Source organism: Quercus robur, chromosome 3, assembly GCF_932294415.1.
Source record: "Quercus robur chromosome 3, dhQueRobu3.1, whole genome shotgun sequence".
NCBI classification, from domain to species: Eukaryota; Viridiplantae; Streptophyta; class Magnoliopsida; order Fagales; family Fagaceae; genus Quercus; species Quercus robur.
Window position 1 is genome coordinate 31325559 of NC_065536.1, and position 72089 is coordinate 31397647.

Here is a 72089-nt window from a genome sequence, read left to right on the forward strand (position 1 = left end):
CTCATTTCGAAAATGTTTGAAATTTAGTTTAGACATTGTTGTTTGCAATTTATATTTGTCACTCAATATTTGATACTTCTAGCAAGTAAATTCAAAATTGGAGGCCTAATTTTGTGCCACGTGTCTTACTAAATTTCTTAATTTTGTTACAAACATTTAACAACATTGTGAAGACCGAAGAGTCCGATGAAGAAATCATGTTCAAAACACCATTTCACTATTTAATAATTAAGAAATCATGGAATTCAAGGAGTTGCTTCAAAATTATTTTCACTATTTAATAGTTTAGAAATCATGGAATTTAAGGGAATACTTCAAATTTGATATTGTGATTAATTTAATCACAGCTTATAATTTTTATTTTCTGGGTTTGTAGGTAGAAAGACAAATCCTTTTGAGCAATCCAAGTCTAAGAAGAGGGACTAAAACAAGGTATAGTTTTCGCTTTATTGAAATCTCTTGGAATTCATATTTAAATGAGTGGATTGATCCTATATTTGCAGGTATCCCAATTTTGTAAGAAGAATTATTATTTTTGTATCATTGCGCTCTGTTATTTTTTGTATCATTGCACTCTGTTATTTGGTGTTAGCTGTGTTGAATTGGGACATTCAAGTATAAGCAACAAGGTAAAGAGGCCATATTGGAAAATAATGTATTCTTTTATGTCACCTATGAAGATGATAAGATGTTGAACCCAGTAAATTTTATTTTGCTATGCCATAATGACTCTTCAATTTTTCTGTTTCTTACTCATATTCTTTTTGTTTTCCTCTTTTGGACCAACAAAAGGTACAACAGCGCACTGCACAAGACCATCAAGTTGTGTTTCTATCAGTCTGTTGTACAATTTTATTTTATTTTCTCCTTGGCATCTAGATTTGTTGTCATCTCTAGCTATTTTTGTAGTTTGAATGGTAGCTTAATTTGATGAGAAGCATCCCTTTTAAATATCCAACAAAATAAGAAGAAAAAAAAAAAAAAAAAAAAAACCTAAGATTTCTTTAAGTCTCATTTTCAATAGTTTTCAGTGTGTTCAATTTAGCATTTTGTTATTTTGTTAAAAGTGAATAAAAATATAATCATATATGTATGTATGTATGTATGTATGTATGTATAAGTACAATTAGAATTCAAATCAAACACAAATTAGTTTGTAATCGTAGTCCTATAAAATAAATTGTAGTCTAAAACAATATCATGAAAATTTTTTAATAACCTAAGCTTAAGATCAATAGCATCATTACAGTTGACCATGTTACATACTATTATATATTAATAGTCAAAGCTCAGAAAAAATCCAATTAGATTTTAATTGGATTTTTAGTTTTGTGTCACGTGTCCCATATAATTTTTAATTTTGTGCCAAGTGAATTATTGAATATAGAAATTAAAGAGTACAAATCTAATTAGATTCTAAATTAGATTTCAACTAGAGTCCAATTTTTCGCCATGTGTCCATCTAAGTTTTTAATTTTTATGCCATGTGTCCATCTAATTTTGCGCCGCATGTCCTATCTATATATTTTTTTTAATTTCTAGTCGAGTTAATGTTGTGCAAAAGACAAAGAGTCTAATATAAATAAACCATAAAAAAAAAAACCAATAAAAAAGAATTAACTCATGTGTATATCCAAAAAATAAAATAAAATAAAATAAAATAAAGAAGAAAGAAAGAGTAAAACTCATGTATTATCTATGACTTAAACAATGTATAATTTGAATCTATATATGTGTAATGAGTTTAACTTCTGTCCAGAGCTAGCGAAAAAGAAGTGTTTTATGCCACCCAATGAATGAAAGCCACATCGTCATTTTACAGAAAAATCAATACACCTCAGCACACACACAATCATAACTCATTAAATCTACAATCCTCCTCACACACGATAGTTTCAAATCTGGAGAGCTAAACCCCAAATCTTCTCTCCTCCTCTCTTCTTAGCATTGGAGCTCTACGCCACCGCACGCGTCATTTTCGGCGTCTGAAAATTATGTCGGAGCCTTCGCAAGTGTGGTGTCACTACCTAAAGGTGTGTTCTTTGGATTTCGAAATATTGGTGGGTTTGTGATATTTTTTGGATGTCAATCACTTGATTTGGTATGGGTTCTCTTGGTTTTTGGTATTTTCATGGGTTTTGATCGGATTATTAAGTTGTAGGTTCAAACCCTTAAAAAAATTTGATGGTGGTTCTTCATTTTTTTTTCCCAGCTAGTTTGGGTTCTTACTTATTATGTTTCAGCTCCAAATCATGATTCTTGTGTGCTTCCTTTTTAATTTATGAAAATTTTTTGAGGTTTTCTAATCACATTTTTAAAACATATAAGAATATAAAAAAAATCTCATTTCCCGCAGTATATATTATAGGAACATGAATGGTATGTATGTAAGTATTAACTATTAACATAAAGAGCGATTCAACTAACTAAATGAATCCTTTCAAAGGAACAATGGCAGAGCAATACAGGGGATCCAAACACATAGAAAGCCTCAAAAAAAAATTCATAAATTAAAAAGGAAACACACAAGAATCATGATTTGGAGTTGAAACACAATAAGTAAGAACCCAAACTAGTTGGGGAAAAAAATGAAGAACCACAATCGGATTTTTTTAGGGTTTGAACCTACAACTTAATAATCCGATCAAAACCCATGAAAATACCAAAACCAGGAGAACCCATACCAAATCAAGTGATTGATATCCAAAAAATACCCCAAACCCATTAATATTTCGAAATCCAAAATTTGGGGAAATAACAAATCTTCAAAGAACACACCTTGAGGTAGTGACACCACACTTGCAAAGGATCCAACATAATTTTCAAACGCCGGAAACGATGCGTGCAGCGGTGTAGAGCGCCGGTGCTAAAAAGAGAGGAGGAGAGGAGATTTGGGGTTTAGCTCTCCAAATCTGAAACTATCGTGTATGAGGAGGATTGTAGATTTAATGAGTTATGATTGTGTGTGCTGAGGTGTATTCATTTTTCTGTAAAATGATGATGAGGCTTTCATTCATTGAGTGGCGTAAAACACTTCTTTTTTGCCAGCTCCGGACAGAAGTTAAACACGTGTAATTGTGTTGTTTTTAATTGTACCGTACATATGCATTCTAATCATTGTGTACATGAGTATACAAAGGAAAATCCCACTATTAAATAATAGTATTATAGAAGTAGTATAATGACTTTCTAAGATTAAGCTTTTTTGTTGTTGTTGAGAATCTCAAATTAAGCAGTTAACTAGTTAAGTACGTACATTTTTTTTTTTTGGGAGAAAAAAGTATGTACATTAATTGATTCAAATAATTTCCTACATAAAATATTTGACCATTGGAAACACACACACACCCACAAAAAAAAAAAAAAAAAAAAAAAAAAAAAAATTAATTAAAAAAGAAAAGAGGGGGAAAGGGTCCCGGAGGGAAATTAATCGTGGGCTTGTGTAGAAGATTAATATTTTCCTCAAGTTGGTGATGACTGATGATAATCAGTAGTTATTTAATTTCTTTTTCTTTTCTTTTTTAATCAGAAACAAACACGCATACACAAGAGAGAGAAAAATAAGTTATAACACAATTAAAGCAAACCACAGAATCTAATAACAGACATAGAATCTCACCATATTCCTATACCTACCAAATCCAACCCCATACATTTATGAGATTAATTAATACATGTAAGAAATTAATAACCCAATGGATCTTTCCTACTTTCACACCACTCCACGCCCCACGGTGCAAATTAATTAGCGAACCTTCCTCATATATATACACCTACCTTATCCTAAAATCTCTATGGTATTCGAATCGAGTATTAGTAATTCAACACGTGTTGAAATGAAAGTATATATATATATATATACACGAGAAACACAAATAAAATTATATTATTGTGAAGGATTCGGATTTTGGAATGAATAGAGTTAGGTTCATGAAAAATATTCATAACAATTTCACAATCATTTTTAATTTACGTACCTACTATCTCATATATGAGTAATTAATCATTATTGTAAACTTGTAAAATTTTAGTCATGGTATTTTTTTTATATGAGGATAAAACAAGTTAACTAATGGCTCAACTTGTTCAACAATAAAATTAACGAGGACTAGATATATAATTTAACTTGGCTATAAGTTTATTTTCAGTTCATACTCGTGCTTAAAATATAATTAAATGAATCAATCCTAATTTTCAGTTCTCCCCTTAGTTCAACTCAACTCAATTATTTTAACAAGTAAACTAACCCTTCCTACACTAAAAACTATGGGTTTCAGTTAATTCAACTGGTAAAATCTCTGATGGTTAAATAAGAGATCTAGAGTTTAATCCCCGCCTACACCAAAAACTGATTGGTGTCTTGGTCTAATGATAAAAAAGTTATCATTAGGAGCAGAAGCCATAAATTGAAACTCTCTCCAAAAAAAGAAAAAAAAAATTAAACTAACCTAGAAGTCATATTTTTATTCACTTTCACTTGTTTTACAACAATAATTGTTTACCCAAAAAAAAAAATCTACCAAAAAGTATATATATATATATATATATATATATGTAAGATAAATAATAAAAAGAAGAGTCTCCACTTCAAACGAAAATCACATAAATATTATAATCTCCATGACCAATATTTTTGTTCTCTTGGCTTTTTGTTCCATTGAGGATCCAAAGTCCAACCTACGTACAAGAATGGCTTTTTTTTCTCCATGACCAATAGGTTATTGTTCGTGTTGTTGTTATTATTATGATTGGTTTTTTTTTTTTTTTAATTTTATTTTATGAGTATTATTATGATGAGTCATATTAACGAGTATTTTTAGGACCAAATTTTTTTTTTTTAAGGGAAAAAACTGATAGCAATAGCAATAGCAATAGTGCTAATAATGTATTTTTTTAGGACAATTGTTAATAAACTAAATTAGGAATGTTTTAACACTACTTTCATTATAAATATAAAAATTTGTCAGAAAAATTAATTGTTTTATCATTTCCCAATAACAACTAACCACTTGTGATTTGTTGTAAAAATGTTGTAGAAATGTTGTAAACGTAGCATCTCTCTTCTAAAAATGGTTCATAAACCAATGCCTTTAGGATTGTTGTTGATGATTGTTACTTTTTCCCAAAAAAAAAAACGAAAAGAAAAAAAGATGATTGTTAGTATAACTTACAATTATACGTTTCGACTTTCCTTTCATTGTATTAAGCAAAGAAAGCTCTAGCTTAATATATTATGAGAATCTTGTGAGTTATGACAAAAGGGTACGTTGGAGCTTCTCAAAAAAAAGAAAAAAAAGAAAAAAAAAAAAGAAAAAGGGTACGTTGGAGTTGTAAAGTTGTTGGCTTTCTCTGGATTCGGAAGGAAATGACTTTGAAACTGTCACCCTTTGGGTTAAAATATTTGTGTACTAAAATTCCCTAACTCAAAATCACACTCAAATTTCATAAAAAATAAAATCACACTCCAATTGCTTTCCTCCTTACAAACATCCTTTGTTCAAGTCAAACTTATACAGTCAATTCTCAAATACATCATCAAACGATTCTAAAATATAAAATATAAAATATTTTGGAAAAAAACACTTTATTTTTTATTTTTTATATTTGGAGTAATTCACAATTTTTCCTACTATTTTTGAAACAAATAAATTTTCGTTCTATATTTGGGAAATGAGCAAATACTCTGAATTTGTTACTTTTTTAATTAAATTCAACAGAATCTTTTGAAGAAATTATTAGTCATAGATCACAAGAAAGAGAAAAAGTTGAGAATTACATTGTTATTTTCTTGGATTGTATTTGTAATTATTGTAATTCCATTTGATTTAATTGAAAAAGTAACGGATTTAAAGTATTTGACATTTTCCCAAACATAGAAGGGAAAATTGGTTAATTTCAAAAACAAGATGAGAAAATTGTAAACTACCCCAAACATAGAAAGAGAGAAAGTACTTTTTACCGTTTTTAATAATTATTTTCATTTTAGCACAATAATATGTAAAATTTTCATTAACATTGCCATGCTTAGTTAATTCAAGAAAAAAAAAAAATCTATCATTGCTTAATTAATATATTAATCCAGCGCTTTATAGTTCACACGGTTATATGCTAGGTAGAATCTAGCATGTAGTTGGATGATTGTTAAATAATTAGAGGATGAACATTAGCCACCTGATTGTTTCAAACGATATTCGTGAAAGAGGTAACGCAATGTCATTTTTTTTTTTTTTTTACTAATCTATCTAGTGCTTGGTATTAGCTAAAACCTTATAAATGTTTTTAACATTTTAGCCATTTTTCTTATATAAAAGACGTCTTTTTTTTTTTAGAAGCATATAAAAGACGTCTTATTTGTAATATTATCATTAGTTTATGGGCGATCTCTAAGTAGACCTAACTGCATTACATCCCATACTAGATTTAGTAGTACAAAATGTGGATGCTAGGTGTATTCTTGCACCATGATGCTCTATTCTTTACCCATCCTCATCAAAATATTTGTACACTCGTTGGCTTCACGAAAAAAGTGATGTGAATGTAGTGTTTAGTCCAATTTTAATTATTGGTTTTTGGTATCGCATCATCGCATGATGATTAATGCCACCAGCTCTAGAAATAATATCGAATCACAAGGCTTGAACTTTACATTACCTAATAATTTTATGTTCGTTTAATATTTTGGAAATCTCATCGTAGAATTAGATTTTCTTTTTATTATTAACATGCATATTAAATTTTTTGAAAATCGAATGTTGTATGTCATCTATCAAATGTTTAAGTATTAAGTTTTTGTACTTTTAAACTATGCATAAAATATGAGTTTATGGATCAAGTATTAACAACATCTGATTGACATGAAATTTGACATATATTTTAAAAATATAGAGATTATATAAAAATCATGGAATTTTCAAAATATTAATCCAATTAAAAATTACTCCATTAAGTGATGTAAGATTGCTTAAAATTATAAATGATGCAACTTAAACCTAGCTCATATGGTAGACTTAAACTCAACTCATGAGAAAAATTTTATGTGAAACTATAATATTGGTCCCTCAAGTTTACATTGTGTGCACAATTGGTCCATCAAGTTTCAAGTGTGCACAATTGGTCCCTTGAGTTTTAAAACTGAGTTGTATTAGTCATTTTATTAACTGTCGTTATTGGTGTTACTTACGTGACTAATGAAACAATGACATGGCATTTTTTTTAATGACATGGCATGTTTTTTAATTAAAAATTACAAAATAAATTTACACATAAGAAATTCACAAACCGGTAACAAATTAAAACCAATATTTGCAATTAATTCACAAACCCATGCTTCTAAAAAAAAAATTCACAAACCCACCCATGAGAGAGAGAGAAGGGGAGATAGTGAAGAAACCCAAGCACTGACCCGTCGTCAATTCTAATTGCAAATTGGTTTGGAACTCTGTGTTTCACTTGAAATCATTCACCAGCAAAACCAATTTAGAAAGATTTTCAATTTTTTTCCCAAACTGGTTTTTTAATAAATCAATTTTCAGTTACACCATTAAAAAATTCAGTTGCAATAAATTTTCCAAAAATGAAAACACTAACCGATTTTCTTGGCATTGGAATTGGTGAAATGATGCATAAGAAGATGAATGGACCTCAAGCTGAAGCTCTAATCGTATAAAGACAACACGCATTGCAACTCCTTGTCTTTGATCAAGCCATTCCCATCCTAATTGGTGATCTTGAAGAAAGCGACGGCGTTTGGATCGGTTCCCGGTGGAAACACCGACGGTACTAAAGAAGCAAACGGGCTGGTGTAACTCGGAGTAGAGGGAGGGTAGCTAGAGCAAGAGGAGTGGTCTTTAGGTGGCTTGTTTTCCTTTGGTGGTTTGTGAGGGTCGTCGGGAGGAGCGGACGGTGGAGCTGAGCCGTAGGGGGTGGCGACGAAAGCATAAAGGGAGTGGGAGTGGGGTTGTTGGGGTGGGGCGCCGTAGGGAGCGGCATAGCCTTGGGGTTTTTGGGATGGCGGTGCACCGTATGGAGTGGAGGAGCCGTAGGGGTTTGGTGGCAATGGCTGGCTGCAGCCGTAGCCAGAGGGCTAGTATGGATAGCTTGACATGGATTTTTGGTTTCTTTGTTTTTGGATTGAAACTTTTGTGAGTGTGGAGTAGAAAATACTTTAAAAAAAAAAAATTTGGTATTGGGTTGTAAATATTGTTGATTAGGGTAAATTTATTTTGTAATTTTTTAATTAAAAACATGCCACATCATTAAAAAAATGTCAAGTCATTGTTCTGTTAGCCACATAAGTAACACTATTAACGACAGTTAGTAGAAGGACTAATACAACTCACTTTTAAAACTTAAGGGACCAATTGTACTCTCTTGAAACTTAAGGGACCAATTACGTACACAGGGTAAACTTGAGGGACCAATATTGTAGTTTCACCAAAATTTTAGGTTGAACTTGGCTCTTTGCTTCACTATTAGTATATACTCTATTTTTTGTCTAATTATTGGAAATAAAATTTTTTTTTTTTTGAGAAAATATTGGAAAGAAAGTAGGTTATTTTTTTATAATTAGTGTTTTTACACATTGATTGATTACGATATGAAATTTTATTTAATAATAAGATTTGATGGCACATTATGGGTAATTATTGTTGTAAATTCTTGTTATCGTGGTTATTGTGCAGTAATGGCGGTAACTATACATGAGATTCCAAGTCCAACTACACCCATCTTTAGGATGATTGGTCTTGAGGGCAAACTGAGGTTACTCAATTATTTCAAAATTTTCAACTATGCCTGAGTTGGGCATGTCCTAGTGTGACTTGATTGAATTGAGTAGATGACGGTAAATTTTGTGTTAATAATATCTATATCACACATATTTTAGATTATGTTGTGAGATGTGATTCTACAATCAAATTATGGGTTGTATTCAAGTTATATTTAGTATAACTCTAAGAATATTGTCATAAATTATGGGTAATTATTGCCGTAAATTCTTGCTATCGTGGCTATTGTGTAGTAATGGCTATAACTGCATGTGAGATTCCAAGTCCAACTGCACCTACACCCATCTTTAGGATGATTGGTCTTGAGGGCAAACTAAGGTCCTACTCAATTATTTCAAAATTTTCAACTATGCCTGAGTTGGGCATGTCCTAGTGTGACTTGATTGGATTGAGTAGATGACGGTAAACTTTGTGTTAATAATATCTATATCACACATATTTTAGATTATGTTGTGAGATGTGATTTTACAATCAAATTATGGATTGTATTCAAGTTATAATTAGTGTAATTCTAAAAATATTGTCGTAAATTATAGGTAATTATTGTTGTAAATTCTTGCTATTGTGGTTATTGTGCATTAATGGCTGTAACTGTACGTGAGATTCCAAGTCCAACTACACCCATCTTTAGGATGATTGGTCTTGAGGTCAAACTGAGGTCCTACTCAATTATTTCAAAATTTTCAACCATGCCTGAGTTGGGCATATCCTAGTGTTACTTTATTGAATTGAGTAGATGACGGTAAACATTGTGTTAATAATATCTATATCACAAATATTTTAGATTATGTTGTGAGATGTGACTACAATCAAAGGGTTGTATTCAAGTTATATTTAGTATAACTCTAAGAAATATTACATTACGTAATAGCTTTTTATAGGATTAATATTTCAAAATTTTCATTATTGGACTACAAATTCTCTATATTTTTAACAAAAATATCAAATTTTATGTCAATCAGATGTTATTTGCTATTAGATCTAGAAACTCATATTTTATGCATAATTTTAAATGCAAAAAATTTAAATTTAAATATTTGATTGACAACATAATTATTTACTTATTTATCTCAAATCATCTAAAAATTTTATAGACATGTAAAATATAAAAATAAGATCTAACCAAATAGTAAATTTGTTAAAATTCATATTTAATAAAAAAAAATTATTGAGCAATATAATATGATATAGGTTGGGGTTACCCACTACCCAGACATAACTTCAACCAAAACCCTTATAATTTTTTTTCCCCACGAGGTCTTGATCTCAATTTACTTTTTTGTTCCTTAAATTTCATAAACACCAAGAAAGAAAGCACCCAAAAAGTTAATTTTTTTAGTTTTTGAAAAAAAGAAACAAAAAAACAAAATTCAACTACCCCGTCCTCGTTGTCGACTTGGCTGCTGCTGTCGCTTTTAATTGGATAAATCTGGCAAGGACAGGTTGTTTAATTTTTATCGATCCCCGAAGCCACAAGTCAATGAACGTGAACAAATTGTCACAAGCCTGTCTTTATAATCAAGACATACATGCTTTGTTTTGAATGGTCACTTTAAAATGTTCATCAAAAAAAGAATGGTCACCTTAAAAATCACGTTAAACATTATTCTGACCAAGTCAACATTTTACACGGCATGTAAAATGGCCTCGTTTTACAAACACGCTTTCATTTTTATTGTTTAAACTTTAAAAACGACATCTAACAAAATTGTCGCCATTTTTGATCTCTTAGATTTTAAATATTTTTACCATCATTTTCAACTCCCAATGTTTCAACCCCTCTTGGCCTTAATGTTGACTATGATTACGAAGCAAAAAAATCCAATGAACTTGGCAGCTTATAATTGTCTTCACATCCATATCAATTAGTGCAAAATTCTTTGTCCAATACTCCATCTAAATTCATTATCACAACAGATAGTATTGAAATAGGATTTTACTAATTCCATTTTTGAAAAAAAATTTCTCGAGAATTGAAAAATTAATGACAGCTTTTTCAATTCCCAAGAAAATATTTCCAAAAAAAGAAAACTTAATATATGCCCTAAGGGCACACATTAACCGGACCTATATAATATTTACTTGGATTAATTGTACAATCAACCCTAAATTATGGGGTGCTTGCAGCTTGCATTCCAAACTATAATAAAACTTGCAATTGCACCCCAGTTTAAATAAATTTAACAATTTACACCCCATTGTTCAATTGGCTGTGAACTTTAACTAGCCATGTGCAATGCATGTGATATTTAGAAACTTTTTGGTTTTGTTTTTTTATTGAGAAACCGGTCGAAGATGTCTTTATTAAACAACTAGGAAATATCTTGAAGTACAAAGAATACAAATCATATGTCTTACTTTTTATATTTTAAATTATACTCTATCAATCATGGTATGCTATATAATATATATATATATATTTCCATTTTAAACTTTGGTTATTTTATAAGGAATGTCAAATGAATATATGACAAATTATAATAGGTAGAACATAAAGTGGAATATAAAAAATAGGATATGAGCTCTATTGTATGATATTTTTTTTAATCAAAGGCGGCGTTAATAATGCTTCTAGGGGTTCAAATAAACCCCCTAACTTGATAAAAAATATATATTATATGTACACAATATTGTTTTATTATTTTAATTTATCTTTTTTTTTTTTGGCACGCCTTAACTTAAATCTTGCATACTCCAACATAGACCAATTCAACCCAAAATTAAACAACACAAATTAGTCCATCTCAAAACCAACCAATAACATAAATCACAGACCTCTCACTCATGAATCTCTTTTCTCTATCTGACTATTGGTATCTCCGACTTTAAGAGTAAATATTGAGTGTTTGTGAATTGTAGTGTATCTCATTTTATTATAAATTTATATATATTATTTGTGTGAGTGTGTGTCTGATATTGATAGTATGCGTTATTTATTTATTTTTGTTATAATATTATTTGTGTGAATGTATAGTATAGATATAATATAACTTTATATAATTTAATAATTAGAAAATATAAAGGGTTTGTTACATGTGTGTGTATTATTATCATTGTAAGGACTTGATTTGTAACAACCCAAAATGATATTGGGTTCGCACGTAAATAGGCCCAAACAATATAATTTGTAAAGCATGGGTGTTAAGAACTAGATTAACTTTTGTGGAATGAAAAGATTCACCCTCACGTATATTGAAGGCTCAGAGCTAGCACAACAATCGGTTTTTTTTCTGGTAATCAATACAGTTCTTTTTCTTTTCACGTTCTTCTTTCTCAGTCTATGCTTTTTTCTTTCTCTTATGTTCTGATCCCCTCTTCTGCATGTCTTCTTTCAATTTATATACCACCCTCTGTGTTCCATCCTCACCACATACGTGTAGGTTGGGGTCGGAGGATTTCTTTCTGTCCCATCTAGCGCCTCCTGGAACTTCCTATGGGCAGCTGTAAGGCTGCCTCCTTACTGTTCAGGTATCACCTCCACATTAATGCGGCCAGAGAGTTGGTTGAGAGACAATTAATGCGGAGGCAGTTGTAGTTATAGATATTTGTTTGCCTTTTCTCTCTTACCCTTGGTCTGTGATCCCATCTTTAATGGTGACATAATTCCGAGGTCCAGTTGTAACAAGACCGCGTCCTGATCGTCTTCGGACGCATACTGCCGAGGAGTATGGCGTCCTCGGACGAATACAGAACTCTACCCTCGTGGTATTGACTACCACCCCCCCTCGGTAGTTACCCTTACGACCTGACATATGTCTCGGACGGATATGTATCCTCAGATGGGCCACAGGCCCAACGATCCTGACCTTAATGGGCCTGTCGATTGACTGGCCCCCACAATCATGTTATAATAACATTTTATTATAAAGTTAGCGATTAAACAAAAATAGTAAAGTTAGTAATTCTTTGAAAATTAGATTGGTTTTTTTTTTTTTTTTAAGCAAACATTTGATTGGTTTAGACACATAATGTATCATTTATATATGTATGGATGGGTGTAGCTCTTTGGGTCAATAATTAATACAATGCACATGGGTTGAGTTTTTTCATTTAGTTTAAAATATTTTTTATAAAAACAATGACAAATAGATAATGACAATTACAAAAAATACAAAATGTTATACAAACTTTACAAAATAAAATGTTTATACCTACCCATATTGGCAATAGATAATGAAAACACATAATGATGTCATTTGAAAATTTGTAAAAGGAAATAGTAAAATATCATGTATTTGTGTGATTTATTTTTATCAATAACTCGATATATTTAAGTTTTTATTTTCATTAAATTTTGTTTAATATAAATTTCTTAATTACCCCATGAAAAGAAATTTTGGAGCCACCACAGCCTCTAATCACACCTGAACTGAACATCATCTAGAATTTTTGCTTCTCTCCGGCGCATATGCAATGGCATTACCTTTACGTTTGACATGCTCAAAACTGGTCCATCTTAACCTAGTATCCTAGTAACAAGCATTGTAATATCATCTATTACAAGGCCATAGTGAGCAACTGAATTTCTCTTCGGCAAGCTGAAGCTTCAAGCCTTCAACCTCCTCTATTGTCTGCGGCAAGGGGATTCTTTGGGAAAGAGCGCTAGTGATGAAACCTGCGGAGTCCCTTATCATCATTCAATGCTTGCAGCTTTGACATCTTGGAAAAGCGCTCCATCAAAGTTGGCCTTGTACATTCTAAATGTGTGTAACATTTTTTCTAGATTCACTAGGTGTGAAACATTAAGCGAGAGTTATATCACTTGATATAACACATATATAGAGTTGGATTCAAATTACACATGATTTAACCTTGAGTAATATTATACTACTAGATAATGAACATTGTTTTAGGCTTTACTTATCATATATAGTGTTTTAACTCTGCGGAATTTTCCCACATCAAAAAGTAAGGAAATATTCTTGCCCATGTATTAGCTCAATATGCAAAACACGTTGAGGATTTTGAGTAGGCTTGGCTGGAGGAAACTCCTAGCTCTATTGAGCACGTGTGTGCTCAGGATTTAGCTCATTTATCTTTGGTTTGAATAAAAATATTTTAAGTTTTCCATAAAAAAAAAAGAAAAAGAAAAAGAAAAATACAAAAGTAATGTTGTACTATTTAATATTTTTTTATTGGATACAAATTTTGAGAAATTTATCGTTGGATTACATTTTCTTCTTATACTCTTCATACTTGCAAAATTTTAAAACTATCTAAGATTAATAAATTTCTCATCTATAAAATTGTTTAAATTTTAAGTTTTTATATTTTAAAATTATTCATTGAAGATGAGTTTGTGAATCAAATAGTAAACAATATGCAATTGACTTAAAATTTGGCATGTGTTTTAAGAAAATAGAAAGCATATAAATTATATAACCAAATATTAGGATTTCAAAATATCATTTTATAAAAAGATATTATCCTCCTTTCACTAGAAAGATTCTGAAATTTATATATATATATATATATAGGAGAATAATTATTTTTATATTAGTATAATAGCATTGTACTGATGAAGGGTTTTCAATTGAAATTAAAATTTAAAAGCTGTAAAATACTATTTGGTTGACTGCACACCACCTTCTTAATTATATCTTTTCTAAACACCAATCTTCATTGCTTTCCTGCAAGAATATGAAAATGTTAGTATTAAAGTTTCTCAATCAAAAAGTCAAATTTAATACTAAAGTGTAAAATATGATTTGGTTGACTCTACACTACCTTCTTATTAGGTCTTTTTTAAACACTAATATTATTTCTTTCCAACAAGATTATGGAATATGTTATTAAAATTAGAAAATAAAATACAAAAATCTCTCAAGAAAAAAGTCAACTTCCTTTTTTTCTTTTTCTTTTTTTAAAAAAATCAATAATTAGGGGTAGGATGATTGATTCCTTGGCATCTCTATTGGAAATACCAAAAGGTGCTAATTGAAATACAAGATTCTTGTAAAAAAGTTGACTACTTTCAAACTTGAAATCCAAAACGACACAAGACAACAAAACTATAATCTTTGACTCATTGGCATTTTTATTTTGAATATTATTATTATTATTTGATAAATACAATAGATGAGAGGAGATCTGAACCCCAAACATCTTCGTTAGAAACACTAGGAAGTGCCAATTGATATTTTAAAAATATATAGGAGGTGCCAACAATCTTGTAACTCAAGTGGCGTGAATATTAAACTTAGTTAAGTTCTCTCGTGTCCTCATATGACCATTGAAAACCACTTATTTTATGAGAATCAAGTGGTTAATAATGTGTTTGATGAGTTTAATTCTTCAATTTATTTTGTTTATTGTATAAAATTATGACTCCACCTCATAAAAAGTATTATACTCAAAAAATATAAATTCTATTTTAAGATGTAATATTTAGTCAACCAATTAAACAATTCAATAAAAATTGCTATATGAATATCAAAAGTTAAAAATAAAAATTGCTATATACGTATGATGTGCTAGTTATTATTTTGAATAATATAGTTAGACTATGGAAAAAACAATATAAAAGTTAAGGGTAAACTACATATTTAGTCCATAATCTTTAAGTCATATGTCAATTTAGTCTTTGACCTTTCAAATGTGTCAATTTGGTACCTAACCTTTTAGTATTGTGTTAAAATAGTTCTCGCCGTTAAATGATGGATGAAATATGTTGATGTGGCTAATGGCCCAAATAAAAAATCATTTTTATGCCACATCAAATGACATGCATAATGCCACATGAAATAAAATAAAATAAAAAAATTTAAGAATTTGTTGAAATATCAATTATATTAAATTACAATGTGCTTTAAAAATATAAAATATAAAATAAAGTAAAATCATTCTAGAATATTCTCATCACTTTCTCAGCATCCAAACAGAAAATCATTTGAACCACAAACACTCTTCAAATCAAGACCCACGACAACCCATCTCCTGCACCACTTTTCAAAACCAAGAAAACATTCTTACTTGTTGATCTACTAGGAAAATGACTAAAATTTAAAATATGCAATTTCATGACCAATTTCATCCTTTGTTCTGTGCAACAAAGCAAGGGAACTACTAGCTAGCGTTGATGCTCAATCCAATTAGCATCCCAATAGATTAAACATATTAAGCCCAATGACGATGCAAGCTGTAAAGACAACGACAACGTGGTGTACACAACTGAAATATGGGAGTTAAAGTAAGGCGACGGTGTAAGTGGGTTTGGCAACAGAGGCATGGGTACCTTCAGCCTTCATCCTCATCTCCTCAAACAATTTTTTACTTTCTTGCACCATCGCCCATGCTATTTGTACAGCTTTATTTGATGCCAAAGTCTCAACTGCATGGTGATGGTTTTCTTGGGGTTTGAAAAGCGGCGGAGGAGAAGGGTTGTCATGGGTTTTGGTTTAAGGATAGGGTGTTTGGGATTCAAATGATTTATTATTATTATTTTTTAAAATTTTAACTTTTAAAGCAGATTCTTAAAACTAAATTTTTTTAGTTTTATTTTTTATTCCACGTGGCATTATTCATGTCATGATGTGGCATAAAAATGGTTTTTTATTTGATTGTTAGCCATATTAGTATTTTTCATCCATCATTTAACGATAGAGACTATTTCAACATAATACTAAAAGGTTAGGAACCAAATTGACACATTTAAAAGATCAAGAATCAAATTGACATATAACGTAAAGGTTAGAGACCAAATGCGTAATTCACCCAAAAGTTAAATGAAAATAAAGAAAAGGAAAAGCCTCTCTTATTTTGAACACGCGCAAGATAACAAAACATTTTGACTTGGTACAACAAGAAGACATGGGGAATACGGTCTAATAAATGAGCAAATTGCTGTCCAAAAACAAAAGGTGAGAAGATAGACTTGGTCTTACTTGAATATCTTTGGTTTGTCTTTTTTTCATTTTTTTTAATTATTATTATTATTATTTATTTTTTTTATTTATAAATTTGGAACTCTGTATCTAAAATTTTCGTGCTTATATTTTGGTCAACACTTAATAATTGGTTGGAGTAGTAATTAGAAAGCGAAAACAATTATCAATTTAATGTCATATAATAAATAAATTATAAAATATTTTTTAATTGAAATTTGATACAGAATATTTATATTAATTAAATTTATAATATCCCTAAATTACTCCACAAATAATAATTCCAAAGGAAACTTTTCTATTACACAATGACTTTTCCAGCGAGGCATATTAGCTTGGACATTTGACTTGAAAATTGAAATTCAAAGATAGAAAGTACCTTTTAATTTGGGTAGAGTGAAACTGTCAATCAATTAGGCCTTGAGAAATAAAAGTTGGTTTTTAGTTACTCCTCTTCGAAACTTAGATCCCAATCACCGAGAAATTATACAGTGCTCATGATGGGTCGCGTTATTTATCCATCATTCCACTAAAAGACTTCTACCTGTTTAAAATTGTTGAGTCAATAGTTAGTTTCTATTTTAAATATTTTTTGACTCAGCAATTTTAAACAGGTGAGAGTCTTTTAGTGGAATGATGAACAAATAATATGGTCCACCATGAGGATATTATAATTTCTCTTAGTCACCAGTGATCAAGACTTTTACTAGTCCTGTGAATACGTATATTTTGTTCTATTTTTAGTGTTTTACGAATATCACAACTTAACATGTATATGTTTGACTTTTCTTATAAAATAATCTAAGTTTAAAATGGAAAAGAAATCAAATAAAAGATATACCATAATTTGTGGAACATAAAGTGGAACACATAAAACAAATTGCCTCTCATATATTTCTTAGACAAGAATACTTTTCATGAGAAATTACATTTTTTTATCATAAATTATACACAATTTTACACTTTGCCCTTGTGAACTATCGAAAGGTATAATTAACCTTCCAAAGTTATAACTTTTTTATAATGGGCCTTGTTGTCTTGTTGTCTGTTTTGGTATTAAAGTATGACAAAATTAAATATTAAAAAATCAAAAATTTCATCTACAAAATAGATGAGAGATGGGTAAATTAGTATTTTAATGCTAAATTCGGGTAGATTTAATAGTAAAACAGATGATAAAGAGTTAAGTGTTACATAATTTTCTATTCAAAGAGTCGATCGTGTTTTTTTAATACTCCATAGGACAAAGTGTAAATTGAGGAACAATTTAAGGTAAAAAAGTGTGAAAAGAAACAAAGTATTAATTAAGGTATAATTTAGGATAAAAAGAGTGTGAACGAGTCAATCGTGATTTATGTTATCATAATTGAGTTCACACATTTTTATTTTGATTTACTACCACCAACACTTTTTTATTATTAATACTATTACTAGAGTTCACACAAAAGGCGTGTCTTCAACAAGAGGAAGGGTCGAGGAAGAAACAGAGGAAAATTGCAGTAAAACTTATAAATAAGTCAGTACAGTGAAATGGACCAGAGGTCTGTAATTCTCCAATATTCGAAGGGTCAGAGTAGTAATTTGGGAGAGACAAAAAAGCAATCGCCGTTATAGTTATTCGTGTAAACACTCAGAAAATCCAGCCGTTGCAGAGAGAGGAAAACAAAACAAAACAGAGCAAAGCAATGGTCCTAGCCTCTTAGGTGAAGAATCAAAGCCAATGAACTGAAAAGAAGAACCCTCAGGATTCTCCCTTATTTCCCAAACTGCCCCTCCCTGCTTTCTTTGACCATCATTTGCTTTTCTCTCTCTGGTACATATCTCTTTCTTTCTCTCTGTGTCTCTCTGTCTTTTTTTTTTTCTTCTTTCTTTGTTTGTCTGCTGTGAGTCTTTAATATGGTCATGTTGAGAGATAAAGATCTCTCTAATGGTCGGTTAGGTTGTGAGGGTGACAATTGCTCACAGACTAAGCTCTCTCAGCAGAAGAAGGAGAACCCAGATGAGAAAATGAGTTTTGCTGAAAAGGGTATGGATTTTCAGAGAGATTCAGGGATGGGTTCTGATGGGAATGGTTTCAGATCAAAGTTGCCAACAAAAACAGGGACTTCAGGGGCACAAGAGCTCACACTCAGCTACCTCTGTGACAATTCCAAACTGGGTCTTCCTGAGAAAGAGAAAAACTTGCTGTATTCCCGAGAAAGAGAAACGAACGCTTCTGTTGCTGAGAATTCAATTTCAAACCAAGGTGAGAAATGGGTGGAGAGGGATTTCCTCAATCTGAACGAAACAAGGGGGAATTCCTCGAAACGAGAGGTGGAGGAAGAGCTTGATAGAGAGAATATAGTACCAGAGAAAAAGCCAAAGCTTGAGACTTTGAACTTGTCTCTAGCTTTGCCTGATGTTTCTCTCTCTCTCACTGCTGCTCCAATTCCCAACCAGATTGCTGCTAAGAGTATGCAATCTTTAGCACCTTCTAACAATTGTTCCAATGATTTTACTGCCACTGCTACTTCCATGTCTTACTCTTATTCCCTTCCCTTTTCCCACAACCCCAGTTGCTCTTTGACTCGTAATTCCACTGAAAATTACGATGACCAGATTTGGAACTGTGGGGAAGGGACTAATGGTTCGGTTCATAGTCGATTTAAGCCGATCGGTGATGGGGCTGTGGGGCTTTCCAATCATGGTGCAGGAAGCCTTTTTTCAATGATGCAGGCAAATCAGGCTAGTACTCGTAAAAAGGACTTTTGTAGTAATGTTAATAACAATAATAGTAGTCATTATAGGACTACAACTGGCTCTGAGAACCATTCCTTTTTCCCGTCTGAGCTCCCTGCAAGGCCGCGGATTGATACGCTGTCTGGTGATTCCAGAGGGCGGGGTTCAGAGGGTTTGAGGAATTTGGAGGGTGTGGATGGTGGTGGTGGTGGTGGTGGTAGTGGTAGTGGGAGGGTTAGGAAGTTGTCCAGACAGGAGAGACTTGTTATAGAGATTGTATCTGAGTCTGTTCCTGATATGGCTCAGATATGTCAGGAACTTCCGGAGGAGACAGTTGCTATGGTTAAGGATTACTTGAATGGTATAATTATAATGCCTGAGAAGAAAGAGGAATTAGTGGGATTACAGTATTTGCTTGAACGCAGATCTGATCTTACTAGGGAGACTCTGTCTAAGTGCCACAAAAGGCAGTTGGAAGTTTTGGTTGCTGTGAAGATGGGGCTTGGAAGCTACTTATCTAGTGAAATTCGCCTCTCAACAAATGATCTGGTGGACATTTTCTTGTATGTGAAATGTAGAAATGTAAATTGCCGGAGCGTACTGCCGGTTGATGATTGTGACTGCAAGATTTGCTCAGGAAATAAGGGGTTTTGCAGCCAGTGTATGTGTCCCATCTGTTTGAAATTTGATTATGCCAACAATACCTGCAGTTGGGTTGGTTGTGATGTGTGCTCCCATTGGTGCCATGCTGCTTGTGGCATTCAGAAGAATCTGATTAAGCCAGGTCCTAGCTTGAAGGGACCTTCAGGGAGTACTGAGATGCAGTTACACTGCATTGGGTGTAGTCATGCTTCGGAAATGTTTGGTTTCGTTAAGGATGTGTTTATGCTTTGCGCAAAGAATTGGGCTTTGGAAACTCTTAAAAAGGAGCTTGATTGTGTCAGGAAAATTTTCAGGGGAAGTGAAGATTACAAAGGCAAAGAATTGCATCTTAAGGCTGATGATATGCTATCCAAGCTTGAGACCAAAATGGTCTCTCCTTCAGATGCGTGCAACAGCATGATTCAGTTTTTCAACTGTGAGTTTTTTGACTTTGTCTTATTGTTTCTTAAGACGATTTTGTTTTTTATCTGCTAGCCTCAATATGCACCGTGCTGTTAATAAGCTTTTAGGTTTGGTTGCAAAGTATGAGCTCTATTCTTCTATACATGTCAACTTCATGTTGGCTTCTCTAGAAAGAAGATATATTTAACAAGGATAAAAGGCTGATATGAGGCCCTTTTGAAGGATTTTAGCTTCATTCAATGATGCTTCAATATTTGACAATCTTTAGCATCATGGAAACAGTTAATTATGTAACTAGTAATCTTAACAATTAGGTGATTAGACTTGGTGGTTTATTTGTGACCTGAATATTGATTGGAGTTGGGATTTGCATTTGAGAAGATAATTTAGTTTAGAATATGCTAGGACCTGGAATGATAATCTTACTTTTATAGGAAAATTTTCTACAACCAGTGGTGCTTGTATTTGTCTGTATGGTCTATTGGTACTTGCAATACCATGAATTGTGTGGATTAGGATTGTGAGGTGTTATGTGGGCATGTGCTAAGTCTCACATTGGGCGAGTATTAAGTCGATATTGGGTATATGCTATTACAGGAAACTTTAATTGTGATTTGTCCTTTTGAGGTATAGTGAATGTGTGGCTAACATTATTTTTTGGATTGTGACCAACCATGTCAAAGCCAACTTGGTAATGGTTTATAGTTTAGGGGCATTCTAGTGTTATACGAGTCTTGTTAAGGAAGTCAGGGATTAAAAGAACCGCCCGCCCGGGGGGGGGGGGGGGGGGGCAACTTGGTAACGCCATATGGTTTTGGGCCATTGCATTTTAACACAAATCCAGAAGAGGATGACAAGGATTTAAGTGGGGAAGATTGTTGTGATCACAGTTAATACTTTTGGGGTATTAGTGCAAGTGGCTAGTGCTTCTTTGGATTGTGATAGTACCTACCCTCATATTTAATTGTAAGAACATAGAAAAGTAAACTTGTATAAGTAATATTTAATTAGAAATTTCAAAAAATTGTGGAATTTTTATAAGAGGTATGAGTTCTTGTTTTATATATGATGAATTTGTGGTAAATTTTCTTCATGGATGTTAGAGAAATACTTCTTGATGTTTTTACAATGAAAGCACTATTGCCATGGCTATCTGAATGCTTGGACAGCTTTCCTTGTAAAGTTTCAACTTTGTTCTAGATTTTCATGGAAGCATTTAAAATAGCTATATTATAACTATTAGTCATTCCCTCACTCAAAGATTGGAGGAATTTTCTGTATGTGTGAACCTGAGTTTTGTAATGGGTTAATTGGAAGGAACTGCAACATGGATAGATATTGCATTTGTTAGAAAGCACACAATTCACAACTGATTTATAATTCCTGAACAACTGAATCATGTTTCATAGCATTGTAATTCACATTGATGTTTTCATGGTAATTTCTAGTGTGTATCTGGAAAGTTCCTTTTAAAAAATATTTTGAGAGAAGTATAAAAGTTATATTTAGCTGAGCCAGAGTGCTAACTTGACCTCACAGAAAGCTTTGCCACATCACACATTTTAACTTTAAATTTGATAAGAAACTGACTGGGAAACTGCCATTTTGTTCCAGATGCTTCTTACTCATTAGAATGTTGATGGAACCTTCTGAGAGCTAGAAGTTTTCCCATTATAATATTTTACAGGAATGCCACATGCGAATTGAAGAAGTAAATTGTGTTTTACTCGGTAGTTGAGGGTTTAAAATCCTAAATTTTATACAGGACCACCATAGAAAATGGAAGCCATTACCATGAATGGTGTTTGAATTTTATGAAATGCCACCAATTCATATTTTCAATCTTTCACTATCATCTATGATGATACTTTTCCATCTGAGACAGCCATGTACATAATGTATATTAGTTGAATATTTTTTTTAATATGCATAACATAAAGTCACATTTTTTATGTGCATGCCTAACTCTGAAGGTTTTGTTTTTTGGACAAATGGACACAGATGGCATGTCTGCTCCTGTTGTGGCTTCAAATGAGTTGGTGGCAACTCAATCTATCCTTAAAAAAGAAGCAACCCCTCTTTCACAATCCATTTCTCTACCCCCAAAATATACAGCGTTCAACATGAGCTCTTCTAGCATACGCAACGATTTACTGTCAAATGATCTTCGTCAGAGTGACCTCAAACCTTCCATAATGAGTGAGTTGACAACAGATGATGATTTCCGGTTTGGGTCATTGTCAAAGAAAGATAGCTTTGACAGCTTGGAAAGCTTAGTGCGGATCAAGGAAGCAGAAGCGAGGATGTTCCAGAACAAGGCTGATGATGCGCGGAGAGAGGCTGAAGGTTTCCGGCGGATGATTAGGACTAAGAATGACAAGGTGGAAGAAGAGTATGCTGGAAAGCTTGCCAAACTATGTTTGCAAGAGACTGAGGAAAGGCGCAGGAAGAAACTGGAGGAACTAAAGGTTTTGGAAAATTCACATGGTGATTATTTCAACATGAAACGCAGAATGGAAGCTGAGATTACTGGCTTGTTAGAGAGAATGGAGGCAACAAAGCAGCAGTGGGCTTGTTAGAGAGAATGGAGGCAACAAAGCAGCAGTGGGTTTGATATCTTTTTTCTTTTTAACATTGATGCTAATAGTGTGTAGTTTGTTGGTGTTATTATTTTGGATTATGCTTGTTAATTTAAATGCAAAATGAACAATCATTTTCAGTTGTGAAATTTCAGAACTAGCTTTTCTCCTCTTCATCCATTTTTCTAAGAAGCTTGACAGAGCATGAATGCCAACCAAAATTTATTCATTACCAGGACCATATAACAATTCTATCTGCAACTCTAGTTGTATTTAAGTTAGTCTTGTCTTGTTGAATTTGGTCTACATTTTATAAAAAATGATACGATTCTACTATAACTAGCATATACTCTTAGGTTCATTCTATAGCCTCAAGAAATTAATACTAATAGGCAATTCAGTTTGTTATTGAAAGCGAATCAAAATACACCCATTAATGTTTATTTGATGCCAATCATGCCACTGAATCTCCCCCTCATGTTAAAGTCAACCAGGCATCATTTTATTAGTCAAATTTAATTGGGATAGTGATGTGTGTGGTAGGTAGCCAGTGGCCAGTGCAGAGCAATGTTGGACCACAACTGTTTCTCAAGTTTGCTAGGATTATCAATTATCATCATGAGACAATATTTTCTCTTTTTTCGGCTAGATTATACACTACATAAACCAAAACAAATATAATACCATTTTGCGCCAAAACAAATATAAAAAAGGGAAGGGATTAACACCATTAGAAATTGTACCAAGAAATGCTGGTGGATGGAGAATAAACTATAAAGGAATAAGGTAATGCGCCACTAGTGATCTTACAAAGATAGTCCTTATCTTTGGAGCATTCAAGGGCCACTGACTTCGGGCTCTTATGCAATTGGTGCTTAGGTATCGAATTTTTCTGACATTTATTCTCAGGTTGCCTACTCCACTATCACAAGATTCACAATAGAACATCAATAAAGTATGGAGCTTTTAACCCGACACAAGTTAAGAAATAATAAATATCCAGTACGTGACAATTAAGTCAACTAGTTCTTATTAAGTTGACTTTGCAGAATGCCCACTTTAGTTATGGTTATGAGTTTTTTTATTTTTTGATAATTCAATAATTACAATATTGCTGCTATTGCATTTGAACCATAAATATTTTCATTAAAATACTGTTTTAACTACTCTGGCATTATGCTCTTTGTTTTTATGTTTGAACAATGATGTTCTTACTTATTATGCGTGCCAAAGGGTGATCATTATGTTTGTGATTGCAATAAAGTACACTATCTCTATTTGTCTATGTAGGACAGAGAGAGAATCATGATAATAATGATTATTGTAAAGCTTTTTTATATTTGACTTGAAAATAATAAGAATGGACACGGCATCAAGATAAATTTTGAAAATAAATCCCACCAAGCAAAGTGCGAAGCGAAAGGTAGGAAAGATAGGGTAAATTTTATTTTTATTTTTTTCGTGCATGCTTGCAAATGATTGGTGACCAATTGACAAATAATTATTAATGACAAATAAAATAAGCTTTTAAGATTTAAAAGGAAAAAATTAAGAATGTGAGGAGTCCGCATCTTCTTCTTTTTTTTAAAATATATTTAAGAAGAAAGACCTTGAATTTGATTAATGGAGGCTAATAAAAGGAACAAATTAAGAATGTGAGGAGTCCGCATCTTGAAGGGCCATATAACATGAAATCCGGTTCATCAAAATCTAGATTCCAATTTTTTTTCCTCTCTCAAAGTGAATTTGTATGTTGAACATTTGGATTCCAAATTTCTTTTCCTCCAAAATAAATTGGGATGTTAAATATTGAATTCTCTCTCTCTCTCTCTCTCTCTCTCTCTCTCTCTCTCTAAAAACTAAAACATTAAAACAATAGTTATGTTAGTTAATGATTTCTTAATTATGAAAACACAGAAAATTTAAGTGAAGATTGCATATCCTTTCATTTTCTTCACTTCAAAAAAAATTCTGGATATTTTTTATTTAAAAAAAAGAGTAAACTACTTATTTCGTTCCTAACTTTTCAATTATGTCAATTTGGTCCCTAACCTTTTAGTGTCATGTTAATTTAGTCTATGTCGTTATCTCTTGGATAAAAATTACTGACATGGCTAACCGCTAAAATAAAAAATTAATTTCAGTTAATGTGGCAATAAACTTTTTTTTTTTTTTGTCTATTTGCTACGTCAACAATTTATATCCAAAAGATAATGATAATGACTAAATTGACATGACACTAAAAGTTTAGAGACCAAATGGACAAGGTTGAAAGGTTAGGGTCTAAATTGAAATTTGGTAAAAAATAAAAATCAAATATGTAGTTTATCCTAAAAAAAAAATGGAATCTAGATGCTCAACATCTGGATTTGCTTTGGGAGAAGAAAAAAAAGAAAAGAAAAAGAAATATAGATGATAATCATTTGGAATCTGGATTTGCCTTGGGTGATTTTTTTTTTTTTTTAAATAATTTGAATTCGGTTCTTCAAGACGTGGATTCCTCACGTTCCTAATTTGTTTGCTTCAAACCCCAAAATTTTATTCATATATTTTGTCATAAACAATTATTTTCCAATTACCTCTTTGTAGGGGGTTTCATTCAAGTCCAAGTTTTCCTATTTTTCTCTTTGAAAAATTAGATAATACAGTATTATTGAGTCACATCAGTTTTGGATGGACAATTGGCAAATTAATGCTAATAACCAAATAATCTAAACTTTTGGGGTTGCAATGGATCAAACTATACAAGAAGATCTGAATTCAAATTTTATTATCTTATCTTTTGTCCAAAAAGTGAACATCCAAAGTCCACTTTTTCTCTCCAAAAAAAGTGGAAAAAGATGTTGATCATTTGGATTCCATTTTTTTTTTTATATATAATTTTTGTTCTCTCTCCTCCAATTTCTTTCTCTCATGAAAAGAGATAGCAGGAATGAGAGGGAGATCAAATGAAATAGAAAGATTTTGGATTCCCTTCAGGAGGATAAAAAAATGTTATAAAATTTGAATATGTATGTTGATTCCACTTTTGTGGAGTGAAAAAAAAAAAAAAAAAAAAAAGTGGAATACAGATGTCGAGGGGTGTTTGGTTTGTGTTTTTAAACAATAATTTTCAATTTTTAAACAACATTACATGTATTTTCACAAACTTTTTCACCAACACGTATTTCCACAAATGGGACTTATATTATAATTTGTTTCATGCAACCCCCAAAGCTTAATTTATTAGGCAATTGACAAATTATTGTTAAGGGAAAATAAATTCAGGTTTTGGGTTTTGATAGAAGTTGAATAATATACGCTAGAATTTGAACTTGTGGCATTTGCTTCAAGAAAATTATTGCTCTTTACTCTTTACTATTGGACTGAGATACTACTTTGATTTTTGTGTAAGCGAGATTTGAATTTAAATTCTTGGCGAAATTACACTATTGGTCTTGAAAATTTGCCCATTAAGTGCTAATGGTCCTTCAAGTTTAAAATGAGCACAATTAATCCTTCTATTAATAGTGGTTAGTTTTAATGCTTACATGTCTAACAGAATTATGATATGACAAATTTTAGGTGACATGACATTAAATTTTATATTAAAAAATAAAAACACAAAATTTGACTCACTAAAAAATCAATCTAACCATTAGAATCTAACCCATTTCAGGTGGATCCATTTCAAATCGGGTATTCCCAATTTGAAATCACATTGTACTAATCTAGAGAGGGAGAGATACAGAGAGATAAATAACGGCGCTATTGTTCACCTCTGGCATCACCATTCTTCTCCCTCGTGATCCATTCCTCTCATTACTAGAATATTGGAACTTGATGACATTACAAGTTAATTTTCAATTAAAAAATTCAAGAGTTTTAAGTGGATCTTTTACACTTTTTTATTTCGTTGGGTAATTGTTTATTGCGGGGGATAGAACCCTTGCGCTAAGGGTTACAAGGAGAACCGGGTAACACTAGGCTACAAGGCCCGATGATAAGAGATCTTTTACACTTGATGCCAATTATGGAATGAGACCTAGTTAGCCATACAAACTTAACTTTACTATACTCTCCCTAACCAATGTAGTTCATTTTCCATCGTCTCTTCTCAGAAACCCCACAACATCGTCAAAACCAAAGCAAAAGTTATGGCTCAGTCAACCTTGATTTGGGTTGCTTTGACTCTATTGCTGGTGTCTTCGACTCTGGGCAACTCAAACGTGCCATTCATCATGGCCCACAAAAATTTAAAAGGCACAAATCACAACACCACAATTTGGCGGTGCTGCTAGGGTGGATGGGTTTTCGGGTCACCTAAAATGGGTTAGGCTCACCGTTAATGATTGGATAGGTTTTTTAATGAGTTAGATTTGCTAATTTCTTTTAATATTAAATTTAATGTCATGTCACTAAAAATTTGCCCCATCATAATTATGTTAGACACATAAGCATTAAAATTAAGTTATTAATAGAATGACTAATTGCACTCATTTTTTTAAACTTGAGGGACCAATAACACTTAGTGGGCAAATTTGAGGAGTCAATAGTGTAGTTTCGTCTAAATTCTTTATTCAACAACAAAAAATTTACCAAATTTACCAAATAAATTAACTAAAACCCACCCATCTCACAAGGGATTAAACTAATTTTATACTTTTATTTTGTCTACAAAAATAAAAAAAGAAATCCAATTGACTGTAACTGCTACCTTTACAAATCAATTAATAATGGGTGGTAACATATATCTGACAATATTTTATATATGTATGGGATATATAGTCCTGCATGAATGTCATCAAGATCTCAATGTTCTTCATTAATAACGTCCAGGAAGGATGACTACGAAGGTAACACTGATTGCATAGAGAAGAATCAACAGCCCAGTGAAGTTCACTATGTATCTTTCAGAAAAGGAACTGACTGTCTGAGAAAACCCAGACAACCCTATTTCAGCATTTACCATTGCAAAGAAGAAGATCACCATTCCAACAAATATATGCCATGGAAGAAGTGTTGCTCTTGCTGTCCATTCTGCACCCGGGAAGAAATAGGCAAGGAAACCTAACACAAACTGAAGAACAAGAGTAGCAGCTAGTAGGTTATTTGGTTAAATCCCGAACATAAATAATTCCAATATATGTAGAAATGAAATGACCAATAAGTTTCTTTTTTTTTTACTAATTGTGTAACTTATTTTGTTGCCAAGTATTGAAATGTATGACCAAAAAAATAAAAGAATAAAAAGTTTTTTCCCCCCCAGATTACTGACATTAATTTGTACAAATTTGATTGATTTTCTATTATTCACAAGTCACAATTTTAAAGATAGAAAGGTGTCTATAGCCGTCAACGTGGGAGGGAGATCACTCCAACACATTCCAGTGTTAGTTAACGGCCCATCATTGGCAGTACTTACTTCTAGTTCTAGCGATAGTTTGGTTTCACTCTCTAAAGCTCAAAATACAATTTTGTAAATGTATTCGTTTCACGTTTGGTAGGTCTTACGAAATCGCATTTCTTGGCCATTATTGTATTTTGTACAATAACGCGTTGCACCCTTTTGTAAAATGCAACTATAAAAGCAAGTTTTCATAACACACAAAAACATAAAGCTGAACCAAACTTAACTCTTAATCCAATCGAAAACATCACACCCGCATAAAATGTCTAGAAATCTATTGGATGAAACTAGGGGTTTTTATATGTGTTGTGTTATAGGATTGTTTTTCAACCCGTACCGACTCTGCCGGGCTAAGATATTCTCAATCTAAAACTAATCCAACCTCACATAGTCGGTGGATTGTGCATGCATGTTTTATGCCTTGACAAAAATTGGGCTTTCATAAATTATGTAAACACGTTTTTCAATAAATTATTATGAAGTGTTACGTTCACAATATTTTCATAATAAATCATAAGTGGTAAGTTTTATTGGTTATAAATTTCAACTCAACCTCACATGGTCAGTGGGTTGTGCACGTATGTTTTATGCTTTGAAAAAATTTGGGCTTTCATAAATTATGTAAACACTTTATTCAATAAAGTATTGAGAAGTGTTACGTTCATAACATTTTTACAACAAATCATAGGTGATAAATTATCATTAGTTCTAAATTTCAACCCAACCCGCATGGTTGGTGGGTTGTTTTTGCATGTTTTATGCCTTTAAAAAAAAAAAATAGACTTTCATAAATTATGTAAACACTTTTTTCAATAAATTATTGAAAAATGTTACGTCCACAATAATTTCACAACAATCATAAGCGGTAAGTTATAATTATTTATAAATTTCAACCCAACCCATCAATCCATGAAAATGAACCCGAAGCGTCAGGTTGGGTTGATTTCGTTAGGTTTGATGCTCACCCTGAGATGAAACAAAATATTGACAGCTCTTGAAACCTCCACTAAAAACATAATAGGGAATGTTCCTCACTAGAACAGTGTGGAATGTGGACCAACCGCTAATCATGGTACACATATTTTAAGTAGAAGTGTTACCTGCAAGCCATACAAAGATACGGTGGTAATGCCCAGCCAGGAATGCAAGGTTAGAAAATTCTGGGCTCCTTCCTCTTTTTTATATTTGAAAATCACATAAATTCCCAAAATTCCAGAGAGAAAAGCCGTCAGGTGTAAAACCAAATGAACCCCTTTACGCGTCTTTCTTTTCGCAGGGATTGACTTGTATGCCATGATAGCTGTTTAATCAATCAATATATTTGATTAGTGAAAATATACATAGTGATTTCTTAAATAAAAATAAATAAATAAATAAAACAAAACAAACACTTTTTTTCTTTTTTTTAATGTTGAAGTGACATGTCTAAAAGGGCTGCTTTTTTCTTCCTCATTATCTTGCAAAAGTCTGCATTTGGGGTTTCTTTTAAGATACAACTATACAATTTTCTACTTTCAACAAAAAAGCAGATCAAAAAATAGGTCAATCCAAATACATGTACTTACTTGGAGAGGAAGCTCTATTATCACTCAATAAAAGAGAATGGAGATGTGGGTGATAGTTTATTTAATTGGTAAAGTATTTTAATATCATTATACCAAAAATTTAGAATTGAATTCCACTCACTCTATACATTGAGGAATTTAAGAATTAAGCTATACTCATTTTGTAGTCTACCAATTGGATAATAAAAAAAATAAAAAATAAAAAATAAAAAACCAAGAGGCTTATAGTTCAATGGCAATGCCTAGCATTCTTATGAGGAACTAGAATTTAAATTCCATTTTCCAATTGTTGTAACAATTTTCCAGTAAAAAAAATTCCAAAAAAAAAAAAAGGTATCACTTCTCTTTCCATCTATTTCTCTTGAGAAAAGCTCTATAATCATATTCGTACCTCAATGATCAAGTAAAGCTCACAAACCACTTTACGGAAAGTAGCTTTATACAAACTTCCATGGTACATTTCATTCAAAAAAAAAAAAAAAAAACTTCCACAGTACATCATACTGATTGAGAAGATTGGCTCATTAATATTTAGATTGGAGTACAAATTTCTACAATAATTGATATACTTCAACAAAAGGAAAAGGGGTTTGAGAAAATATCACACAAGAATAAGCTTTTGAATTCACGGGCTTCCTTAATAGATGTCAAAATAACTTTTCCCTACTTTTTCTAGATAAAAAAAATAAAATAAAAATTACTTTTCTTACCTTGTCCTCCAATTACAATAAGCCCTATCACCATTAGGAAAGGATGTAGCTGTATATAAGGAGAGGAAAACAAAACCTTTAGATCAAATATTGAGAACACATCCTAAAGGGTATGTAACATAATTCATTAAATGCCATGTCTCATGAAAAAGAGATCATATATAAGTCCTCAATCCTAGTATCTCTCTCCTCTTTCTTTTGGATTGCTCATTCACTTATTTTAAAAAGAAAAATCAAATCAAATATAAGAGAGAGACGAGAATCAAGATATATATGTGGTGCATTTTAAGAACTTACGTTGAAAAGCTTTGATCTCTCATCGGATTTGAAAGAAAATCCTTTCTGAAAATGAAGGAGCCAAACAAGCACTAGAGTTATCACTGCTATGGTTATCAATTGTGCAAATATCACAAACGGGGTTGCCGAGACTCTGTAGCTACGAGGTGCCATTGCTAATTGCACCAATCTCTTGTGTATGAGTGTCTAATTGTAGTAATAGACAGAAAGGGAGAGAGAGGGAGGAGGAGAGATCTATCTCAGTTCCATTTTTTTTATAATATAGGTAGCTAAGTCTTAGGATTCATAAGTAGACCCAATTGTTTACATTAAAAGGATGTAATTATATTCTATGATCCATGCCTCGAAATATTTTATCAAGCACAAAGAAAGCATTTTGTTGGGTTGAGAGAGATACCAAGAAGTATGAAATTTGAAGAACCGTCTAGCCGGCAATTCCAAGGGAGGAAATTCCTATGACATAGAAGAACTTTGGGATTTTTTAATTTTTATTATTATTAGAAGGTTCGCAAGTTTGTTGAGGAGTCGCTTTCTCTTCACAGCCAAAACCAAGTAATTTGTCACAAGAAATTCCTAATAGGTTAGATTTTGGTTAAACGTGTACGTTAATTACTAGCGAAATTTGAGGGTGGGCAAAATTCCTAATATCTTAGTTTTTTGAAATGTAAAATATCTTAGTTAAGTATGTATAAATAGCAATAAAATAAACTTAAGTATTTGTGCTTATACATATAAAAGGGTAAAGTAGCTAATTAAGTTTTGACACCCTAAATCTTAATAAAAATTTATTTATCTATAAATAAAATTATTTTTATAGTATATAATTTTTACATGAAAACAAGATTATTTATATATTTTTTAAATTATATATCTAAAAACAAAATTACTTTTACAATACATGAATTTTACATTTTTTTTTAAGAGAAAGAGTTTCAACTTATGATGTCCGCTCTTGATGGTAGCTCTTTATTATCAAATCAAGATACCAATTGATTTTTGGTATAAACGGGGATTGAATTTCAGATCTTTTATTCAACCATCAAAGATTTTAGCAGTTGAACTAACTGAAACCCACACATGAAAGTATAACATTATTTATATTCATTTTAATAGAGTTATAATCCCATTAGTGATAAATTGTATGTAAAAACTACTTATATTAATTTTATATTTATAAAATTATAATGAACATGTGGTTTTCTCTCAAATAATAATGGGAAAAAAGTGTTTTCGTTCTTACCCTTTATAATTTGTATTTTAAATAAAAATGCTTAAATTTTTTCTTATAATTTATTTTTGTACTTGTTTTGTACCTAAATACCTAGATAATTGTTGATTAAAAATAGTTTAAAAATGTAAAATGTTTTTATGAATATTGGAACAATATGTCAAATTTAATAAATATGTTTTTACAGTACAATATGTCAAACTTAATAAATATATTTTTATATTATACAAATTGAGTTATAAAGTATTTTGATTCAAATTTTAAATTATTTTATATAGTACTCTTTAGACTTTAATTCTATTATACTTACAAGGAATATAAGATATAGTAATGTTACTAGAAAAAAAAATATATACTTTAAGATTGTCCAAGCCACCCACCCACCCACCCACTTGCCTAGACATGTTTTCCCCACCCCCCCGATTTGATGACTTTAGTGATCAATGGCGGATCTTTGCCTTCAAAGATCGCCTCTAGCAAGTCTCTTCCTCTAAGACTCATCTTGACCTAATTAGAATGTGAAAACTCTTAAATCTGATGAGTTCTACTAAGTCTAGTGACGTTTCCAATGAAATCCGACAAAGATCTACCAATTGCAGCAACAAACCCAATCAACTTTGGTAGAAATTCCACCATATCTAACAAGATCTCCGCTCCATCACTAGATTTGGTGAGATCTCACCAGATCTGGTGAGATTTCTGTTGTTGCTCTGCTTCTCTCTGCCATTACCGGTTTCACACAAATCCGATTGCAACCAACGAGAATTCAATCCGACCTCCCTTACTAGTCAATGGTGGGTCTAGTTCTCTGCTGGCTAAATGGGATCATATTGGGTGTGGGTTGAGCATAAACCTAATTCGAACCAATCCATGGAAACCCATACTTTGAACTAATGGAATTGATTTTAAGAAAATCTATAGACACAAATAATTTCACACTCGACTAATGTAGTAGATTGTTAGTGATAGATAAAAATATGATGTTAGTTGTGGGTCTAAAAATAAGAAATAATAAAATTTTGTTAACACAACTATTGCGGAAAATAATGAAATATAGTAATTTTTTTTCTCTTTTCTCTGTGTAACATTACTCATTGATTTTTCCTAGGACTTGTGTCTCTAAAACCAAAATTCTCTTAGGACTTTGGTAATTCTTTTAAAACTTCCTAAATATTATTTAGAAATTGATATTTACAGTTGCTTATTAATGTTAATTACTTGGGTTCTCAGTTTTCTTGCCTACTTTCAAGCTTGCCTCTTCGGTTTTTCACCTGCTAAGGATCGAAGGTTTTGGCGTGGAGAGTTAAGAGAGTTACGAGGGAAAGTTGGTTCTTGATACTATGAAATATTATATTCATTAAATAAGAATATAAACTTCCATTCAATTACCAACTAATCAGAGTGGCGCAGCGGAAGCGTGGTGGGCCCATAACCCACAGGTCCCAGGATCGAAACCTGGCTCTGATATTTCCAGAGAAAAAAGCTTCCCCACACCCCTCTTTTTTTCCATTTCCAAACTCCAAAAGACCAAATCCAAATCCGAAATTGATTCAAAATTAAAGCCAGCCATCAAACGGTGGATTAAAGCTATCTAACCCCTCTTTGGTTTTTTGAGGGGTTAGTTTGCTGGATTTTACTATTTTTACATCCTATTTTTCAGCTTTAGGAAGTCTTATAAGAAAAATAAAAATGTCATGTTTAAGGAAGGCTAGCTAGCACCATTGACATATATTCAACCAATATGTTGGATCAATATTGACATATAACATATTCTTCTTCTGTTCAACAGACCAGAGTATCAATGTTTTTGAATGTTGCATCAAACCTCAAACATAATTTATTTCCTAATGGGAGGATGTGTTCAACAAGACAAAAGTTTTTCATGGAATTAAAGCACTAAACCAACAATAGATGGTAACATATTCACCGTAATTATTCAATATAATTAATCAGATCGTGGAAGGATCACACTGAGGGTAACGCTGACTGCAAATAGGAAGATTAGAGGCCCGGTAAAGTTCCGAACAAGTGCTTCTTGGTTGCGCTCTAGAGCTAAGGAAATGAATATTTCAACAAATACTGTTTCAGCAGGGCATATTGCCAAGAGGAAGATGACCATGCTGACAAATCCGTGCCATGGAAGGAGCATTGCTCTTGCAAAATTTTCTGCTTTTGGGAAGCGATACTTCAAGAAAGCAAACACCCACTATCAATGAAAGAAAGAAAGAACAAGGATCAGAAAAAGAAACCTAATGAACAATATGTTTGGTTAATCTGGAACAAATATTATTTCGGTAGGAAAAGGTAGTTCAAAATTTTGAAATGTGCACAACTTTTATCATATCAAATGAAGTTGGTAAAATCATAAAATTCTAAACAATGCCTAAAACCAAACACATTAATAGGTTTGTCAAGGAAGCTTTGGTGTACAAGTAAATGAAAAGGGATATACCTGCTGTTAATGGTCATTTTCGCGACAAATTTTATAGTTCGACGGAATTACTAAGCTCAATTGCTTAGCGGGTCCGACTAATGTATTTTATCAGTGTATTCTGCTCTGTTGCGTGGCCCAAGCCCATGCGAATAGTTGGAGAATTGAATAGGAATGGTTTTGGTGGGTGTGGGTTAGTTCCCATTGGATATTTTACATAGGCCCAGCCTGTGTGTGCCACGAAATGGGCTAGGGACACTGGGGGCATCTAGGGCCCATCAAGGAGGTCCAATGTCAGAAATTTCCACCCCAAATTTGACTCCATGCTCTGTGTGACTGTGCCCCTGATTTTCAGCCCAGCTCCATTTTCCCACACCAAGGCAGCTGACTCTAAGAAAAAGACTGAGCAGCCTAGCCCACTCAGCCACCTAAATGTAGTCTCCCAAGGCCTACAAAGACCAGAGGCAGCAGCTATAAAGATGAAACAACTTTGTTTTCCAAAATCATGCAAAAAGCAACCAAACCTTTCCCTAAGCATAAAACATAACACACCAAGTCATAAAGATAGCATCTGAAAGGTCCAAGGCCTTCCTCCCACCTAAGAACTGGTCACAAGCATCCCCTAAAGCTTGGTATAAATATCCATCACCAGCCCACAAGAAAGGGGGAGGTTTTTCACACAAAAAACCCAAAAACTTTGACACAAAAAGCCCAGTCAGCTACCTAGTGTAGGGACGATTTTGAAGGGTTGGGGGTGAAAATATTGAGATAGAGGAACTCTCCTTCTCTTGCTCGGGACCTCCTTCAATTTCTTCCTCTGTGTGACTGCGGGCTGAAATTTCTGACTCATGAATATACAGTTTCTGCGTTTTCTTATGTTTTCATTTTTGTGTTGGTTTCTTTTTCCATAAAGCACCATTAGCCTTTGTATACCCCACATTGTGAATTTTGGGCTTGGCTCTCCAAATAACTAACGAATTTGACGAACCCAAGGGGAGTTTTGGGCTCATCTCTGCAATCTTGGCCCTTGTTGCACACAAAAAAAAACGTCCCCGACACCTGCAAACCAAATGAGCAGATGGTAATGATGCCCAGCCAGGAATGTAAGGTGAGCATTTCCTCAACATTAAAGGCATGGTTAAACATGAAAGCCGCATAAACTCCCAAAATTTCAAGCAGAAGAGCTATTAGATGTAGTGTGAGGTGTACAAGTTCCCGTGACGTTCTTCCTGCCTGGACAGTCTTGTTTGCCATAACAGCTGCTTCATATGATTTTAGATTAGTGTGTATTTACTGTTTACATTTTTTCAAAATATAGATTTCCCATGGAAATGAACAGTAGCGGCTTAACATGCAAGTCAGACCACCTGACTTGCAAAGAAATGTACATATACATTTGCCAAAAAAATATTATATGCTAAATTAACCTATTATAACTACCCTAATAAAAATTTTGAACACTCTGACTTGAGAATTACAAAAATTTAGGTTCAACAAAAATAAGAGTAGTGCTATTACATTCACAACATTTTCATAATAATTTCACCACAAATTTAATATGGTAAGCTATTATTGATTCTAATTTGGGCCAAATACTAATATTATTTTCTTACACACTAATAACAGTTTTTTGCATAAGATTTATTATAAAAATGTTGTGGATGTAGTATTACTCCAAAATTAATTATGCCCCCAAACATAATTCTTAATCCTTTTTTTTTAAACTTAAATAACAACAATAAATATTAGCCCAAATAACAACAAACACAAACCAAACAAAAACAATACAAGACCAAACAACATCAAGTGAAAAAATTATTCAACAAAAAACATATTATAAAACAAAAAGATAAAATTTGTAACTTGTTCAACTTATTCAATAAAAAAAATTTCTAATTTCATTTTTCCTTAAAAAATGGTATCAAGAAAAACATTGTGGTAATTTAAATTTCTTAGTGACCACCCTAAATAAAATTCCTACAGCTGCCACTGGAAATGAACCATTTTTTATTAGAGTAAAATTGCATTTGGAGCCATAAAGCTATTCTCAAGATTAAGGGTGTGTTTGGTAAAGTGGATTTTAGGGAGAATGAAAAAATAAAATAAAATAAAATAAAATAAAATAAAATAAAAAATGAGGAAGGAAAACTTTTTGGAGGATGTTTGGTTGGGAGGGGGAGAGGGGAAAAAGATGGTGGAGCTCGGGTGTTTTTTTCTCGGACCCACTAAAAAGTTTTCTCCCCAAAATGGGGAGAAAACTGGGTAGGGGGAAATTTGAGGGATAAATGACAAAATTGCCTATGTGCATCGCACATGGGTTTTATCCAATTGCCCCCACCCCTCCCCTCTTCACCTTTTATTTTAAGCTTTTGCTCTACTAAGCGTTTGCCTCTTCTTTTCTATTATTATTATTTTTATTATTATTATTATTACTTTCTTGGGATGTTGCCTCTTTTCTTTCCCCCTTTTTTCTTTTGATTTTTTGGGGCCTTGGTGTGGTGCTTTTTTTTTTTTTTTCTTTTTTGTTTAACTAGACATGATTTTTTTAATAATAAATTTGGGTGTTTGCTTTTTTCTTTTTTTTTTTCTTGTCACTTTTTTATTTTAATTGAGCATCATTTTTTGACAAGGGTATATGAGTAAATTCATATAAACTAACTTTTTCCAACCCTCCACTTTTTCATTCCCAACCAAACAAAAAAATAGAAAATTAAATCTTTTTTATCCTTTCACTTTTTTATCCCGACCTACTTTCCCAATGAACTAGATAGAAATAGACATGATGCAATCTTACAAATAATAGTAGGAAAACACACTTCATGTGAGGATTTAGGTCCTTGTTGGCAAATTCCCACATTAAAATTTGCTTTAGCAAGGGTTATATTTGTTAATGTATATATTAGTATTATTCCTATGCAATGCACGGCTTGATGAAGATTCATATATAAGCTCAAAATTTTTTAAATAATTAAAACTAAATTATTAAATAAATAGTAATAATAAATTATAAAATAAGTAAATAATTTTAATAAAATAATTACTTTAAGCTTTGATTGTTTAGAATTTAGACTTTGTCATTGTTTGTCTATTTTTATATGTTAAAATTCTCTTTATACTTTGTGTTAATTTCTTAATATGAGATATGGAATAGGTAAAATCATTCCTATTTGGGTTATGTTTAATCTATGCCCTAGCTAGCACAAATAATAATAAACAAAATAGTTCCTCGATACCCATTTTTCCTAGTGATAGTCTGATTGAAAAAATCAACACAATCACAAATTAAATACAATAACCAAAAACTGAAAATCAAAACGTACACAAAAGATTCAAAAATTGAGAATATAAATTAAAAATTAAAAAAAAAAAAAAAAAAAACCTTACATAAAAGAACCAAGAATTAAAATGGGTGTCCATTGTTTTGCTTTTTTAATTATAGAGATGGTTCTTGGTTAAGAGGGCTTGTATAAAAAAAGTCATAACTATATATATATATATATATATAAATATAAAAGTTCTGAAATTTTTTATAATAGATTTTTAGTTAGAGTAGAACTTAAATTTCTAAAACTTAGATGACAAAGCTTTATATAAATTAAATTAATGTTAAATCTTATCCCTTAATCAAGAGCTTTGTAACTTAGTATCCTAATAAAATATTAATTTAATAAGATGCAACTTAAGGGAAAAAATAAAAACAAAAACTTGGGTTGTGTGAGATTTAAGTTTAGAAATTTTTCATAATAGACTTTTAGTTTGAATAGAATTTAAATATGTTTTAAATTATTGTAAAATCGTGCAATTTGAGGGAAAGCCAAAAAAAAAAAAAAAAATACACAAAACAAAACAAAAAAAGTGAGTTGTGCAGGATTTAAATTTAGAAATTTTTGATAATAAACTTCTAGTTTAAGTAGAATTTAAATTTGTTTTAAAATTATTGTTAAATCTTATCACTTAGTCAAAATGTGGGTTTTTTTTTTTTTTTTTTTTTTTTTTTTTTTTATATAGAAAGAAAACGTGGGTTGTTGTGTGTGATTTAAGTTTAGTAATTTTTTTATAATAAACTTTTAGTTTGAATAAAATTTAAATGATAAAGTTTTATCTAAATTAAAACTATTGTTAAATATTATTCCTGAATTGAGAAAATATCAAAACAAAAAATATATAATTAATTTACTAATGAATGAGAGTAACCACTTAACACAACCACAGTTTCTAAGTCTGACTTTTATTACATAGCATACCAGTCGCTAATCCATGTGATGCACGGGATAGTTAAAACCAAAAACCCCCGTAGATGATAGGAATAAAGTTGAGAATAATAATGTGTTAACAGAGTAATAAATTGGATTACTTGAGAAAAAAAAATTCCAAAATGAAAATCTAAAAAAGAAAAAGAGAGGTACATATATATCAAAATTAATGCAGGGAGGACTCCCTGTTGCTTTTACGAGAAGACACCTATGTTTCCTGAAAACCAAAAAAGAAAGAAATTTTTAAAATAAAGAAAGCACGGTAAACAAATTGGAAGCAAAAATTTTTAAAAAGAAAATGTTGAATTTGGTTTAGGGATGGTTCTAGGGTTTTTATTGTGTTTGGTTTTGGAGACATAAAGGAAACCAAAGTGAATCTGCATATGAAGTGGCACATAACTATGACCCATGAAATCCGAAGGCAACACTCTGCATAGTAGCACAGGCCTTAATGGAACATTATCCCCTCTGTAATAGCTCTAATATCTTGGTTTTGAAAACTAACCAAATAAACAAAGTATATATATTAAACCACATATATGTTAATGATAGATTAGTGGTGAAGTATGTTTGGTATTTCATAGCAAAAGTGACTATCAACAGGATTTCAAATCTTCAAATACAAATAAACTAACAAAAGAAATCCAAAAGATTTTCTTTCCTTCTCTTTCTCTCATTTTGTTATCCACCAATAAGAAGGGAAAAATCATTTTTAATCTATATATGTGTACCAGTACCACTTCTTCATTGAAGAATTTTATCAGTCATGTTATAAACTTATAGACAAACCTACCCCCAATAAAATTCATGAACATTGCTAAAATCAAGGCAATAAACTCTAATATGAAAGAGCTGAAAAACCCATAAAAAAAAAAAAAAAAAAAAAAAAAAACTACCCATCCTCCTTTCACACCCTTCAAAAGGTGGGAATTTTTTTATTTTATATATATATATATATATATATATATAAATAAACTATCAAAATTCATATTTACCACTACAATTCAAATACAACCTAAAAAGAGAAAGAAGTTGCCCATATAGACTAACAGCATGAGAGTCTACTTACACACATTTTATCAAACACTTGGTGCATATGTTTGTTGGAATCCCAAATGATAACATAATAGCAATGAAAAGAGCATGCTTTTGAAGAGAGACCAATCCCAATTTGCCAAAACATTTATTTTGACAACAGAAAAAAGAAAACAGAACTACAGAAAGATTGAAACCTAGTGAAAATTAGCAGACAAACTGAGAAGGTTGAAGAAAGACAAAAACAAAAACTTAAATTTAGAGAAAAGATAGAGGAAAACCAAGAGTATCTCAAAAAACAGAACCAAGATCATTGAGAAACATGGAAGACCGAATGGTGGGAGCTATGGCTTGTGAGAAAGGTCCAATTCGCAAGGGTGACCAAGTATTCAATTTTTATGCGTGTGGTCGTGCGGATCTCAAGTTTTTAGTTTGGGGTTTTTTCAGAAATAAAGTATCAAAACATGTAGTCAGGTTTTCTTTTCTTTTTTGGTCAAAAGGAAATTATGTAGTCAGGTTTTCAAAGGTGAACCTTGTTGTTTTTATTCAACAAATTAAATAATTTTAAAAAATTAAAATAAGGTGTAAATTTGTGTAGGCTGCAAAGCTGAGATGACACACTCTTAAAAAGTCAACAAATAGTTGAAGGCTTTGATTTATAGTATATATAGATATATAGATGATTTACTATACACGTACATGCCTAGCGCATTAGACTCTCAGTGGGCTACGCATGTACATGTATGGTAAATATATATTAACAATATTAATTGCAAATTAGTTAAAATAGGTTATGAGATTATTGTTTGAAGGCTACGGGATTGTGATTCTGTGAAGACTTGCTTGACCAACTTCAAGCCCTGCTCAAGCGATCATTAAAATTAGGAAAAGATTAATTACCATAAATCGAATGAAGTTATGAAATTTTCAATCCTAATTCTTCTTCAACGCCTATTAAAAGTAAACCTATACCTATCTATAAATACCCTTCCATGCACAATTTTCAGGGTGAGAGGCACTTCTTGTACTATTGTTGAGAGAGCCTTAATCGAAAAATCCTCTCTTTCGTGTTTCATTTTGTGAGTTGTTACTAAGTGAGTGTCATGTTTTTCATTTTAAAGTACAAAACTTCTTAACCTCTACTAATGAGTCCATTGGTGTATCAAGTTTTGGGTTGATGTAAACAATTTCGTTCTTGTTCGAAATTGAGACAACCCAAATTCAATGTGAGATCTGTCTAACCAGTTATGTCAGCCATGTCATTGCTGACAATTAATATGTTGTGTTGTTTATATTATTTTAATAAGTTGCATGTAAAAAATAGAATATTTAATGTAGAGTATATTATAAAATGAACTATTAAAATAAATAAATTAGCATTTCCCTCTCCCGTGTGTATGTGTGTGTGTGTTTGTTTCTCAAAATAATAAAATAAAATAAATTAGCTTTTTGAAGTGCTAAAAATTAAATTTGTTAGCATATTTGATGTGAATAATGTATAAAATCTAAGTGACTGTATCTAAATTTTATTATTTGAAAATTAAAGTAGATTCAATTGAAAATGGGTTAAGAAAGCTTGAAACTTCCCAGAAAGCTCACTAAAGTCTTTGTGACAATTTTAACTTCATAGAAGGTATACAAATTTTATCATACTTTCAAAACTCATAGTTTGGGCTTATTTTGACAGATTTTCAGGTTGTAGAAGAAAAATAATTTTCTAAAATATTATTCTAAAAAAGGAAAGAAAAGAAATTAAAAATTTTGTTGATAATTTTTTGGCTAAAATGCAAAACTTATCCTTTTTATTTCACCAAATTTACTTTAGTCATCTAACTTTGCTTTCATACATTTTAGTCTTCTAAGTTTCAAATTTATTCAATTAAAACTTTTCCATCAAATTTTGTTATATGTTGTGGTTAATTTTATAATTTTTTTTTTATTTTTCTTCAAATTTTTTAAATTAAAAAAATTCAATTAATGATTGAAAAGTATTTTCCAATTTTTTTTTCAAAAAATTTTAACAAAAATTGACGGAAATGTCTTAATTGAATAAATCTGAAATTTAAAGGATTGAAATGAATAAAAGCAAAATTAAAAAACTAAATGAATTCTGAAGAAACTGAGAAGGTGGGTTTTGCATTTTATCCTAATTTTTTTTTTATTGAGATGTCAAAATCTTTTTCCTCCCATCTTTTTTTGCACAATAATTAAAAAAAAAAAAAAAAATTGATTACCTTCTCCAATTAAAACAAGGCCAATTATAGTTAGAAGTACATGCACCTGCAGTAAATGGAAGGAAAAGGAAAATGAAGTCTAGCAAATTTTCAGCAAGATATTAATAATTTCATCGAATATATATACGTGCATACAAGAATTGTTTACGAACTGACATTGAGTATCATCCACTTGCTGTCGGATTTGAAATCGATGCTTTGTCGTCGAAAGTGTAGGATCCAAACAAGAGCTAGGATTGTCACTGCTTGGCTAGCACATGAGCAAATATTGTGACTGGGTTTGCTGAGACTTGGTAGCTACGACTTGTAGTTGCCATTGCACCTATCTGAATCTCTAAGTTTGTGTCTTGATGGAGAGAAGTGAGACACTTGTAAATTTAGTCTCAACAAGAGACCTCATTGCTTTCATAAATGGGTGTAATATTGTATGATTCAATGCCACGAATAGGTGTTAGCTCCAACTGAAAATCGATCTTACACTAATGTTGTCTTGCAGTGTTTTCGAAAGTACATTATACAAAGCAAATGTGCCTTTTCGTTTTACCAGATCTTTCAAAACCAATTGTATATTCATTGATTGCACCGCGTGGAATAGGTGTTCCAATGTCCAATCCAATATAAAATTTGACTATTAAAACATATATTTCCATTGATTCGTTTTCAATATCAATACACCACTTCCTCACCAACCAATACAAGGCACCAACTTTGCCAAATGCCACAACTTTTAGCCATAGGGTGACCATACTCTTGGCCAAAAAATTGTTTAGCAAAGCCAAGTTTTTGTATAAGTCTAACGAAATACAACTTTTTATTTTTATTTTTATGTCAAGTAAATCCCAGATGCACAAACCACCTGCTTAGACCCGTGTATTGGATGAGTTTGAATGAATTCAGAGTTAGGGTTTTTTTTTTTGAATCTGGAACGTTTGGATTTATAACTCATAATGCGCCCATGACCACCGAATCAATTTCTTCTCTTTTCTTTTCTTTTTTAATTTTAATTTTATTTTTATTTTTATATATAGAAATTTTAAGAATAAAGCAATTTGGAAATTAAATTATTGCATTTTTTTGAAACTTTCTAACATTTAATAATAATGAGAAGAATGAGTGATTGATATAATATAATTAAGCACATACCCATTAGATTTAGGTCTTTTGAGTTAAAGTGTGTCTCTATATGTTTTATTAATTATTTAAGAAAATTCTTCAAGGTGTTTATCTCCAGAACATATATATTATATGTGAGATTATTGTCAATAGGTATCTATATATAATGGTTTCTTGTAACTTTTAAAATTTTATTAAGCTCTTAATTAAAACATTCTTTCACGATTATAAGAATCTTATAATTTTACATTTTTAAGATAGTGAGAATCTTTAATTTTTTTTTTTTTTTTGGTTGAAAATATATAAGTGAATAAACAAAATCTTCTAAAATAATTATTTAATCCAAATTATAAATAACAACCAGAACACAATATTAGGAACGATTTCACAAAGTTATAGAATTATGTGAATGCATTATTCTTATAGGTTGATTTATGCTACCTAGAGTAAAACACGACATGAACGGTTCTCAAGTCAAACAACTCCCCAAGATCAAACTATTGTGTTTGACTCACTTCCTTACACAAAAATCAAGAACAACCTTCTAACAAATGCCTTTCCTTTTAATTGATCAAGAAAATATTTTGAGGTAGAGAGAAATATGTGGGAGAGAGCAAGAACACTTGAGGAAGATAAACCATACTCGGGTCATTTGATCGAGAAAGCAATAATAGAAATAATGGAAAAAAATGTTATGATGGTGTGTTAAATAAACCTCTAACTTGTCAGAAAATAATAGAATAGTATACTAGCTTAGAAGAGAACCTAAGGACCAATGAGCAAAAATAAACGATCACAAACGGATATAAAAGCCCACAAACTGGTGGATTGCACATTTGTGATATAGATAATGACCATGCCTACATTGGCCCCATATCCTAAGATATCAAAGGGAGTCCACAATAGTTTATAAACACAAATAAGAACACGATTATCAAAAGAAAAAAACACTAATAAGAACACACTCATAACCAATGTGGGACTCACAACAAGGTTCAAGTGTTTGAAACCCAACCACATCAACAATGTCCACATTTTATAAACACCAATTAGGAAAGGAAAGTAACTTAAGAAAGCATGCATCACTTTGGTACCAAAAGTTTTAATCATAGCTAGGATAAATACGTAGATTAAAATAAACAAGTGAGTCCTCATTTATCCAATTAATGCCCACAAAAATTTTGGAGATTTAAAGGATGTTGATGGAATTCATGATCTTGTAGCCTAAAAGACCCTAATAGTTTGCCAAATAGCTTAAAATTGGACATATTTTGTTTAAATACCAATTAAATAATATTTTTTTAATTGAATTATATTCTTCTTGCTTTGTAAGATGCAAAATTAAAAATTAAAAGAAATTCTATCTATAAATTATAATAACTAGATTTAAAAAAATAATATATAGAGCAATAGCAATTGATTTATAAAATGTACTATTATAACCTCACAAAATCATAAATTTATTTAATAGTCTCAACTTGTATAAATAAAGATGGATTTATTAAATTCCTCAATGAGTTAGATAAAAGAACACAATATGACTAAAAGAAACGCTATTTGGTTAAGCAATCAAATAATACAGCAAAAGAAAATTAGTTAAATATTTTTTGATGTTTTCTTTTTCACAAAACTTAATTTTGTTGTTAATCAAATAAACCAATAAATTCAAACAATAAAATTTTATTTTAAAAAATAAAAATGGAGTGGATGGTGGGCCACCTATAGCCTCTTCTTTTTAATTAATTAATTTATATATAAACATGTACTACAGTACTATATAGTATATGTTTCCAAGTACTACAACTTTTCGTTTATATTTGTTGGAGAAAACAATCCATGAGCACAACCCAAGAAGAGAAATTTTTATAAAGGTTTTTTTTTTTTTTTTTTTTTTTTTGTGAGAAAGAAGACGTTCATTAAATAAAATCAAAGCGCGTCCAAATCAGCCCGAACAAAAGGTAAGTTGCGAGATGGGACATCCTCCATCCACATGGTACAATTTGGTGTGTTCAAAGCTAGCCTAACTAAATTATGAGCAATTTTGTTGCCATCTCTCCTAATGTGAGAGTATAACAATTCTGAAAACAAACCCGAACATAAAGAGACATCATTTATCAGTGGTGCAAAGGGAATTAATCCATTGCCGTTGTTCCTCAAAGCCTACTATCACTTTTGAATCACCCTCCACAATAGCACAATCCACTCCAATCTCACTGCCAAACTCCACTGTTCTGCACGCAACAATTGCTTCCACTTCCACGGGCTGGTATGCCTGCTCCAATTGCTGAATTAAGGATGTCATTACCTCACCATTGCAGTCATGAACAACCACTCCAACCCCTACTTTGTTGTCTGCATTTGAGATCGCTCCATCATAATTTATCTTGTATTTGTTCAGTGGTGTTGTTGTCCATTTTGGCTTGGGCTGTGGTGTGATCGGGTTGTGTTATGAATAATACAAATTTTATTATATAAAACTTATAAATCAGTGTGTTACTAATAACAATAAAATAACTTAAATATGAATTTATTAGATGATTGAAGTTCATCAATCCCATTCATTGCCATGTCAATTTTTATGTTTAAGTGTTTCATACAGTAAAATTTGTAATAAATTTATTTTCTTCTTTCTTCTTTCTGTTTTCTTTTTTCTTTTTCTTTTTTTAAATAAAAAAATATTTTTAATCTATAGACTAATATTTGGAGTTCAATTGGTTAAAATTTGAAGGTATTTTTTTTACTTGGGGTCTTATGCAATTACCTAATTGGCCTAATGGGTGGGCCAACTCTGATCCCATCCAAAGTTTATTTTGTGTAAATATGGGAATTATTGGGGAAGCATCCGACGAAGAGAGGAAAAGGAATATGTGTCATGAACCCTAATCTGTGAAGTACAGAAAAACATGAGCCGCAAATTAAGCCCACCTCATGAAGTGAGATCCTTGGGGCACAAGTCCCATATGGGTAGAAAAAATTAAAGTTGCAAGGCGCAATACATGAAGTGAAGTAACTTGGACTCCATGACCATGAGAGGTCCCTACGTAGGGAAAAGCAGGTTCTAGCCAACAGGACAGAGCCACTCATTGGAAAAGTAAGTACTAGCCAACAAGGATAGAGCCACTCATTCGCTAGTCCTAATTTTAGTAATTTTTGTTCTATAAAATTACACTTTGTCCCCCATAACAATACCATTGATTTCTTTAAGAGTAATCAAAAAAAAAAAAAAAAAAAAATACTATAACCACAAACTTTTCTACAAAATTTTTAAAAAACTATTGAGGTAGCAAATTCTTATTGGTTCACATCTGTGCCTACTATTTACATTATTTTTTTACTTATCAATAACCACTCACCACATTAGCTATTTATAAATAATAATAAAATTTGTAACTCTAGCATATTTCTTGTTTTAAAGGCCATAAAAAATTAAGGTAATTACACTCTCCTTTCTTGAAATTTGAGGAAATTACACTCAACTCTAAACCTAAATGGAAAGACATTCTCCTCCCTTGAGGTTTAAAAAAAATTAATACTCTCCCCCTTTTGTTTGTATAAGTAACGAAATATTCTAAGTTTCTATAAGAATTTCTTTACAAAAGTTTAACGTGGTTAATAAAAAATAACTGATAAATTTAGAATAAAAATGCAAAATTTATCAAAGAATAAAACATTTGCAATGGCAAATCTCTCCATAACTCATTAAAAAAAGAAAAAAAATCATATTTAATATTTTAAAATACACTTTAGTTAATAATTAAATACAATGAATTTTAATTTTGAAACTGAGGATAATTCTTGAAACTTGCCTTTAAGCTAAGGACAGTTTAGTAAATAACATTTTTAATATTAATTTAACAAAATTTGGTCAATCAGATGTCAATGGGGGAAAGTGTTTTTCCTTTCAAGTTTGGGGTGAAGTGTAATTTCTTCAAACCTTAAGGAAGGTGAGTGTTATTATCCCTAAAAAATTTATAGATCTAAAATTTAAAACAAAATATACAAACTCCAAAAAATTAGCCTGACAACAAAAATTATCAATAGCAAAGATAAAATAATAAAAATTAAAAATTAAGCCCAATAAATCAATTTCACCCAAAATAAACAACCCAACTCTTTAAAAAAGTTTAAACTAAATAATTTTGTCATTATCCAGTAGTAGGCACAAATATAAACAACTCAGCTCTTTAAAAAAGTTTAGACATAATAATTTTGAAATTATCCAATAGTAGACACAAGCATTAAAAATAAATAAATAATGGGCTAAGCAGCAACAGAGCTGTCACACACAACTAGGAGCAGAGCCATCCCCCAATCTCCAAATCCTGGCTCCGTCCTTAATAGCCAATGCCATGAAGTTGGAGTTTTTGACTTTAGCTTAATTTGCGCATGTTTTATTATAATTTCTTGCATTATGATGATGTAATTTTCCGTTGGAATTAAGCAAGGCCGGCTCTATTAGGGGCCTAAAGGCAATAATGTCTAATGTGGTATGTATTTAAATTTTAATTAAATAAATTTATTTAATACTAACAAAACTAAGGTCAATTTGATTAATTAAAAAAATAATTTTTTTTTTAGAAATAATTACAACATGCTGCTAACCCCGCAGCTCGAACCCTTTCCCCCCAAACCCCCAAGCACTTTGTGCATGGAAATGTGTCACACACAACTAGGAGCAGAGCCATCCCCCAATCTCCAAATCCTGGCTCCGTCCTTAATAGCCAATGCCATGAAGTTGGAGTTTTTGACTTTAGCTTAATTTGCGCATGTTTTATTATAATTTCTTGCATTATGATGATGTAATTTTCCGTTGGAATTAAGCAAGGCCGGCTCTATTAGGGGCCTAAAGGCAATAATGTCTAATGTGGTATGTATTTAAATTTTAATTAAATAAATTTATTTAATACTAACAAAACTAAGGTCAATTTGATTAATTAAAAAAATAATTTTTTTTTTAGAAATAATTACAACATGCTGCTAACCCCGCAGCTCGAACCCTTTCCCCCCAAACCCCCAAGCACTTTGTGCATGGAAATGTGCCAATTCAACTACAAGGCCTTTGGCATTAAAAAAATAATTTTTGAATCAATACTAACCAAACTAAAGTTAATTTCATATAGAGAATTAAATATCATTGTTCAATAATAAAAATTTAACAAAAAACTGAAAATTAATCATCAAATTTAAGCAAAAATCACTAGATCTTCGTTGAATCTAAGCTAAAACCACCATGTCGTCGTTGGATTTTAGTGGATCTGAGATCCAATTTTCTTTCAGGGGTTTGTCGGTTGGATTAAGTGGCTTGGGTTTTGAAGATGGAGACTCGCCATTTTTTTAGCAGTTTGTCAGTCGAATCAAGTGGCTCAGGTTTTGGAGATGGAAACCTGCCACTTGACCCGTCAACATCAGTAATTGAAGCCAAAGGCCCGTTGTCGACCACCTGTGTTTGCTTGAAATGAGTCAGTTCCAATTTGGATGGCTCCAAGTCGAACGATTCCATTAGATGTCAGTTGGGTTTGGATAGCCCTAACCAAATTTGAGCCATATATCAATAATTGGCTAAAAGAAAATTTTCAATTAATGCTTCGTACTATACTTTGGTGAAGGTTCACTCTACACCACTTATAAGAGGCTATTATTGGATCCTAAAGAAAAATGTCCCTTAAGCATCAAAACGAATTTTCTCAACAAAAAAATAAAGCATCAAAATGATGTAGCCATTTTTTAGTTCATATTAAATATTATAAATTTAAATGTGTATCTATTGAGTATTGACACATCATTTTAATTTTTAAATAATGTTTTGGTTTGTGTAGGGGCCTTTTTTGTGTATGGTGTATTAGGCTTGGGCTGCCTTCTGCGGTAATGGGTTGGGCTGCCTCTTGCGGTAATGGGCCCGAATATTTCTGAGTAAGGGAGTTAGAGCCGGTCCAATTGTAACTCAACTTGGGCCGGTTTGTGCACAAACTTATACCTTGTCTGCCAAAAGTAAACTTACGGTAAGCAGAACTGTTGCAGACGAGTTACGACAGACAGATATAATAATAATAATAAAAAAGAATATTCTTGACTATTTAAACAAATGGCTATGTAATCCCTACTTATAAAACATGATTACAGTCATGATAATGTCAATCACAGAAAAAATGAAGAAAATAATACGAGCTAATCAAATGGGCATAAATCAAGTTTTAAACTTAGTCTGTCGAAGCAAAGCCAAAGAGGGGAAAACGCCTCTTCTCAATGCAAATAATCTCCCAGAAAAGGATCCTGCCGTGGGGATTAATGGCTTTGAGGGAGTCGGACCTGAATGGTTATTGCCCAAAAAAGGAGTCCTTGTTTACGTTTTGGAAGAGAGGAGGATTTGAAGGGGGAGAGAGGGAAACCGATCTACTGGTGCATGCCCATTGAACTATCTCTCTTTTTTCTTTAGTTTCCTCTCTTTTCTTCTCTGTTTTTTTTTCTTATCTTTTTTCTTTTCTTCTTACTCTGTTTTTTTCTTTTCACTCCGTAAAAATGCTCTATTTTTCGACCCCTTTTTCAGGGCACGGCAAGGGCCTCTTTATAGTGCTTGCCGTGACCAAGGTTTTATCATTTTGCCCCTTAACCGCTTTTGTCTGGTCTGGGCGTACTTGCCGACCACCAGAGGTGTGTGCCACTCACTCTTGCCAGATAGAGGCAGGTTTCATTTCTCCGTCTACCGTAGCACCTCTTTCTTGCCACGGTATAAATGTTTTCTCTCTCTACTCTTAAGGCATGCACCCAACGGCTCCCCCTCAAACTTGCCTCTTTTGGGTGGTCTGTCATCCCAGCAAGACGTACCTCCCAAAAGGGCTTGAGCAGGAGGCGCAAAATAGATCTTTTCCCCTCTCCCCACCACCAAACCATACCCCGCTTACCTCTTACCTCTGGCCCATGGCCCCACCATGTCCTATATATGCTGGGTACAGGCTGGTGGTGCCTAGATCTTGCGCGTGCTTCCCTTTCAGATATGTCCAAGAGTCTGCCTGCTGCTCATGTGTCTGCCGTGATCTAGAGACTCTCCGTCTGTGTTTTCTGACCTTTCATGTGGACCTTTCTTTGGTTTCCCGCTCCATTTAAGAGCTGGGCTTTGTATGATGATGGGCTTTACATTTCTTTGACCCACTCTTGATTTTCTTTATTTCCTGCAACGTTGAACTATTATTCCTGCCGTAATAATTTAATCCTGCTGTATCTCTTTTGTGCCAGCCGTTCATCCCTTTTTTCAGTGGCCTGTTATGGGCACTGTTTTACTTTTACTCATGGGCTCCCATGTCCCTTTGGACTTTCCTTTGGGCATCCACGGCCCGATTACTTTCTTTGGGTTTCCTCGACCCGTTTGCTAATTCCACACTCCTATGGGCTTTTTACTAACTTCATTGGGCTTTCTCGGCCCAATAACCTTATTCTTATCTTTGGGGTTCATGGGCCTGCCATAAACCCCTTACTCTCTTAGTTTGCATTGCCTTGGGCCTGCGGTGGCCCTTTCTCACTTTTCTACCTCATACACTGCCCATGGGATGCTATTTCTTTCTCTTTTCTGGCTTCTTTGAGCTCGCTTGCCTCTTCAAGACCCATTTATTTATTTGTTGGGCCTGTGATCTATTATTCCTGCTGCTTGGGCCTAATGGGTTTTTTGCTATTTATCTTGTCAATTCTTTGTAGCCCTCATTATTGGGCTTTTCTGCCTGCCTGGGCTTCCACAAATGGCCCTCAACAGTTTGTATATCATTAGATTCAAAAAATATAGTCTTAACAATAAGAATGGGCCAACCAAAAATCTTAATTATGAAATAAACTCTTTGAATTCAAGTGAAACAGAGTTGAATCATTAAGCCATGAGAATTTTTGTGAATCCAAAAATATTTAATAGGGGTAAATGGCAAGCCATTCAAACAATCAACACACACCGGTCCTCGTGGGACAACTTAATTACAAAACTAATAATAATATAGGTATTATGACAGCAATCAAATTAACTTGAGACGATTGAAAGAAAGAAAACATAGAAATCACGCTAATATACAGTATAAAGAGTATAATAACCAAGAGCAACCGAGAGATCAACAAAGATGCCAAAGAATAGAATGGCCAGTCCAGTAAAGTTGAGCAAACGCGATTCATGTTGATGCGGCGAGAGCTGCAGGAAAGTAGACTTCTCCAACAGCCCTGTGAGAGCTGCGCATATTGCCATGTATAAGAGTGCCCTTCCCCCACACAAATGCCATGGCAAAAATTTATTTCTTGTTGGCCCTGAAGCTCTTGGAAACATGAATGTAAAGAAACCAAACACCCACTGCAAAACAAAGATCATCGACAAATGTGTGAGACTTCTTTTGTTTTTTTGATATACAAATGAAAGTTTGGAAACTTGGGATGATTCTTTTTTGTTCTTTGGATGATTTTGTCCCAAGTTTTTCATGTTTAAACACAGTTATAGGTAAAACTTGGGTTGTTACCTGCAAACAATACATGCAGATAGTTGTTATGCCAATCCATGAATGCAAGCTATACACATCTTCCTTGTATATCATGTCATGGTACTTGAAAGCAGCGCATATCCCAACAATGGCAAGAACTATAGCAAGCAGGTGAACTAGCATGTGAACTGATTTCTTAACCGGATGAGTTGCACGTACTGTTTTGTATGCCATCATTGCTGCTCAGAACACCAAACTCAAGTTAGTGTTAACAGAATATAGTGTAAATTATATATTGATTGTTCCGAAAGTTTGAACTGTTAGAAAATTATGAATTTAATTATTTATTCATAATTCTAACATGAACCAATGATAAAAATTAGCAAGTTCAATTAAATCAATAGAGTTTTTCTGATCTCCAAAGGCTCCAAACTAAATAAAAAGAAATTTATATTTTACAAAAACTAGCAATTTCTATTTCAGATAACGCTAGATTCTAAGTTTGCAATTTTAAGCATTTTCTATGATTTTTTTTTTCTCAAATAAAAAACATTGAGAAAGCTAAAATATATACCTTCGCCACCAAGAAAAATCAAACTAAAGAACATAAGAAATGGGTGAACCTGCCAAAAAAGAAAAAGATTTCAAGATTTCCCTCATAATTATACCATGAACCAGAATGAACATTGTTAAAATAAGCAAATTGTAAGTAATTGTTTTACATTGAATACTAGGTCTGGATTGTTAGATTCATAATTCAGGCCCCCCCGATAATGCAACAACCAAATAAGAATGAGAATTAAAGCCGTAAGGCCAAAAAAGTGTGCCACATAAGTTAAACGAGAGGCTGCGCTATAGTATTCTGATCTGCTGTCCATGGCAGGAGGGAGCTAGATGGGTGTCAAGCAAAAGAAGATTTTTGTTTCTTAAAAATGAAATTGTGTTTAAATTTGAATGCCTATGGTTCTGACAGTATTTGTTGAGTGAGTTCTTATAGAAATCTCTTCCCTAAAGCTTAAAGAGTAAATGGTAAATACATTGTTCTTGGGATTACTTGTTGGGTTTGGTATCTTGAATATTGAGGAAACTTTGTGCTTTAGCAAAGCACCAACAAAATGAAACAGCCCCAGTTGTACCAAAGGACTTATTCTCTTTTACTTGCATAACGAACGTTAATTCTACAAGAAAGAATCAGAGACCTCCAATCATTAGTTCTTGATGGCCTACACTAAAGTGATTCACCTTACATAAAAGTTAAAGTGTGCACGCGAAAGCTCAGATAGTAGTTAAGATCAATTTTGATTTGTTTATGCCATTCAGAGCATAGCAATTCAAGAGGTGGGAGAATTTATTTGATTGTAAGAATGAACAAAAATGTTAATTAGTACTTAATTGTAAGGCATGTATTTGTTGTTATGAAAGACTTTAGAAGACAACATGTCCCAACAGATTGCAAAAAGTATGAATATTTTTTTTTAAAACAAAAGGAATCAGGGGAAAAGAAAAAGATAGGAAAAAAGGAATTATAATTGGATTAAGAGCAGGTTAAAGTATCACCTATTCACGCTGATAACCAAAGAATCCTAGGCAAACAAATTAATACTTCACACCATGTTAAAATACAAGTATCACTGCTTTACGTTTCATTTTTTTTTTTTTTTTTATGGGAATAAGAGGCTTTGTTGAAAATGACTTGTTTGCTAGAAAACTTACTTATTTTCTTATGTTTTCTTATATTTGGTTGCAACCTTAAAATAAGCAAATAAATAAATAAATAAATACTATTATTGATTGTTTAGCTCATATGGAAGATCATTAATATTTTTTGTAATTCCATTACATTAACAAAAATATTCATTTATGAAAGCATATCCCAAAGGGAAAAAAAAAATTTCTATGACAAAACTCAAATTTTGAATCTATGCAAAAAGCCAAAAATGTAAGTGTCTATTTAATGGACAAAACTTAAGTACAATACCTTAAGTGCTATTCCTTAGGTTCCATTCTTAAGATTCAGCCATATGGTTACTTAATTAAAAAATACACTTCCACTTTATAAGAAAAAATCTACATAACAAAATTTTAAGAAAGAAACCTAAAAAACAGTATTTAAATATTGTAACTAAATCTTGCTCCTATTTAATTATGTGTTACTTTTGGACACAAATCTAAGAGAAATTATATAGTCCTTATGGTGGACCACGTCATCTATCCATCATTCCAGTAAAAGATTCTCATCTATTTAAAATTGTTGAGTCAGTATTTAATTTTTATTTAAAACTCCACAATTTTAAACAAATGGGAGTCTTTTACTAGAATAGTAGACCACATCACTTTTCCACCATAAGAACTTTATAATTTCTCCAAGTCTAGCTAGGAACAACATCCTTTGGAGTTCTTAAGATGCTTTACCATGTAAAATTCTTTAATCTTCACATTCCTTTTACAATAAAAGGCTAAGATTTTGCCACCTTATCACAATCCACTAAAACAATCACTTTCAAAAGTCAAAGTCAAGTCTTTCACACATTAGTCTCCTCAATTCCCTAGAATCTCTAGAAACTCTAGAGGATTAGTTTCAAAAAAAAAAAAAAACTTGGCCCATATTAAATTCAAAATCCAATTCATTGGTTTAATTTCTATTATAAAGTAACAAAAGTTCTTTTAAAAAAAAAAAAAAAAAATAGACATTTGCCGGCATACTAAAGGTTTTTTTTATGGACTTGGCATACTAAAGTTGATAAATATAAAGTGGAACACTTCCACGTATGATCTTTATTCCTTATTAGTATTAGCAGTAATTAGTAATTACGGTCATAGCAAGGATCAAGAAAGCAAAATTTTGGAAATAATGTTGACAGCAATTCAGCAATGACATGAACAAGAATCATGCAAATCCTACTCAACCATCATTACGTGAGAATTGTAATAAGATGACAGTCACATGGTATACACAATTGTACAATTTGAATTTGAATATTTATCGTAGCTAACTCCCTAAATAGATATGTTGTACTTTTTTATGACAAATAAATTAGAGAAGTCAATATCCTATCGGTACCAGCTATACCAAGAAAATATATCATACTAATCATCAAATGGGTACCGGTATTCCTCTAAAATGTACTAGATGAAATACCGGATTGTACCGACCTATATTGACTATATCAGGATGTTTCAGTTGCTTTGGAAGGTATTGGCATTTCGGTCAGTACAATAAAAAATATTTGTAAAAAACGCATATTATTTAAGTTAATATATTTAATTAATGAACTTAAGCTATATTTAGGCTTATAAAATATGTGCAATTTAAATTTTATGTTGATAAGCATAAAAATTAATAAATTCATACTTACATAAATAAATACAAATATATATAAATGTATAGAAATATATAAATAGTGGTAATCCTGAAATGGTACACCAATACCGAAATATTTTGTTTCCCTAATTAAACCGAAATGGCTTCCAATACAAAATTGACTCCCTTGAAATAAACACATATATGTACAAGTTATTAAATTGTTTGAAAACTCACTTCACACTTAGCCAAAAAGCAAAAAACAAAAAAAAAAAACTTTTATTATTAGGCTAAATTACAAATTGCACTCTTTAACTTTGCTTAAAATTCAATTTTTTCATTTAATTTCACTTTCGTCAAATTAAAGTTTTTTGACTTTCAAGTTTATTTAATTAGGCATTCCATCCAATTATGTTGGATTGATTGTTGTTAAGTGTCTTTATTATATTAAAAAATTCATAAAATTAATAAAGAATATTTTTGAAAAACTAAAATTTTTTAAAATAGAATTATTATTTGGAATTGGGGAGAAAAACCAAAAATACAATCAACCCCTCTTTCTTCATCATCATATTAACCCCCCTTCCCATTATTGAAATCTCTCTCAATAATGGGAAAGGTGAAAAGGTGGGAGGATAGAAAATGATGGGAGGATAAAAAAGTGGAAGGATAGAAAAGATTTTAATTTCTTTCCTCTTTGTTTGGTTGGGAGTGAAAAAGTGAAGGGATGAAAAAAGTGAGTTTATATAGACCTTTGTTAAAAAAATAATGACCAATTAAAACAAAAAAGTGACAAACAACCCAAAAAAAAAAAAAAGCAATCACCCAATTTATTAAAAAATAAAAATCATGTCCCAAAAAAAAAAGTCATGTCTAGTTAAACAAAACAAAACAAAAAAAAAAGAAAAAAAAAAAGAATAAAAACAAAACAACTATCACACCCACAACCTAGGAAATCAAAAAAAAAAAAAAAAAAAAAAAAAAAAAAAAGGGCAATGACTAGGACAAGAAAAAAAAAAAAAAAAGAACTAGACGAATTGTCCATGTGCAAGTGCACATGGGCATTTTGTCCATTAAGCAGCCTTATTTTCTTCATTTAGTTTTCTCTTCATTTTGGAGAGAAAATTTTTTGGTAGGCCCGGGAAGAAAATACCTAGACCCCTCATTTATTTTCCTTCCTCCCCACCCAACCAAATACACTCCAAAAAAGTTTTTTTCCCTTTTTCTTTCTAAAATTTTTCGTTCACCTAATTTTACCACCAAACAAGCACACCTATAGAATAACCACATTCTGTTCTTCCCAAGTGCATTGTTGAAATTTTAGGCCCACATCACAATAACCGTGCAATGTACTTTCTGTCTGTAACTGGAACTGGTATCAAAGCCTCCTACCCTACCTACTTTTGTACACAATAATACTCTCCTACCTTTATGAGTTATGTAAATAAGTGCAAAGTATAGGTTGTCTTCTTATACTCTTCTTTCTACATAATAAAGAAAGATTAGGTTATTATTTCGTAACAAAAAATCACCATACTTTTTTGGAAAACATAAGGTAACGTTTTGGACCTTTTGGTAACTTTTTTTTTTTCTCTCCATTTTTTGCTTTCAACGACCATTTTTCTGTATCCAATAACTAAAAATTTTTTTGGTTAGCTGAAACCAATGAAAAATAGAAAATAGTTTTCCTTTCTAATTTATAAAGAAAAATTAGCTATTTTCAGTTTTGTTTTTTCAGGCTTATATATGAGAACCTAGTAAGGCCCATTCCCCCCCTCTCTCTCTCTCCCCTCCTAATTTCAGATTTCTTCTTGTTCTACGACTTTCTTTGTGGTTGATAAATTCGTCAGACTGTTATTCATCTTCTTCACTCCAAGACCCATCTCCCTAATTTCAGATTTCAATTTCTGCTAGCAAATTTGAACTGTGTTTCACAGTTTTTGGCAAGCCCCCTTCTTCTTCTCCTTCGTCTCGTCTTCTATTCCTTCAGTTCAATTTGTTTTCTTTGCATTGTTATATGTTCCTTTTTGGTTTTGTGAGCCCACGTGCCTCAGCATAAAGCTCCAAACTATATTGCTTTCAACTAGTTCCCCTCCCCCAACGTTGATAATATTTTCATATCTTTATTTATTTATTTATTTATTTTTAACTTGTGTTTTTTTTTTTTTTTTTACTATCTGAATTACATATTATTGTTTTATATTCTGACAAAAGTAATTGTTGTTATTATTATTATAATTGTTGGGTAAATATTTGGACTTAAGATTTATATATTAGTTGAAATATGAACTTACAGTGATCAAATTAGAAAGTTAGTGTCGACAAATAACAAGCATCATTGATGTATTTGAAGTTGGAGAATAATTGGCATCATTGATGCCTTCGTATATAAACTTTAGTCACTTAATTGTCACATTTAAAGCCTATTTTCCTTATGGTAGTTTGAAAATTTTCAATTATAAGTTTCATTTCTAGCATCTCAAAAAAAAAAAAAATTATAAGTTTCATGCTTTGAGTTGAAGACTATATACAAATCATTTAAATTTAAAAATTGGAGTGAATATACAAAATATTGTGAATACTTCAGGAAAAAAAAAAAAGGGGTGGGGGGAAGAATTTTCTGTTTTTTATTCTTGAAAAATTAATTTTTGTTTTCAACTAACCAAACGCGTTTTCCACTTTGAAAATACAAGAAAAAAAATTTTTCCTTAAAAACAAGAAATTGGAAACGAAAAACAAAAGCAAATTACAAAGCATAGCCTAATATTTTTGGTATAATAAATTTGTTTTTGTTCAACCAAACTGGACCCCCCGAGGCCCAACTCTGGTTTTGGCCCAATCTCTACAGATGTAGATCTGCATTCACCTCACTTTAGACGTGTAGTTAAGCTGGTTCCAACGCGCGATGTGCATATATATAAAGACCAATACTAGATTTTGACAACTCTTTTTCTACTAAATATTATACGTAGTTATATACTTTGCAACAAATGCTAAACATAACGCTTTGGACATGCTTTCTTTCATCTCGCTTTCTTTTTCTTCCTCTGTGTTTATATATATTTATATATATATATATATATATATAGGACATGTATAAACACCTATAGTCTATAGAACATGTCCATTATTTTTTTCCCCACGAATGAGGCCCACCGAGTTTTGGACATGAGAGACCAACTACTGGGCCGAGTTAAATTCAAAAAATCTCCTTTAAGTGTGTTTGCATTCAAATAGTGTCTTTTCTGTCCAGCCCAAACAAGATAGGGCTCAAGTTATTCCATACTTTATGCTGCAACTTAGTGTGTGGAGTGGACTCTGGATAATTGACTTTGGCAAATGATGTGTAGCAAATATCTATTCTATATTCCACCAATATTTTTGTTATGAGGTTCAACATTATTTTTTTTTTTTTTTTTATGTGGGGCCTCTCATTCCTTCAAAATCTAAAGGATCAAAGGGTTGAGGAATGTGAGCAAGGGTAAGGATTCAACACTTGTTGGGACTTTTAGGGACTCATTTTAGGGGTTAAGGGATTCATCACTTGTTGACTCAATCTCGTAAGTCTCACCAATTCTAGTCATGACTCTACCCTTAGTTTCTTTCTTTTATTTGGCTGGTGTGATTATAAGGAGGGACAGAACCCAACTCTATATCCCCCCACACAAAAAAAAAGGTATATACAAAATTTGCCTTTATTAATAATTGGGGCTGATCCATACGCAGTGGCGGAGCTAGGATTTTAGTTTAGGGGGGGCAAGATTAAAAAGAACAGCAATAGTTACATAGCATGTGTACAAAACACATAGCTGAAATTGTGTTCATGATTTTGAATTATAAATGCAAAAACGTCAAAATGAACCTTGGCTATAGATGACTTTGGTTAGAACAAACAAAAGTTACAAAACACCTTTGGAAATGATGTGACTTTAAACACATCTTAAAAACTAGTAAGGACTTCCTCTAGACACTTTAAATTCAAAACTTTAGAGAGCCAAGGGAGCTAGAGTGAAACTCCCCTGTTTCATGACTTTAAAACAGAGTGTGTTTCCCACCTTTTGAAACTTTGCAGCAATAGCAACTTGTTGACCCATAAAACCCATGGATTAGCTCATGGATATTCCCTTAAAAATATTGATTTTCAATTATTGTAAAACACCAAAAGTGCCGTAAGACTTCTAATAAATATCAAGAAAAAAAAAAAAAAAAAACTATCGTGAGTCTATAATTAAGTTACGAGTTTGCTTTTTTTTTTTTTTTTTTTCAAATAAAATGTAAAACTTATCTTTTCTTAGCAAAATAAATTGTAATACTTATCTCTTGACTCTTGGTTAAAAAGAGCAAACTAATCTAAAAATCTGGCAGGGGGGGGGGGGGGAGGAAAATAAGCGTTAGACTGTTTGGGGGAAGGTCAGGGGGGGCAATCTGGTAGGGGTAGGGGTGGGGGGGGGGGGGAGGAAAATAAGTGTTAGACTGTTTGGGGGAAGGTCAAGGGGGGCAATTGCCCCCCCTCGACCCCCCCTGGCTCCGCCCCTGTCCATACGTCTATTTTTATTTCATTATAAAGTATTCAAAGTGTAAAATTGAGAAAAAAAAGAAAAAAAAAAATCAAACATGTAGCATGCAAATTAAAGTTGATGGAGTATGAAATGGAATACTAATGAGAATGAGGATTTTTGTTATGATGTAACTACTAGCTAGTTTGCGTTCATTACTTTTGTACGTGTGCAAAGTATGGTTCCTGCTGGGAACAGAAAATTCACTTCCAATTCTATTTGTTTGCTGCGGTTCAGATCAATCAAAAGCATTCAAACTAAATATTCAATAATAGTATGCAAATTAAACTTGGATCTTGGTTGGGAGTCAATTTTAGTGGATTTCTCAATCTGTCACAAAGAGCTCGTGGTTTTGTGGTTCGGTGATGGTACGGTTTGGAAAATGGTGGGGCTATGTTTTAATTAAAAATAGGTAGCAAAATGGTGGGTATGGTGTGGACTGGTCGTGGTGGTTCTGCCAAGCCAGGCCATTAGATTTGTAGCAATATATGAATCAACCAACTAGGCCTATTTTACAATCTAAAAGTAAAATCTGCATGCAATAGATTAGGGGTTCAGCCTAGGCCTTATGTATAATGATTAGTGATTATTAAGGCGACTTATGCACCATTTCAATTATTGTGCCGTCATCATCTCAACACTCAAACCAACTACTGAGACTGCATGTGTATCTATTTGAAGAATGCCAATATTAATAATGTTGAGAAATTTAGACTCCGATTGTGCTGTTGAACCATTTTTAAGCCATGTGAATTAATAAATTCAATTATGTTCACGGCCACGGTTAAAGAAATCACGCAAAATATTGTACAGAACAAATAAATGCAGAATTAAAAGAGACACCCAATATGGTTTGGTTACATAGAACCAATGGAATAACTATTCCAAAGTGAAAATCATTTTGAGGGCTTAACTACCAACCCTAAGGAAAACAATATCCATTATATAGAATTGATGTTTACAAAATACAAATAGAATTTTTTTTTTTTTTTTTTTTTAAGAAATAGTTTCAACCTATGGCGTCTATTTTTAATAATAGCCCAAATCTCTTATTTAAAAATAGGGTTCAGTTAATATATGCTCTAAGGGCACACATTAAGACATCTATTTTTTTAGAAACATTTTCTCGAAAATTGAAAAATAACTTTTTCAATTCCCAAAAAAAAAAATTCCAAAAATGATTAATTATGTGTACCCTTAGGACATACATTAGCAAAATCCTTAAAAGTAAGATACTTTACTAATTAAGTTAACTGACACCCACTGGAAAAAAAAATTAATTTTCTACCTGTAAAACTTACTAACATTAACCAATGCAGTTTTGAATCCACGAACTTTCCTATAAGAATCTTTGTGGAACTTAAAACTATTACTCACGACTTCAAATACCCACTTGAAGATTTAAACTCCACAACAAACCCCAAGATGGCTTTAAACTTGTGCACTATGACAACATAAACACTATGAAAGATGAGTCTCTATTCACTTCTAAACTCATGAGTTGAATAAGTGGAGATTACGGTTTTCTCTTTGAATGACACAAGCTTTTTTTGCCTCTACATCCTCCCCAAAAGTCATACTTAATGGGCCTTTATATATGCACTCCAATTAGGGTTACCCACATGTATAACTAACTTGATTAAAAATGCATCAAATCAAATTCTGAAATTGTGATTCTTGATCGATCTATTAGGTGTTAATGGTGTGTCAAAATTCTTGGGTCTCCGTCTTGGAGTTAGAAATAACATCAAAGTCTCAACAAGGCTTTAACATTTTTTGTCATGGGTTGCTAAGTGCTAACACCCCAATTAGGGTTACATTATATAAATAGAACCTCATTAATTGTCATACAGTAGGAACAAATTAATTGCAATCCTTCTTTTTTCTTTTTGTAATTTTTTTAAAAACATTTATTTGGCCATTCTCAACCAGTTCTGCTCGTTTGGCCATACAAAAAGTCACAAGGGAAAGTCCTCTTTTATATCTTGGGACTCCTAGAAAAGATAGAGTAGTGATTATGTCAATGAGCTTGCATGCACTTGGCTAGACAACGAGGACCACACTGCAGAGAACATGGCTCTTATAAAAATCATAATTTTCGAAGTTCCACATTTATTGCATATTATGATTGGAGAGAAGATTTGAGGGAAGAGAAGATAAACGCTAGTTTGATTGATGTATATATGCATTAGCCATTAGGCTCTCTCTTTTGAAATCATTACTAGATTTTTTATTTGTGGGATTAGCATAAAAAAAATAAATCATGGCAGCATATAGTGGTTGTCAGATAAGCATTCTTTTCCGAGCTTTCTTGGGCCATATCATAACTACTTGATGGGAGACATTTGCATCCATTTCCTTTCATTCTATCTTTTTTTCAAGTTTTGTATACCTTGAAATCTGCCTAATTTTATTAAGCATAGGTAATAGCTTGAAATCTGCACGTAAAAATATTAATATTTAATTCGACATTCATCATTTCTAAGATTTTACCTTATAAAATGGGGTGGAAGCTGTTTTTAATATTTTTGTAAAATGTGAAGCATAGGTTATAGGAAACTCAAACTGTATCCATGGAGCTATATATGCAGTTAGCACAGAGATAAACTCACTGTATCCAATCTCACTATATATTATCATTTCATTTAAAAGTTTGCAAACTTCAATCTAACTGTATGAATAGTTTTAACTTGAGGCTAATTTGTCAAATCTCAATATGCATAGGCCATAGCATTAGGTTGAATCATAATGATTTTCTGTTTTTTCTTTTTCTCCCCCTAGTGTAAATAAGGGAATTCCACCCTCGTAATTAAAACCCACATAAAAGAATGGATGCCACTTGATCATATTCATTGCCAAAATATTAATTTCTTCACTTCATATTAAACCAAATTGGATTTTTCTAAACTAACACATTTCTCAATAATTGTAAGTTGGCAATACATGCCATGCCGACCTTGATAATTTTGTTTGATTCGGTTGGTTAGGAAGTAATTAATCATGGATAGTGATTTATTTTTTCAACCATTCCACATCCTATAGTACACGTAGTAACACATTATTGGACATTGTTGGTTGGCACACAATTCATAGGCAATGTAAGGACTCGGTCCAATTAATACAAAAATGAACATGACAATACGTAAACATCTAATTTAATATGTATCTACATCTTGTTGGTGTCTCTTACAGAAAGTAAACATCAATCAAGGAATAGTCACCATGCATGAAATATCGGTGGTAAGAGAATGGTGATTGATTTGCAGACATAGTATATGACACAAACAAACATCGGTGTCCATGCTATTCTTATGGCTGTTGTCATGTACGTATTTGTAATTATATTAGACTTTTTGGTATCTTCTGTACACACAATATATTCTCTAAGCTTGGATTTACTCCATGCCAAAATGGAGAAGCGATCATGACAATGATCTTACTTGTGATCTTTTTCCTACAGCTATACTTGAAAAAGACTAGCAATTAATTCTGATTAAATCCAATAATAACTAGTATTTCTTAAGCAATTCCCTTTGATTAAGTATTCAATAGTAAGTAACTTTTGAAAATTGAATAGTTTAAAATTGACTTTGTTTATTCCTATTTACTATTACAATCTTTTATGTCAATATCAGAAATTTTCGTACAGGTTTTAATGCAATTGAAAACATGAAAGGAAATTTCTTGGAAATTTTCAGGCAATTAGAATAACAAGTTTAAAAGTTGTCACTTGGCTATTTGGGGTCATCTTGGAAGGAGTATGGTACTGTTAGTAACATCCTATAGAATGAGCATGCACCAGATGCAAAGAAGAAGAGGCATTCTTAGGGATACAATTTTTGTAATTCACAAAATGAAAAGAAAAAAAAATGAAGGATAAAGTGGAATTTACAAATTTAGAGAATTCAACTAAGTTTCTAGTTTCTGCTACTCAAAACAATAGTAATGAAATTATTTGTAGGTCAAAAAAAAAAAAAAAAAAGAAGAGAGTAAGAATTCAAAATGATGAAAAGTTTTATCCTTCCCTTTTATTAGGGTGGGGATGATAGAAAAGTTGGTGGCCAAGTGTCAAACGAGGCTAAGCTGCGTTATCATGATGGGAGGAGACCCTAGGACCTAATCCCAGAAACATATTTGGATCTTAATTTTTTTTCACTCATGCCAAAGTCTCCATCATCACCCCACCGTTTTTACGTGTGGGACCATTTATAAGCTGGATCCCACTTCATAACCTTTTGATTCGACTTTCTTTTTTTCTCATTTCTTGATGTTTGGTACTTTGGTATAATTAATTGAAAATTGAGACATAGCGTACATAGAGCATGATTAATTTTACAAACTTATTTTACTATTCAATTTATTTTTGTTATTATCTATAGGTTTTATTGTACTTTTTTATACCATTTACGAGTCTTACTATACTCTTTTAACCAACTTTTACCTTTATTTATAATACTTTCAGTAAAAATAATACTTTCAGTAAAAAATTTTCAGTTTCAGCAAAATAAGCGGATCTCAAACAGACTCGTAGACCTAATAAAATTGGACTTGGACAAAGCTACAAAAAGCTGAGCTTTATTAAGTAGAGCATGTTCAAGCTTGATTTGTTAGGAAAAGTCAAAAACTCAAGTTTGGTTCAAGCTCATGACAAATCTAAAAATAAGGTTTGAACTTGAGCTCAGAAAAAAGTCAAAAAGCTTGAGTTTAGCTTGATTAATTAATAAAGTCAAGTTCAAGCTTAATATCAAGCTCGTACTCAAGCTCAGGTCAAGTTTTTGAGTTTAAGATCTAAGAAAATTACATTATCAAATGCTTAAGAAAAATTAATAATATACTCATTTTATCATGCGTCTAATCCTACTTATGATTAGACATTATTCAAATTAAAATTTTACGTAATTAAATTCATGCATTCATCTTTCCTTATCAACAACTTCAGCAAAATATAACTTTACATTCATCCTAGATGGTAAAGAACTAGAAAAATATTTATTTGTAACTATTAAGCCACTGTTATTGTTACCATCATGCCACCAACCATCGTCTCCTCACAGCTAATTCGACCATCGCCAAGGTAGAACCTTCGCATCATCATTTCCGTTAACCACAAACCCTCTCTTCCACTTTTAAACGAAATAGAAAATTAGGTTGATAATAAATGGGAATGGTGTGGTATTGGTATTTGATAGCAATGGGACATGCATGAAGTGCTACATTTCAATTGCTCTATAATTCTTGTATGAGTTTTTCCAAAATTATTCAGCAAATATTGGTTATTCTTGTATAACCAATATTTTATTAGAGTTAAGTGCCATTGTTAATCTCGAGTAACTTGGTATCAACAATTGAGCCATTGTTAATAATAGTGCCATTGTTAAGCTCATGCTTTCTGGTATTCATAACATACTTAAGTCTTAATGTTACTAGGATATCAACAACAACCAAAACAAAAAGTCTTATGTTACTGGTGCGTTCTTGTGTCCAATATGCTTGGTGATGATAATTACTCCTAAATTAAACTACAGGAATAACATTGACTCCTGGAATAAGTTGATTTCTGTAAATTAGTTAGGTTAACTTAACCCTAAAATAACCTATTTATTAAATGGATTGTGTCAGCCCAACATGTCCCATTTATTTAAAAGGTTATGCGAGTTTCGTGTTGTGTCAACTCATTTAATAAACATTTCATGTTACAGTTGGGGGATCCTAACACAATTAATAATTGTGTTATATTCATGTCAATCTATTTAATCGAATACTCATAAATCAACACTATAGAAACAACTCATGAGCACTAATGGGCACCCTAGACAATGCATTAGAATATTGTCAACATGATTACCTACAAAATTTTAAAACACTATGGCACTACATCCAATACATCATGTCCGGAAGTTCATAGTATAATGGTTGAGTAGAACCAAAATTCCCCCTAATGATAGTTTTTATGTAATGCTTAATTCAGATGCTTCTGGTCTATATTCTCTAAGGCTTTTAGCCAATACTTCACCTTTTTTGGCTAGTAAATGTTTTAATATATTCCCCTTTTAACCAAAAAAAAAAAAGAGTAGAACCAAAATTTAGACATATCTTGGACACAATTCAATTAAGCTCTCACCACCGCTACTTCTAGTCTTCTACCCATGCCCATTCTGAAGCAATTCTGCACTTATGGGTAGTACACACACAACTGCACACCATCAACAGATGCACCTCACCTCTACTACATGATCTTGTACCTTTATGAACATTTGTTAGGGACACCTCATAATTATAGTCAATTGAAAGTTTTTGTATATGCATGCTTTATTCATCTTTAACCCAATAAGTGCACTAATAAGCTCTAGCCACACTCTGAGTTGTCGTAGTACTTGACAATGGCTCAATCGATTTCACAAATCTAGTTATAGGTTAAACCCTCTTGAATCCAACACTTCTTTTCTAAATCCAACCAAACTTTTTTCTTCACCTTATCAAAGAACTCAACACCTTTTCCCAACGATCATCAATGCCTATTTTACACTATTTAAATCATACACTCCGATGAATAAAATTGAAATTTTAAGAGACATACTATTCATTCCTTTTTGGTGCTCTTGTGGCCCGGGAAATTGAGTTCACATTTACTTTTAGTAGAACTACAAGAAATTACCATGAAAAAGTAAAACAATTAAAAAGAATTTTACAATACAATTTAAGGTTCAATGATAATCTATGATAAGATACATATCTTGTGGAACAACCAAATCACATTTATAAAATAATCTCTGCATGTGTAACTGTCATTTGAGAGAGAGGGGAGGCATATGACTTAGGATTGTCTTATGTGTTTGATATGTCGGGAATAAATGATGTACAATGGGCCTACAAAAAAAGAAGAAGACCCAAAATTTCTGATGAAAAATCAAATTAGAAACCAAAGAAGTCGAATTCAGGTGGTGGAACCCCACTGCGTTCGGTTGCATATAGATTATAAATGTTTTCTTTTTAAAGTTTTTGGCGTGTCATTGTTTGTGTTCGGTGGAATCTCATCATTTTATAATACAGCCATTTAGATGAGAATATTTTCCTACCATCATGCATGGCTTTTATAATTTATATTATCACGAGTTTGCGGTTATATTCACAATATCAGCCAAGTGCAAATACGCCAAAGGAATAACTATATAACGGCTATATCCCATTTCCTAATTATTATTTTTTTCTTTTTTCTTTTTTTTAGATATTTTATACGCATATATTTAATTAATTAGTCTTATATTATCCAATCCTTAATTTAGGAAGAAGAATGAGAAAAGTAACGTCTTGATTATATTATTATCATAATTATGAATAACTCTTTTAATTTTCTTGCCAAACAAATATTATAGTTCCCATGCTAGCCCAATTTTAAACGTATTTCAAAATTTGTTTTTATGATGTCTTTGGGTAAATTTGAAGCCATTTTTGGCATTGGGACCATAAGTAAGCTGTATAGAATACTTTGCTTCTTCTTCTCTCTCTTTTTTTTTTTTTTTTTTTTTTTTCGACTAACCTACTTGAACCACAAATTAATCCTTGTGATATGAGAAATTCTCCCACATGTGCCACCAATAATTCTCTTCTTCTTTTTTTTCGATTCAAACTAGCTATAAATCTATTAGAGGTGAGTAGTGACCAACTCTATACAAATTAAAGTAAGGCTCAGGTCAAATGATCCCTTGTGCACTTATTCCAACTCGAATAGCCCACCAAGCTAGGGGAACATATTTTGTTCTTTTATTATATGTGATATTCTCCCAATTAAATGTTAATCTACTGATTATAAATAAATAAAAGATTATCATAAAGTTTAATGTTAATGTACTTGTGCCTTTGGATGCATGTTTCAACCTTAACTAGCTATAGCTAGAAAGACAGGAATAAAAATTTCTCTCTACATTTGATAGGCTACTAATGTAATTAAGCTCAAAAGTTTCATGGTCGTCACATTCTTATTTTTTTTAATGTTATTTTTCGTTCCTATGTTAACATTCAATGAACAGCTAGCTAAAAAAAAGTTGTTTATTGCTAACAATAATTTTACATGATCGTGTCTGTTGTAAAAGTTTTTTTTAAATGAAAATAACTTGGTATAGTGGACAATGCTTGACTTATAAGCAGTTTGGTCACACCGAAAGGTATGTATGTCACTAAAAAAATTCGTAGAAAACATTATTTTTGTACCCTTTATCCCCCGTAGCCTTGTTTGCTACGAATGCACTTATTATAATCTATTCAGAAGCGAGACACTCTGCTTCATACTAAAATATTGTATTATTAGGAAATTATTACTTTCTGCCAAAGTAAGGAATAATAGTGTTAGAGAAGTTATGTGAATTCATTCCACAAACTATGAAATGGATTTTTTTTTTTTTTTTTTTTTAATCTGATATAAAATGGATTGCCTATTTCTACGGCGAGGAGACAGATTAATAATGCATGTGAACTAATGCCATTGCTGTCAAGAATCAGGTTGTTGGGATATTAGGATACACCTTTGAAATGAAGAGATCTCCACAATCTTAAAAGCTCAACGAGAATGTGATCGGTTACTTAACGAGAATTTTTGTTTAATTTGTAGGTTTTGTGTGACTTTGAAGTAATTAGAAGTTCTCTTCTCAAAAAATTAAAAAAATAATACTGTATATATATATATATATATATATATATATATAATTTAATATAAAATAAAAGAAGAAGAAGTTCAATACTTTTTGGATTTTAATGATATGGCTCACAAAACAATGTTAGTTAAACACCTAGCAAGAATTTTAAAAGATTGGATATTAATAGTTATGTCATCAATTACATGTTTAAATTTTAAGTTTTTGTAATCTAAAATTGTACATAAAAAATAAGTTTATAGATTGAATAGTAAATAACATCTAATTGACACGAAATTTAATATGTTTGCTAAAAACATAAAAAATATGCAATTTAACTGTCAAATTTTTATAATACATAACCATTTCTTTATCTTACAAAATTGAGAACTCTATACACCATGTAGAGCCAAGGGTTCAATGGGAGAGAGTGGGGGTCGACATGCGGCAATTACCCTCTAGCCCTACCAATACTTTTCATGAACAAGTTAACTAGTTAATTTGAGAGGCGGATTTCTCCAACCCAATTTGATCCAATCAAATCACAAATTAGTCTAAAACCAACTTGTAATTGGTCCAACAAGTTTAATTAAAATTTATTTCAAACAGGTTTAAATGAAACGATTCTTTTAAAAACTTTGAGGTTTAAATGAAACATTTATAAGTTTAAGGTTATGAAACATACTCAAAACTCTAAGGTTTAAAAATCATTTATCCTAAATATTTTATCTCTTTTGAAGACAAGCTCGGCCACTATTTATACACATGATCTGGTTTGACATAGACTATGGATAGATTGAGATAAGCAAAGACTATTAGAAAGTAAAGAAACACAAGGGCCAGTGATTCTGCGTATTTTGCTTAAAGAACAATGGATCGATGTGGGGTCGCAAATGCAAACAATGCTAAAAAAGTGAAGGATGATCACAATTCACAAGGGTGTTTTAGCCGTTAGGGCCACCTGCATATGCATATATATTTGCATTGGATACACATCTATTATATTTAATAAAGTCTTCTGAAGTGTCATAAACACAGTTGAAATCCTTGACTTGGTGCTGAATTGTCAAATATATCTAAACCAAACCAAACCCAACCCCTACTGGTTGAGACCTGAGAGAGTAGTAGGGTTCACGAGTCTTTGTTTTGACCCCCTGAAATCGGATGGCCATGTTTCCTTCTAATTTTTTAGTGGCTCCACACGCAATCTTTCAAAGAAAAGAAAGGGCACTATTTTTGAGAAAAATTTGATGTTTCGCACCATACAAATATGCTGTCTGAGCAGCCAGTCAGTTACCACAATCAACTGCAACATCAATCTTGGTTTTATTACATATGGAATGTGGATAACCTTTGCAATTGACATACTTTTGGTTTGGTTATTTTTGTAATTTCACGTATATCTTATGAAATTTTAATAATAAAAAAATATGATAAGCTTTTTTTTTTCCTATAATTTGATGGTTGGGAGGAGAAAGATTTGGATTGCAAATATCTCAATTAGAAACATCATAATATACCTATTGGACCACAAGATTTCTTGACGATATGAAATATCTTATTTTTCATTCTTGTTATCAAATATCTTGAGGACAATTATTAATTAAGGTAGAATGTCAATATAATCCAATCCGATTACTTATTTCAAACAATCAAATTATTAGGAATAAGTTGATTCAAAGCTCGTGATTCATTGGCTAACATTTTATGGCGTGTAATTGCAGGAGGGGCTAAATCATCCATCCACATCAGGTTTTCCTTTTTATCATGTTTTCCTTAAAGTTTATAGTTGTGCAAATAAAGTTGTAAAAAGAGGACAAGAGCAAGCAAGTAGAGTGAAAGGAATGTGATAGTTGTCCATCTTTGGGACAAGATATATTTGGGTATAAGTTCATTGTATACTATTTTTGTGTAAACTCTCTTTATATAAATAAATATGGTAAATACAGTTAACCTCTCTTAAGTTTGTGCTAATACTGATCAAGTCTAAGACTATTTAAAATTGACTAATCCTTAAACTCAACTTAGTCCATAATTTGTTAATCATTTTCTCTTTTTTAATCATATTAATTACCAAGTTGATTAATTTTGAAAAGACTAATATTATTTATATTTTACCCAAATAAATAATTTTTGTTATCTAGGCGGCTCTCATGAACAAATTTCGAGTGAGAGGTGGATAACAATTAGATACGTATCACTATCACCGTTTACTAAAATGACCCGGTGAAGAAAATGAACAAAATGAAAAGCGGACCACTTTGGATACTGAACACGTTACTGAAAATAGTCCCCACCCCCTTTAGAACTTAGCTGAACCATTTAATACGGCACAGAAACATTAGAGAAAAAAAAAAGGGGCACGATTTCTTAGATGGCAGCCAAACATCCCCTACAATCCCAAAAAAAATAAATAGTAATATTTATAGGGTCATACTAACGAGTGTTTTTAGAACACTGATTAAGAATATAGTTAAAGAAAGTTTTTATGAGGAAAAAAAAAATTAATGTTTTGACAACTTTTTTCATTTCTTATAAAAGTGATATCAAAACTTTTTTTAACTAAATTCTTAACGAGTGCCCTAACATTTCCCATATTTTACTAAATACTTTTTTAATTTTTGAAAATATATTTCCAAAAATAAATACATTAACTGAGCCCTTATATAAATCATTCTAACTAGTATTATTTAAACAGTAATTAATAAACTGTTATATTAAAATTTTAAATTACATATAAATAAAAAAATATATAAAAATACGTATAATATCGTTTAAAAATTAAAAACATATATTTAATCTTCTTAACCAGACGACACCAAAGTGACGAAAACACCCATTTATGCAGGTTCAAATTACTGTTTTGTGTCAGAATCTCCTCGTGCAGTAGTATCTTTTTAAGTGTATCAACGGCTAGTTATTTGTCCTATTGACTGTGTAATAAAATAAGGGCTGTGCGGTGCCCGCCAAGTACAAATATTTTTACTTTTTTCTGACACAAATTTTTTTTTTCCTTTTATGTCAAGTTTTCAGTTTTGTAGGTACTTTTTGAGATTTTTTTTACTTTTTTTTGACAAATTTTATTTGTCTTTTCTGCCCTTAACCAGCACCGAACGGTGCTGGTTAAGTCTGAGTCTGTGTCTCTGACTCTATTTGCCGCTTCCAATCCAAGTCTGACTCATCACTCGTGCCCCTCTTCTTGTGCGTTTACTGTTTTTACCCTCATCCTCTGTACTTCTTCAATTTTGTCTTACATTTTAACCCCGCATGAAATAAAAAATAAAATTTTTGATTTCTTGTTTTATTACTAAGATACTATTATCAGATAAATAAATAAAAATATTATTATTACTTCTTCTCAAAAAAAATATATATATATATATATATATATACACGCATACACACACATACTATTAGTAGTTTAGTACTACTTAATGTCATGAATCTTGTGATTTGTATTTTTTTTTTCCCTTTACTACTTAGTCGTACATAATATATATGATTTCAATTTAAAAACTAAAATATTTGCATTGTGTATAATAGTAAGTGCGTAATAGATATTGTTCATACTTTATATTATATACTTCTTTACAATATTCACATTATTAAATTAGCTTTACATATCACAGGTTCTATGGTTTGGATGGAAGATATCCCACCATACTTTTTGGCTGTTTATCAAGCCAACTTAGTTTTGATTCTTTAATAAAATCATCAACTTTCTTCTCGAAAAAAAAATATTAAATTGATTTTTTTTTTCAAAATTTTAAACTATCAAGTGTGGGCACAAATTCTCCATTAATAAGTGAGACCCAAGCATGAGATTTTTAACATTTTAAATGAGAGACATAATGGAGGGTCTGGAGGCAAGGCGCTTG

General features: G+C 31.8%; 3 protein-coding genes, 1 non-coding gene and 1 pseudogene across 4 annotated transcripts; 2 read left to right on the plus strand and 3 right to left on the minus strand.

Moving 5' to 3' along the window:
• Positions 1-5516: 5516 nt before the first annotated feature.
• On the minus strand, positions 5517-13206 carry LOC126719520 (calcium-binding protein CBP-like; annotated as a pseudogene).
• Positions 13207-18139: 4933 nt separating this feature from the next.
• Positions 18140-23207, plus strand: LOC126717779 (protein OBERON 3). Its single transcript, XM_050419669.1, has 2 exons — positions 18140-20465; positions 22454-23207. Exons 1-2 carry the CDS (start codon positions 18566-18568, stop codon positions 23029-23031), a joined length of 2478 nt encoding a protein of 825 aa, XP_050275626.1. The 5' UTR covers positions 18140-18565; the 3' UTR covers positions 23032-23207.
• Positions 23208-27644: 4437 nt separating this feature from the next.
• Positions 27645-31439, minus strand: LOC126717780 (probable ascorbate-specific transmembrane electron transporter 1). The gene is made up of 4 exons (XM_050419670.1): positions 30993-31439; positions 30696-30744; positions 29521-29720; positions 27645-28090 (listed from the first exon to the last, which is right to left on the minus strand). Exons 1-4 carry the CDS (start codon positions 31143-31145, stop codon positions 27836-27838), a joined length of 657 nt encoding a protein of 218 aa, XP_050275627.1. The 5' UTR covers positions 31146-31439; the 3' UTR covers positions 27645-27835.
• Positions 31440-33615: 2176 nt separating this feature from the next.
• TRNAM-CAU (transfer RNA methionine (anticodon CAU)) lies at positions 33616-33687 on the plus strand. The gene has a single exon. It is a non-coding gene; the product is annotated as a tRNA-Met (tRNA).
• Positions 33688-51089: 17402 nt separating this feature from the next.
• Positions 51090-52784, minus strand: LOC126717781 (probable transmembrane ascorbate ferrireductase 3). Its single transcript, XM_050419672.1, has 4 exons — positions 52450-52784; positions 52302-52350; positions 51767-51966; positions 51090-51603 (listed from the first exon to the last, which is right to left on the minus strand). Exons 1-4 carry the CDS (start codon positions 52603-52605, stop codon positions 51325-51327), a joined length of 684 nt encoding a protein of 227 aa, XP_050275629.1. The 5' UTR covers positions 52606-52784; the 3' UTR covers positions 51090-51324.
• Positions 52785-72089: the final 19305 nt, after the last annotated feature.

What these genes read in the sequence shown, in the direction of transcription:
- LOC126717779 (XM_050419669.1), top strand. Translation starts at nt 18,566, where the DNA reads ATGGTCATGTTGAGAGATAAAGATCTCTCTAATGGTCGGTTAGGTTGT. An exon ending in CATGATTCAGTTTTTCAACT is followed by an intron (nt 20,466 to 22,453) that starts GTGAGTTTTTTG and finishes AAATGGACACAG; the next exon opens with ATGGCATGTCTGCTCCTGTT.
- LOC126717780 (XM_050419670.1), bottom strand. Translation starts at nt 31,145, where the DNA reads ATGGCACCTCGTAGCTACAGAGTCTCGGCAACCCCGTTTGTGATATTT. An exon ending in TATTGTAATTGGAGGACAAG is followed by an intron (nt 29,721 to 30,695) that starts GTAAGAAAAGTA and finishes TTGATTAAACAG; the next exon opens with CTATCATGGCATACAAGTCA. An exon ending in TATCTTTGTATGGCTTGCAG is followed by an intron (nt 28,091 to 29,520) that starts GTAACACTTCTA and finishes CTTGTTCTTCAG; the next exon opens with TTTGTGTTAGGTTTCCTTGC.
- LOC126717781 (XM_050419672.1), bottom strand. Translation starts at nt 52,605, where the DNA reads ATGGACAGCAGATCAGAATACTATAGCGCAGCCTCTCGTTTAACTTAT. An exon ending in ATCCAGACCTAGTATTCAAT is followed by an intron (nt 52,351 to 52,449) that starts GTAAAACAATTA and finishes CTTTTTTGGCAG; the next exon opens with GTTCACCCATTTCTTATGTT. An exon ending in TCTGCATGTATTGTTTGCAG is followed by an intron (nt 51,604 to 51,766) that starts GTAACAACCCAA and finishes TTTGTTTTGCAG; the next exon opens with TGGGTGTTTGGTTTCTTTAC.